Source organism: Leptinotarsa decemlineata, unplaced genomic scaffold (assembly GCF_025532065.1).
Source record: "Leptinotarsa decemlineata unplaced genomic scaffold, Ldec_3_MD MMD2_tig00026374_RagTag_RagTag, whole genome shotgun sequence".
Classification (NCBI taxonomy): Eukaryota; Metazoa; Arthropoda; class Insecta; order Coleoptera; family Chrysomelidae; genus Leptinotarsa; species Leptinotarsa decemlineata.
In genome coordinates this window covers 376,438-448,526 of record NW_027412710.1, presented here as the reverse complement: position 1 = coordinate 448,526, position 72,089 = coordinate 376,438, and the positions used below count along the sequence as shown (strand labels likewise).

At 36.5% G+C, this 72,089-nt stretch overlaps 2 protein-coding genes and 1 pseudogene across 2 annotated transcripts; all 3 read right to left on the bottom strand.

Annotated features, from left to right (window-relative positions):
- Positions 1 to 27,751: 27,751 nt before the first annotated feature.
- Positions 27,752 to 30,956, bottom strand: LOC111515001 (uncharacterized). Its single transcript, XM_023171235.2, has 2 exons — positions 30,045 to 30,956; positions 27,752 to 28,706 (listed from the first exon to the last, which is right to left on the bottom strand). Exons 1-2 carry the CDS (start codon positions 30,344 to 30,346, stop codon positions 27,809 to 27,811), a joined length of 1,200 nt encoding a protein of 399 aa, XP_023027003.2. The 5' UTR covers positions 30,347 to 30,956; the 3' UTR covers positions 27,752 to 27,808.
- A 178-nt stretch (positions 30,957 to 31,134) lies between these two features.
- LOC141486796 (uncharacterized) lies at positions 31,135 to 31,842 on the bottom strand (annotated as a pseudogene).
- A 4,020-nt stretch (positions 31,843 to 35,862) lies between these two features.
- LOC141486866 (uncharacterized) lies at positions 35,863 to 45,950 on the bottom strand. Its single transcript, XM_074185448.1, has 2 exons — positions 36,363 to 45,950; positions 35,863 to 36,303 (listed from the first exon to the last, which is right to left on the bottom strand). Exon 1 carries the CDS (start codon positions 44,058 to 44,060, stop codon positions 42,786 to 42,788), a length of 1,275 nt encoding a protein of 424 aa, XP_074041549.1. The 5' UTR covers positions 44,061 to 45,950; the 3' UTR covers positions 35,863 to 36,303; positions 36,363 to 42,785.
- Positions 45,951 to 72,089: the final 26,139 nt, after the last annotated feature.

The window sequence follows — 72,089 nt, the reverse complement described above, 5'->3', positions numbered from 1 at the left end:
CAAATAACCGATTGATGGGGGAACATGTAGAAATTCCTCTGAAATGTAGAGAAAGTAAAAACAGTAGTTTCAGTTTCTCAGTAGGTCCCAAAGAAAAAATTATAAAAAATTTACCGGTTAATATTTCAGAAGGAGATATTTTGATTGAAAGAAGTTATTTAGGAAAACTTGTTATACCTCGAACTCTTACTTCAGCAAAAAACGGACTAGCACCTATTGAAATTCAAAATCTTACAAATCAATCCATTACGATGACATCAAACAACAATATTGAAGCAATCCCTTTCGAATCGCAAAAATTCGAAACATATAAATTCGAAGCTTTCTCTATCCCGCCACAACAGACAGACACACACATACAAAAGAATGAAATACTGGATTTCATTCGTACCGATCACATGAACTCAGAAGAAAAATCCGCTATTACAAAGCTCTGTAAGGAATATGCTGACATATTTTTTAAACCGGGTGACAAACTGACATTTACCTCGAAAGTCAAACACATAATCAGAACAAACGACGAAATTCCCGTACATGCAAAGTCTTACAGATATCCGTATGTTCACCAAAATGAGGTACAACAACAGATAAAAGACATGCTTGACAAAAACCTCATAAGACCATCCTATAGCCCGTGGTCATCACCAATTTGGATAGTGCCAAAAAAGTTAGACGCATCGGGTAAAAAAAATGGCGTTTAGTCGTTGACTATCGAAAGGCCAACGAAAAAACTATTGACGACCGATATCCGATCCCGAATATCGCGGATATACTAGACAAACTTGGTAGGGCTCAATATTTTTCCACGCTGGAACTTGCTAGCGGGTTTCACCAAATTGAGATGAGTAAATGCTCTATCGAAAAGACAGCTTTCACCGTGGATAACGGGCATTTCGAGTACTTGAGGATGCCCTTTGGGTTGAAGAATGCGCCCGCTATCTTCCAAAGAGCCATGGCTGAAGTCCTGAAAGACCTACAACATAAAATTTGAATGGTCGATATGGACGACATCATAATTTTCAGTACCGGCCTTCAAGAACATATTCAAAATTTAAAATTGGTTCTCAAAAAATTAGGGGAAGCTTAATTAAAAATCCAACTAGATGAATGCGAATTTCTACGCAAAAAAGTATACTTTCTAGGCCATATAGTCACAAAAGATGGGATAAAACCGAATCCTATCAGAATTGAAAAGATAAAAAATTTCCCATTACCTAGAACCCAAAAAGAAATTAAATCATTTCTTGGCCTTCTTGGATATTGTCAAATATAGAAAATAATCATGAAATAATTCAGATTCATTTAAGTAAATACATGAATTGAAAGATATTCCAACCTCACTTCAATATTTTAACACAAGAACACTCAGTATTCAGAATTCTATCTTTTAATATTTCAAGTTCATAGACATCGAAATTGATCCGATCACAGGATATAGAATATAAAACAATCTGCAAATACGCAAACTTGGCACAGATTGCATGCTGTGCATTTTACCTCAGTACAGTGACCGGATCAAAGTCGCAATGTCAGCGTATAATTCTTTATAAATATTGAGGGAGGTCAAGATCATTAACAGTCAACAGACAGTAGACAGTATTCATTTGAGTATCGATTGATCATCAGCAATGCAGCACATCTCCTTCTCTTCGATCCTGCTGGGTGGCAGTATAATGTAAGTTTTTGATTGTTTTAATGTATTATTTTTATTAACATTTTTGAGTGTGAGTTTATTTTTTCCTGTTTCTTTTAAATAAATATTCAATTAAATTTTCAAATAATTTTTTCATTATTTGGATGGATGAATGAATGAGTGAAACAGCAAATAAAAATCCTCTCGTAAATAGCCAAGCGAGTACTGAGTTGCGACAATATTATCGAAAATTTATAAAATATTTCGCTGAAATTACCAAACCCATGACTTCATGTCTAAAAAAGGACAATAAAGTTGAACATACCAAGGAGTTCAAAGATTGTTTTGAAACTTGTAAAAATATTCTAATCTCAGAACCTCTGTTAGCTTACCCAGACTTCGAAAAAAGATTTCGAACTCTCTACCGATGCCTCTAAATATGCATTGGGTAGCATCTTGTCTCAAAATGGTCAACCCATTTGCTATGCATCTAGAACACTGAACTCTGCTGAAATAAATTACTCTACAATAGAAAGAGAACTGCTCGCAATACTTTGGAGCTGTGAATATTTTCAACCATACCTGTTTGGTAGGAAATTTGTGATTTATACAGATCACAAACCTCTGCAATGGCTTTTATCCTCAAAGGAGCCAAACTCAAGACTTGTGAGATGGCGCCTAAAATTGGAAGAGTTTGATTATGTCATTGAATACAAAAATGGTAAAAATAATCAAGCATCAGACGCCCTTTCTAGATACCCACCTAATTTTGAGATACATGCACTAGAAACAATGTCAACCGATGTTAATTTGGATGACATTGATGAAGTAACAGAAAAAGAACTAGAAAACTTGAACAATCTTCCAAATCTAGACAATGAGAATATCACTGATTTCTTAGAAAATCAGTCACTATTAGATACTCTGCCGTCAAATGCTGAAAACCCAAAAGTTAATATTATTTCTAATATATTGGTTAAAGCTGCAACCAAAATCAACCCCGAACCAGAGGTAGACTTGGAAACAGCACATACTTCTGCCGAAAACCCTATATTGACAATACCAATAGTAGACCGATCTTTAAATACATATAAAAATCAGCTAGTTATGACAGTTGGAGACATAGACAAAACCAAAGTTAGACGAAAAAAAAGTATTCGAAAATTTCCGACTATACGTCACTTTTCCAAAAGTCGAACTCGAAAATCAAATTAAAACTTTTGCAAGAGAATACTTGAACCCCAAACAGCATTATGCCCTGTACTTTAAAAACCCTCAACTTTCGGAAATATTTTCTGTAACTATCCAAAATACTTTTAAAAATTCCTCACTCAAATTATTGCACTGTACAAAATTTTCGACCGACGTAGAAACTTTGAAGGAACAAAAGCAAAAGCTAGAGTATTACCACATATACAAATCCGGTCATAGAGGAATGAACGAAGTGAAAATGTCATTAGGTTCTCGATATTATTGGCCGAATATCTGTCTGTTTAAAATCTGTTCTGAGAGAATATAGAGAATTATATCAACAATTGTGAAACATGTCTAAAAAACAAATATGACAGGGATCCCCCTACCATTAAGTTCAATTTGACCCCTACTGCATCCAAACCATTCGAACATATTCGCATCGACGTTTTTAGAATATCTAACCATATTTACTTGACTATTATTGATGCTTTCTCCCGATACGGCTAAGCATACCCTTTAAAGTCGGCAACAGGAATATCAATAGTTGAAGGTCTTTTGAATTTTGTAACTCATCATGGGTTACCTCTAAAAATCACAAGTGATTGCGGTACGGAGTTTAAAAATCAAGATTTAGAAAACTTCTGCTCTCTTCACCGTATTCAACTTCATTTCACCACAGCGAAGAATAGCAACTCAAATTCCCCAGTAGAACGTTTTCATTCTACCTTAATTGAACATTTTCGTTGTTTAAGAGAAGAAAATAAAAACCTCACCCCAGACCAATTGGTAAAATACGGTATATTGAGCTATAATAACTCTATACATAGCGTACCCAAATTCACTCCATTTGAAGTTATCAAAGGACATATTGACGATTCTAACTCTTTTGATATGAACGATAACGTTATTATATCAAACTATGTTCAAAATCACAAAGAAGTTAGGAAAAATATGTACGAAAATATACAAAGAGCCAATCAAACAACTAAAGAAAAAGTAATAACTAGAGCAAATGAAAAAAGGACAAACGCCCCACAATACACGGGTCGAAAAACAGTTTATATAAAAACTAAACCCCGAAACAAAAATTTACCAAAATTCAAAAAGGTTATTCTCGATCAGGAAACTGACGAAAAATTGATCACACAATCCGGAACATATCATAAAAGTTCTGCTAGAAAACCCAGAAATATTAAAGAACAAACATTGTTACAGGAAAATTAAGAAGATGAAGTTTCTTCTTCTTTGCCTGGAGCGCTATTCTTGAGATCCTTCGCAACTACGCTCGTTCGCAACACTGAGAAGGGTCTACTTGCGAAGACTCAATGAAAATGCTATTCTTGACCACCCTTCGCAAAGTGTAAGAAACATAATCATTCGCACGATAAATTATTCTTGGCAACAGCGCATTAATGTTGAATGTTATGTCAAATTAAATGTTCCCGGCGAGTTATAGTCTAGGATTTGTTACTCTGAGGTCTAGGATCTATGATTATAGGTTGATGAACATCTTATTATTTTTATAAAATATTAATTAGGTGTTCAAATATTCTATAGTATTCATGATGAACGTCAACCAAAAGCATAGGCAAAGTAATGCCTCCTCAGAACAAAAACAGCTGCTTTTGGAATTTAAAAAAAAAAAATCCGCGTCTCATAAGTGGAAAGTTTTCTAATGAGTTTACACAGAAAGATGCTCAAATTTTGTGGCAGGAGCTAGCAGTGCTCCTCAATAGCTGTGGGGGTGGCACAAATAAAGATTGGAAATCCTGGAGAAAGGTATGAAGTATATCATAGTTGGTCAGTAGATAGTTAACAATTTCAAATATGTTTCAGACATGGCATGATATAAGGTCAAGAACGAAAGTGAAACAGGGTCACTTCAACAGATACCAACGTGGAACTGGTGGTGGACCTGCTGTGCAGGATCCGAAAAATGAATTCGAGAGAGAGGTTCTTGAAACAATTAAACCTGTATCGATACAAGGTCATTTGAATGTTAAAGAATCATGCACAGACTTTACATTCGATACAATTGGGAAAGACGATCTCATTCCATTTGATTCAAGCAAAGGCAATCAAGAAAATCCAATTGATGATGTGAATATTGATGAGTTTAAACCTATTGAATTGGAGTGTGGACCTTCTACATCAAAGGAAACACCTAAAAGTTGTGATCAAAAAAAGTTTCCTCGTGCAACAAGGTTTCCCTTGACCGGAAAAATTGTATTAAAGAAAAATATTATGAACAAAAAATTATGATGATGAAAACGTTAGTTGCTGTAAAAGAAAAGTCTGTCACTGCCAAGGAAAGAATAGCAGCTGCCATGGAAGAAAGCGCTAACTATTTAAGAGATTTAGTTGAGGCTATATGTTGAATAAAAGTTGTTTGCAGATATATTTGTTTGTCTTTTCCTGTAAATTCTAATTTTGAAAAAAAATAAAATTTATGCCCAAACAAGATATTTTCTTGATGTAAATTATGCACTAGTAAAACCAATATTTTTATACAACAATATAATGGACATTCTGATAATGTACAAAAATAATCTAATAATTCTGAAAATAATTATCTATTAGACGCTGCCTGGCTCTCCTTCCTGCAGCTAGCTGGGGATTTATGCGCCTCACTGGATTGTGCCCATCATTATTTTCATGGTTTGCAGGATTTGCATTGAGAATAATTCCAAAGTCAATATTTTGTATATCTTCATTGTCATTCTCAGGCATTGGGTTGTTATACTCTATACACATATTGTGAAGTACAACGCACGAGTTTATTATCCTGCATGCCACGGCTGGTTTATAATGCAAAGCTCTATGCTTACATAAACATCTGAATCTCATTTTCAATACCCCATTACATCTTTCGATCACACTTCGGGTTTGTTTGTGGGCTTTATTATAATTATGCTCTGGTGTACCTTCAGGTGGTTCATTTTCAAAGGGTGTTAAGAGCCATGTCCTCAGTGGATAACCAGTATCGCCTTAAAAATATGTATTAATTCATTACTGATATATTTATAACTTATTTTTAACAAAAACTTTGGCCAAAATCTGTTAGGCGAATTATTATCACTATCTATTGAAAACAATCCTTGACATACCTACCTAACAAATAGTAGTTTGTACGACCTAAAGCATGAAGATTTGTAAACACCTCCAAGATATTGGAATTGGCCCAAATGAATGCATCATGTGTGCTACCTGGGTATCGTGCATTGACATTGATAATTTTCAGTTTACTGTTGCATATCTGAAAAACAAAATTATAGTTAAGAAAAGAGAATTGAAACTTTCTATGTTAAGTTTGAAAATGTCCCTAAAGGATGAAACTGCAGTAACGTTAGTTACGAATGAAAGTGGTAAAAAACATAGAAAGTTTCAATTCTCTTTTCTTCATTATGATTTCCTACCACGTAGTAATGGCTACATCCATCAATTTATTGAAAATTATAGTTGTCATTACTTTTTTGCTAAATTAATTTAAAAAAGGCATATCAGAATCTGCAATCACAAACGTAGAAGTAGACTTACCAGTTGAACATTATTGGAGTGGTAGCCTTTGCGGTTAACATAAATATGTTCTGGATGTTCAGCATCATCTACATTGGGTGGAAATATTGCTATGTGCGTGCAATCGATACAGCCAACAACCCCCGGAAAATTGAAATCTTCGAAAAATCTAGAAAGTAACATAAGTATTGAGTTTTCATTCAGATATGTGGAGGTTGAGTTGAAACTGAATATCTGTTTATATACCCAGTTTCTGGAAAGATATATACTTTTGTAGGTATTTACCGTAATCGTTCTCCATTTAGTTCTTCCATATTTCTTGGGAAAGTCACCCATCTGTCAAAAATTGGTGGCTCATTAAGTGCAACACTTACTTCCTCAATATATCGAGAGACAGAAGATTGTGAAACCGATACAAAAATTCCTCTCCCGATGTCCATTTGATAACTTCCTGTTGAGAAGAAGCGTAACGCGACCAATACCTGATGAATACATTCTTTAAAAACATTTTTCATTAAATTTATATCAATCTTACCCTGGTAGTAACGCTCATGTCAGTATGTCGTCATTGTGGTCGCATAAACGGAGATACCATATCAATTAAATACCTACATAGCTCCTTGGTCATTCTAAAGGTTTGCAAAAACTGATGCTCACTCAAAACATCAAAAGGATCAATACTATCAAACCGATTAGGTTGATGTATTGGTTCCTCTGCTATTTCCAGGTTCTCTAAATGTTCTATATACTGCAGTTCATCCATTTTATATAAATTTATCAACTAGGTACAACTCAACTAATACGACAAATTTCAACCACTAAATATAAACTTTCTGTACCACTATACCCAAGAATACCTGGTATCTGATATTATCGGACTATATCTAACCTCAGAATTCTGTGACCTAACCTCTCCAAATTCGTTCGTAAATCGTTTGCTAACTACAAAGTTCGCTCGCAGTAAATTGAGAGCGATTGCAGATTGTGCGAAGGGTCAAGAATACCATTACTCTAGGATCATTCGCAATATTCAAATTTGCGAAGGACCTTAAAAGTTGCGAACGGTCAAGAATAGCGCCCCTGGTCGTTCAACTAACATATTGTAAGGATGACATAGACGTTACCAACCTAGACAATCTTATCCTCCCGATACAACTAGGAAACGCTAGACTCATATACACTAAACATACCTTTCTACACTATTTGGACCTCAAAATCATTATCGATGATATATAAAATTTGAATAAAAATTTTGAATCAATCGAAAATAGTATTTCCAAAGTTAATGTAACTAACCCAATATCTTATCAGGGATTATCGGAGAATATGCTGATCAGAACTAAATATCTCATTAGCACTTTACAGAGAAAAATCGACAATCTATTACCTTCATTCCATACTCGCAATAAAAGAGGGCTAATCAATGTAGTTGGTAAACAAATGGCTTTTTGGCAACCTCGACTCTGATGACGAGGAACGTTATAATAACGCTATTAAAGTTTTGGAAAATAATCAGGAAAAAATTATTCACGAAACCAATCTCCAAATTTCTTTGTCTAAAACATCAATAAACCATTATAACAAAACCATTAGAATTTTCAACGCGAATCAAGAGAAGTTCGAGCGAGATTTGGAAAGATTTCAGGTAACGATTAGTGATACAATAAGAAATGTCGATAATTACTTTTGTTTTCAAGGAACATTATTACAATTGAACTGTCAGAATTTGATAAACTTTATAGATAATATCGAAAACGCTATTATGTTTTCAAAATTGAACACTTTGCATAATTCAATTGTATCTACTACTGAACTTCAGGAGATGGCGACATATTTAATGAAAATATACAGTGTGTCAATTTGAAAACTTCCCACCCTCAATATCTCCCTTCCAGTACATAATATGAAAAAATGGTCAGACAGGTCAACTTTATTTGCAAGGGGGACACTCTGAATGAATATTTTCAACCCTCGGGGTTCAACCCCCTAGGAGGGGTGGATGTTACCCTCAGAATTTCAAATGGAAAGGGGGGTCAAGTGACACATCATTTTGAAGGGCATTCAATTCGCTTGCCGACGGTGCCCTCATTTATTATTTTCCGATCAGCAGTATCCGAAAATGTAGTTCTAAACTAATAGAAGTAATTAGAATTGGCCTATACTAAAATGCCTGGTTATCAAGTTAGTATGCAAAGAAATACAATTTATTGACTCTCTTATAAGTAAAACTTGTGATGACGGGTCAGCTTTTCAACTTTCCATCAGGGGTAAAATTAGACAAGCCTCAAAAAATTTACATTAATTAGTTATCTGATTTCGGTGACTTTCATTTGGGTTTATTATCGGATTTAAAACTCTTATCCCTTTTTTGTTACTTCTGCTATAAAAAGTATCGTTTTTTGAGCAAAAAAGGTGTTCATCGCATTCAAACCATTTGGAAGTACTATCATTTCAGTTTCATTTGTTGAGCTGATCAGCGATACCTTAGAAAGTGTATAAATTGTAAGAATGGTTTACACTATCCAAGACCGAATTGAAATAATTTTTATTTATGGAGAGGTGGGCAAGTGCGCACGAAGGGCGGCATCTCTTTTTAATGAAAGAAATCCAAATCTTAATATAAGTCACCGGTATGTGCTTGATTTGGTGACAAAGTTTTCCGAAACTGGTTCGGTGAAGAAAAAAAAAAGGAATAACCCCAGAGTACTGAATGAGGATGCTCAAATTGAGGTGTTGGGAACATTTGCTGCAGAGCCGACTAGCTCCTTACGATCAGTAGCAGAACAGACGGGAATGTCACACGAGACTGTAAGGAAAGCACTGAAAATGCACAAATTTCATCCATATAAAATGCAGATTCTCCACGAGCTCCATGAGGATGATTATGACAGAAGAATAGAATTCTGTGAAATCATGACTCTTCGAATCAATGCTTTACCTAATCTTCTGTTCAATATCTGTTTCAGTGATGAATGTTCATTTTTCCTGAATGGCAATGTTAATAGGCAAAATTGTCGCTATTGGAGTGACGAAAACCCTCACAATTTTCGAGAAGGACATACACAACACCCACAAAAAGTTAATGTTTGGGCTGGTATTCTTGGAAATGCCATTATCGGACCTTTATTTTTTGAAGAAAACTTGAATGGTGATCTGTACCTAGATATGCTTCAAGCACCTATCGATCCACTTATAACTCACGAGCTCGAAACTCAAATTGATGCACACGGTAATTTACTGTTGCAGGAAGATTTGTTACATTTCCAACAGGACGGTGCGCCACCTCATTATTTTCGCCCCGTCCGACAATGGTTGAACGAGCGATTCCGGGAGAGATGGATTGGCAGAAGGGGATCAATTGAGTGGCCACCGAGATCACCGGATTTGACTCCATTAGATTTTTTTCTTTGGGGATATCTCAAATCTGTCGTTTATAAAACACAGCCCACTGATATGGATGACCTCAAAGGACGAATTACAGCAGCATGCCGGTCAATTAGTGGTGAAGTTTTCCAAAATGTTCGAGAGGAGTTCGAAAACAGACTGTATTACTGTTTAGAGCAGAATGGACAACATTTTGAACATATTTTCAGATAAAGCGTAACAAGATGGTTGAAATTTGTTTTTTGCAATTTAGTATTTTTTGTTTGCACTCGATGCGTATTTCGTTAACTAAGTAGTTCTACATTCCTCTCACATCCACGAATTCGAATATTACTCAAGGGTTGGAACGATGCTACCTAGTACGATGCTCACCTTTTCCAATAGTCCATTACAATCATTTGTTTTGAATACCAACCTGAATACCAAACATCTAGTGCGGGCGAGTTTTAATCATTTATTCTTATTCACTTCTAATCACCGTTCGTTTGGAACGTTATTGTTCAAAAACTGCTCATCAAAAACTAATGAAAAAGGTATCATTGGCAAGAGAATTGAATGCCCTTCAAAATGATGTGCCACTTGACCCCCCTTTCCATTTGAAATTCTGAGGGTAACATCCACCCCTCCTAGGGGGTTGAACCCCGAGGGTTGAAAATATTCATTCAGAGTGTCCCCCTTGCAAATAAAGTTGACCTGTCTGACCATTTTTTCATATTATGTACTGGAAGGGAGATATTGAGGGTGGGAAGTTTTCAAATTGACACACTGTATAACCAAAATCAAGTTCCAAATTTGAAGAATACACTCACGTATTACCAATTTTTGTGAACGCAAGTCAGTTTCGTCAATACCAAATTGATCTTTGCAATACACGTCCCTATTGTTAGGCCCAAATTCTTTGAATTCTATCATGTATATCCTTTATCCAAATGATGTCTTTCCCCAAATACCCATATTTGGCACGGAACCAGGACGATATCCAGTTCGAAAAAGAAGATTGCCCGTTCCTAGAAAACACATATTACTGCCCGGCGAACTTTGCGCCACCGGATAACTGCACACTCCACCTTTTTGAAGGAAAAGCCTCAGAGAAATGCCACCTTTTGGAAATCAACGTGCAAGATCCCATTGTAGAACAAGTAACACAAGATCGAGTATTGATAATCCCTTTCAAAGAAGAACGCCTATATTCCAAATGTAAAACAGATCAATACCTAGAAATCAATTCTCCAGTATTGATTAGAATCCCACAATCATGCGAAATCCAAATCCATGACACAAAATATGTAAATGACATTTATATCCAACAAGGAAAACCCATGATTTTACCCAAATTGGAAATGACGGACTTGAAAACTCCAAAAGCCTACGACACCCCGAATTTCACCAAAATCAACCTTGATGAACTGTACCAAATAGACAGAATAGCCAATCAACTGAAGCCTAATCAATCGCAACAAAACCAAGTTCCTACAACGCCTATTTTTGGGACTATAATATTTGTAATCATCGTCATCGTCATACTGCTCAGCCTGCCGAAGCAGTATTTCCAAAAAATATTCAAGAAGTACCAAAAAGCTCGTGAATCCGCAGAAACTACAACTTCAAAAAATAACTCCGTTATTTTTTCGGCCTGAGGAGGGACGAGTTACGTGGAAATAGATATCAAGAAACGTGCCTTATCTACAGGAGCCCGAGACTTTGCAAACTCATTATATTTCAAATCTTGTAATAATTGTCTTAATAAAGATTCATTCTTTGTACTGCTCTCGAAGAGAATAAACGCTTTTTTGAGTCTCGATTTTTTTTTTAAATACTAAGTTCTCTTTTTCCAATACATAATTACCTCCTAGTTGACTCATAACTTTAATAGCGCTCTCGTAAGCCAAAACATTATAAAATGTATTAAATCATTCAGGATGAATAACTTGAAGTCACTCGGTGATCTTGTACAGGAGGAAAATATTTGAAATAAAGTCTTATTTTTAAATGTTCACCACAAGAAGTACTTTACCTACTTTGAATGCTTTCTCATTCAAGATACCAGTTTAGTTCATAGAGAATTTCCGAAAAGAATAAGAACATTATCTGTTTTATCACCATTTCTTAAGTTTCCATTTTCATATAGGTTAGTTTGTTATTGTTTGGATAGAGGTCATCTAAAAGATCCAACTCTGCTAAATATTCAAAATTTGACAGAAAGGATGTCATTCATCTTCAGTATTCTCAACTTCGATGAAATGTCACTAATATTCCTAGTTTGACCTCCAGAATGTATCTGTTTCCTTTTCCTTTTTATTGTGGGCTTATCAAAGTGGAACATATGGTTCTGATTTTCTCAAGTTATAGAGGATTTTCTGAGTCTGAAAAATAAAAAGTAGTTGTAAAACCATCAAGAAAATTGTCATAGGATTGATATTTCAACCATCCAATGTGGATTTTGGTTTTCAACTAATCTTAAACGTTTCCTGACGAAACTCTCTCCGAGACCACCCTCCATCGAAGGTAGGTATTCTGCTGGGACACATTCTGGGGATTATTCTCTAATAAGTGCATTTCGTATGTATTAATGAATTCACAGGTTAGTAACTTTTGTCTTTTCAGGTCTCTTTTTGTTTAGTACCTAATTTTACGTTTTCTCTGTAGGAAGGATATTACCAGCTCCCATATCATTATGTCCTATAGCTATACACCTATTTACTAGCATGCATGTTTAGAACTTTGCTTTACACCTAACCGCTTGGAGACAGCTACATCCCTGCTTAGTAGATAGAGCTTGCTTGATTTCCTCTGCTAATTAAAGTATAGACTTCCTCCAATCCTGATAAACTGGACGAACCTTGTATAGAAAGCCATTGTTGGGAATTGCAAAAGAAAGGACAACCTCCAAAGGAATATACAAGTAGGATCTACTTCATTTATTAATTTTGCCTTGCACAACTTTTGCTTCTTTTTAACATCTAACTACTTACCAAGACGTCTGTGAACTAATAGTATATATTATACTAACGGGAAAAACATTCGTAAATAATATCATTGAATTTCACTAGTTCGGACTTCCATTGTCTATTATATAAAATAATTTTTTTTTTTTTTTAATTATTCTTTTTTACTTGTTTCAGGGATTTCAAATTATTTTATATAATAGACAATGGAAGTCCGAACTAGTGAAATTCATCACGAAACATTGTCAATCACCTTCAAACAAAATAATATCATTCTTGTATTATTTGAAACATCTATTTTTATATATATATATATATATATATATATATATATATATATATATATATATATATATATATATATACAGGGTGGTCCAACGAAAAGTATGCCCCATGCTTTTCTCCTTTTTTTGTAACTTAACGCAAAAATGCTCGGACAGGTAAATTTTGCTTTTGAGGGGGACACATTTTAGATGTATTTTTCTACCTGTGCTTTCAACCCCCTAGCGAGGGTGAGAAACAACCCTAAAATTTTAAATGGAAAGTGGGGTCGAGTGATATATCATTTGAAAGGGTAAAAAATTATCTTTCCAATGATACCTAATTTGTTGTATTTCACTCAAACATGTAGGTATTATGAAGAAAAACAACTACAACCCAGTACTTTGAAATGTGTAATTGACTTAGTAGAATCCTACTTCAGCAAGTGCTGAAAATGTGACCCATTTGCTTCCATACAATAATACAGATTTTGTTCAAATCTATTCCTAACATTCTGTAGCATATCAGGTGTTATACTTCTGCACTCTGCTGTAATTCGTTAGCGAAGATCTTCTATGGACTCGGGCTGCGTAGCAAAACATATATTTTTCAAGTGTCCCCCAAAGGAAAAAGTCTAAAAGCGATAAATCAGGTGACCTGGCAGGCCATTCGATGGGGCCTCTTCTTCCAATTCACCGTCCAGGAAACCGGTCATCTAAAAACTCTATTACATAGTGAGGAAGTGCTCCATCTTGCTGGAAATGAAGCCGATCATCATTATGATTTTGGTCATTTTCAATTATTTCTGTTATGATATGAGAGGATCAATTGTATCTTCAAGCATGTTCAGGTAGACCTCACCAGTTAAATTCCCAGGAATAAAAAGTGGCCCTACGATATGACTACCTAATATGCCACACCAGACATTGATTTTTTGAGGGTACTGGGTGTGGACCTCTCGGAATAAGTGTGGGTTACTGTCATCCCAGTAACGGCAATTATGCCTATTCACAGCTCCACAAAAAAAAGTACTCTCATCGGAAAAGCACGTGTTGAATGATAGGTGCGGATCATCAATTAGTAAGCTGGCTCAGTTGTTCACAAAATTGCAGCCTTCTATCAGGATCATCTTCATTGAGTTCCTGTACTAATTTAATTTTGTATGAATGAAATTTATAGGCTTTTAATATCCGTATTATGGACGAACGGGAGACACCTGAGGCCAGCAAGCTGACGGGTACTTTGAGTATGATCCAATTCAACATGTCCCAAAACAGCGACTTCCACTGCTTCATTTCTGATCGGTTTCCGTGGCTGTTGTTTCACATTACAGACAGATCCGGTATCGACAAACTTTTGGACTAACTTGGCAACGTTCGAATCATTCACATTTTTCCCGAGATGACTGTTATTAAAGAGGCGAGCAGTGAGTCTAGCACAACTATTATGTTGATAATAAAGTTTAACAATTTCAACTCGTTCAGGAATGGAATAAACCATTTTTACAGTGTAGTTGAGATAATTTCAAAAGCAACCGAACTGAATCAATGAACGTTTGCCTAAATTATTTTTGTACACTTATCTGTTGTTGTTATTCGAACCAAAAAACGCACGAGAGAATGTAGTAGTGATAAAAATGCCGTTTTTTCCGCATTTTCACCAACACCAAAAATATCGAGTAAATGTTCTTGCTTTTTTTATAACTATTCAAGTAAATACAACAAATTAGGTATCATTAGAAAGAGAAGTTTGTGCCCTTTCAAATGATATATCAGTCGACCCCACTTTCCATTTAAAATTTTAGGGTTGTTACTCACCCTCGCTAGGGGGTTGAAGGCACAGGTAGAAAAATACATCTTAAGTGTATATATATCCGTGTATATATATATATATATATATATATATATATATATATATATATATATATATATATATATATATATATATATTTGACAGTTTCAATTTGAGAATATAAAATCGATCAGCTGATCGACCATGGATTTATAGAGTTGAAGAATACGTTCCGATATACCGACGGCCCTAACTGTCGGAAATTCTAGACAGGGTTACATTGTTTCGTGAAAAGGGTACTTACCCAAAGGGGAAAGTTAATAAATATTGTTTTTTTGTTATCTTTAGTGTCAAATAATTTATTTTACCCACCAACACCTCTACCGGGTGACTAATTTTGATTTTAGAGTTTTGTTTTGAATTAGTTTTATTACGTCTCGATAATTTGATTTTCCATCTTATTATTGTGGGCGTAACAATATAAAAAGGGAGTGTGTACTTCCAAAATAAAGAAGGACCATTTGCCACTGTTTCTAGGCACTGAACCAAAATAAAAGGTGATGCTCGTCATCTCTCAAAAGATTGGTTTTATAAAATTATGCCTAATGGTGAAAAAATCCTACGGTCATGAATGGTTTCTTCCCTCACCTCTAATAACCTGTACTGTTTCTGCTATCGTTTATTCGCTATGGCCACTAATACTAATGCGGGAACATTTACGACTTGATATCAAAAGTGGTGGAAATTAAATTCGAAAATAGCTGACCATACAGAATGTATACATAAAAACTGAAGTGGAAGCATTTTTTGACTAGATTACTGGATATAACTTTATTTCTGGCTAAACAAAACTTGGCGTTTCGTGGACATGATGAAGGATAAGACTCTAAAAATAAAGGCAATTTTTTGAAATTAGTAATACTATTGTCAAAGTATGACGCAGTGTTGAAAGAACACATGATGAAATTGGAGAAAGATAAAACTTCAAAAGTATCATATTTGTCGCCAGATTACAGAATGAATTCATTAATGTTCTATGAAACCATGTGGAAACTAAGCTTGTCAACGAAATTAAATCAGCGAAATATTTTGTTATTATGTTTGATAGCACACCTGACATTTCACATATTGACCAAATGTCTGAAGTGATACGTTATGTGAAAATAGAAAAGTGGCAGTCAGAGAAGCATTCCTTGGATTTTTTCCTTTGCAAGGAAAGAAGCTGCTGATGTAAGCGATGGAATTCTTGACAAGCTTCAGACAGACGATTTAGATATTATGATGTGTCGTTCCCAAGGCTATGACAATGCTGTTGTTATGAGTGGTGGGCACGGAGGAGTACATTTCCATTATTAAAACAAAAAACAAAAAAGCAATTTTTATTGACTGTATTGATCACTTGATTAATTCGTATGGTCAACATTCATTTGTCCAAAATGTTTGGGCATTACATTGGGCGTTACATTTTTTGGAACGGTAGAGACGATTTTTTCCGCCTCCACTAGCCGTTGGGAAGTGCTTATGAAACAGCAAATTATCTGTTGAGAGACTCTCAACAACGCGTTGGAGTGCTCATTACCGTCAATAAAAGCACTAGCAGAGAATTTTAAAGGATTTGTAGACGCAATTGAGGAATTCTGTGATGGACGAGAAAATGTAGACACTAGAGGTGCTGCACAAAACCTCATGCCTGCTGTGTGCAATTACACTTTTTTATGTTATATTTTCTTCTGGTATGATGTTCTTCGGGAAATACATTCTGCACAGATTGCATTGCAAAGTGAAGGCTTGACTGTTGACGAAACTGCTACAAAAATAGAGGCACTTCGTTTTTATATCGAAGAAAAACGGGATCACATTGTGGAAGAGGCAATAGACATTGCAACGAAACGGATAGTTGTTTCGTTTCGGATGTTTCCAGAGAAATATTGTCAACAATTGTTACGTTTCAATTTAGCACCAGATCAAACTGCTCTTATGTGACCTTTCAAAAACACTACCTTACCTTTTAAGATCTTTATTCAGAGGATATTAACAATGTAATTCAGTTACAAGTTCATTTTATTCATTTAACATCATAGTAATGGGAATCTTCCGTTCCATAGAAAACCATACCTGAAATGTACAAGAATAAATGTATGCTCCCTGACTAACTGCTTTGACCAGTACTTACGCATTCTCCTTTTGCCAATCGACGTTGGAGATCCGAAATTCCTCGCTAGGTTGAAATAGTTGTTATTGTTTGTTTCTCAGTTTTCTTCACCTATCATTTTTTTCAGCCGTTGTCTGCCTTATTCCCTATACCTTTCCGAGAATATTTCTTGCATAGATTGTTATTCATCACTTCCAGAAGGTTTACTGACATATTAGAGCCATATCGCCTGAAAAACAATATTAGTTACCTCTGGGTTTCTGAATACTGTTTGATATTTTCGGTAAATAATCTGAATAATACGAATGCTCTAATATTTGTACTGAAAGGGAAGGATGTGGCGACTTACCTTGTATGTTTCTATTCCATCGCATGAATAAGGATTGGTAAATAGTTGAAAATAGGTTGGAACAATATATTTTGTAAATATTCGTAAACAAGGTTAAGAGACAGCTGTTGGTTGACATCTGCCGAACTTTCGTAGTATCGTTCCGTCGACTTACACCGAACTAGTTCTACAGTTGTTCACGGGTGGAGGATTGATCGGTTACTCAAGTTGTCAAGGGTTGTTTAAGGGTTGCATTGCTTTGAGAAGGAGTTTTGATGGGTCATGGACTTGTTGATGATGTATCAAGTGGCTGTGGAGGAATTGTTAGATTTATGATGTTGTGCACAGCGCCCCCTTGGTGCTTGTAGTGTAGATTGGATGCACTGTGGCAACAACTGGTTAGCTGTCAGATGTGGCAGTCGATTGGTATTTGGAAGTTAACCTTCGGTGAGCTTGGTTCGGAGTTCAAAGGGTACCATCAGACTGATTGTAGGATATATTTGGTTGTATTTGTGCCATCCTTCACGGGGATTATTTCTACAAGTCAGGATTGTATAGTGGAAGACTGATTGGTCATTTTGGTGTGGATATTTGCAGTCTGAAACTTAAGCTCTTTTGAGGATTTGTGGTGGTTACCGAACTCGTGCCAGGTGGAAGGATTTCCGAAATTAGGTATGTCTGAATCACTGTCGCATCTCTCATGTGATCTTAGCTATGATATCACTTCTTCAATTCTACAACCTTCGTTTCTCGTCTCTAGATTCATAAGAAACAGAAGGCCCTCAGTCACTCATCAAGTCCCAGCAGGACTTCCGTGCAGAACACCGCACACGAAGAATCGTATAGATAACCCCTTGGCCAGGGGTTTTTCTTCCTGTTTTTTCTTCCTGTTTTTCTTCCTGCTTTTTTTTGTCTTCGTTAAGGGTTCCTGTTTTCCTTTTTTTTCCTTTATTTTCTTCCTGGATCTTATTTGGTGATCCATTACTGGTCCAGCTTGTCGTGCCCTACAGGGTGATCTATCTTGGTGGTGCTACAGGGTGATCCATCTCCGCCGTACTACAGGGTGATCCATCTCAGCAGTACTACAGGGTGATCCACTTCCGTCGAACCACGGGGTAGCCTAACAACATATACCGGGTGGCCCAAAAGGAGCACGCAAGTTATAATTGATTTAATTGAATATTTGTGATATACTGAGATATTTGAATAATTGTTGCCCTTATGTTTATTGATACCTGTTGATATAGTGTTTGTTTATCGTTTATTGATTAAGAGTTTGTTATTGATACCTGATTGACATAGATATTTGTGAAACGGAAATTGAGGTATATTCTTCCTTTCACGATTGCTGATTGACACCGATGCGCCTACGCCTGAGCTCACGCGACGCAAACGAGTTTGTCTTACCATCCGATACTAGTATTTACGATTTCACCTACTCAATTTTCGTGGTAGTTTTACTCGACGTATTGTAGTTTTTTTTGAGCGTCGTTACTATCGTAATTTATGGCTGATTGAATTCGTGGTATATACACCGCACTCTTGTATTGACATTTGAACATCGCGTAGTAGTGTGAATATTGCATTGTTGTCTTAGAAGCGTTGTTGGTTAATCCATGTAAGTTAGGATTACTGAATAAATCATATTGGGGATCTTTATCTTTCATTTCCAATATTAATTGGTAAGTTATTGATATTGTGAGTTACTTAGGGTATCTGGAGGATTAAATTTACCTGGCGCCCATTAAGATCTATTTGAAATTTGCTAAGTTGTTTAACCCACTCCCGTCTCCACTGTTTAGCTTAGCCGCGGATACCCATCTGTCTTATTTGTTACCGACAGATGATTTAGTCTCCTCTTGTGGTTTGTGAGGTGACACAATCATTGAGTTATGATTGATATATGAACACGGGCATTTTTTCTCAGGATTCGAGGTTTTTGTTACAAAATTATTCATATTTTCAGAATTCATTATAATGTATTCAGTTCATGAGCAAGATATTTGAATTTGTATTTTTTTAAATAAAATTTGATTCCCAATGATGTTTGTTTCAATCAGAATTAACTCAATGAGTGTAGTTTGATAGAAAACATTTTTTCACACACATAAAAAAATATGACTCTCAGACCGACGTCATCACTCATGTTTCTTGAAACCACGTCACCACTGGAAGGTTAAATAGGGAAAAGGTCGATTTTATGGAAAATGGCTTTTTCAGTTATCTAGATAGGGAAATCGTGCTTTCTTCAATGAAGTAACGACAGAGATTCTTAGTAGCTTTTGTTTGACACCTCAATCACGTTTCCAGTGCTCGTGGTTCAATTTTTATTAGCATTTGAGTTTTGAAAAATATATTTTTCTAACGCATTTTTCAGCCAGAAGGACTGGGAATATCGAGAGGCGGCATAAGACTTTTTTTCTCAGGGGGTCGAGTTCTATATGAAAATCTAGAATTTTCGCGATTTTCCAAAGATTTCCGAGCATGGCCGAAGACTGTTTGATTTCATTTATCGAAGAACGCAAATTGAGGAAGCGAAACGATACATGTAAAAATGAGATAGGAACAGCGGCATATAGACGTCAATGGAAAGTAGCAGAGCGGTATTTCTACTTCAAAGACCAGCGCCTGCATGAAAACAGGTCGTAAACGCTGGCAAATACATACGAAATGAGTTTTTTACGTTGTGTAAACATTCGAATCTAGGTCAGGTAAATCATACTATTTTTGCGATTGCCGATTGGTTGAAAGTGGAGCGGAAGATAGTTCGTTAATCTGTATACATATAGGAATTTCCGAGCAAAGTTAGTTAGTTAGTTGAGTCCACACATTCGATTGCTGATCACTGAAGTGTACAGACGTGTCTCAGCGATATAGTGTGTTTTTTGCTAATTTCTCAGTGAATGATCAGCCGTGCTGTAGTGTTTCTGGCTCGGTGTAGTTCGTGCGTTGTATTGTTTTGTGCAGGCGAAAACGTTTCTGGTGAGTACGTTTGAATATCTCATTTCCGTTACTTTCCTGGTGCTCAAAGCTTCTGGTAGTTTCAATACTTCGATCAAAGTCACAGCAGTATGGAGGAACTGCTCGACAGCCTGATGGCCAGGGACAGGGGTGAAGTAATTACCCTTATGGGATTATTACTTGACCGCCTGGGCCTGAGTCCATCAGAGCTGTTAAGGGGCAGCCCTGGGGCGGTAGTTCGGACGCCCTCTGCCCCCCCACCAGGGGTCAGAGAGCTTCTCGAGCGCCCGTCACAGAATACTTCCCCTGAAAGTGCTTCTGTGAACACCACCTCCTCTACACAACCAGACAAAGTAGACAAGATCAAGCCGCAAGAGCCGGCTAACAAAAAACGCCGTCTACCAGAGGAGTTTCCTCCTCTTCCTTCTAAGCCAGCTATTCCGACTGTTGCTGAAAGCACCGGAGCAAAGCCGAAAAGAACAGTGAAGAAAACCAAGCTTCGAAAAGAAGCCAGACATAGTGCTTCGGAGTCGGAGATATCGATCACTGAATACCCCGTAGATGGAGAACTCGAAATGTCAGTCGACGATTTCGACAACAAATCAGAGAATTCGTTCACCACTATACAGGGTGGCCCAAGAAGACACGTTCCTCAACAGGTTGAAAATCCCAACGATTTGGGAAACACCTCCCATCCCCCCCGCGTTCTGAAGCGCCCCAAAGCGCCAAGAGAACACGCGTTCACCCGATTGTCGTTCGCCAGAAGGACAAGTGGGTTCAATTTACTAAACTAGCCACCTTCCACAAGGTAAACTACTCAAAAGCGGTGAACCTGGCCGACGGCATCAAGGTTCAACCTTCGACGATCGAGGACTATAGAAATATGTCCAAACTCCTGGTGAGGAAAAAAATCCCTCATCATACGTACACCCTACCTGAAGACAGGCAACTTAGAGCCGTCTTCAGAGGAGTCCCAGAACACCTGGAGACCGCGGACATCGAGAACGCCTTGGTGGAGAAGGGCTTCCAACCTACATCAGTTTCGAGAGTGATGCGTGGAAACCGCCCGCTTCCTCTGGTTTTGGTTCAAGTGAGCCAAAATCAGAATATCTACGACGAACGGGAGCTACTCAGTGTTAAAATTAAGGTTGAGCCCCAACACCAGAGGACACTGGTCGGACAGTGTCATGGATGTCAGCGGTTTAGACATAGCCAGAGGAACTGCTTGGCCATCCCCATCTGTGTCAAGTGCGCCGGCAGACACCTTTCAGGTGAATGCAAAAAGCCTAGGGCAGAACCTCCTAAGTGCAATTACTGCAAGGGGGTGCATACCGCGAACTACCGAGGTTGTCCTGAGTTCCCCAAGGTTCGCAGGAGGACCAAGGTGGCAGCAAATGCCCCCCAAAAGGCATCCACACCTGGGAGGCGTCCTGCCGGAGCATCTGGCACGCGCCCGGGGATGAGTTATGCAGGAGCGGCTAAGAGCGGCAACACCTCCGCTAAGCCGACCACAGCATCAAATGGTCCTATTCCGTCGAAGGTTAATGACATCTGCTCCGCTCTGGACCAGATGAAGGAACTTTTCATCCAGTTCCCCGTACTCGAGAAAATGTTTACGGTGAACACCAGCGTGATAACTGAAACCTCTTAATGACTAGACAACCAACATTGCCTAGCTCTCTTAAGGTTGTATTTTGGAATGCCAATAACATCTCAACTAAAAAACTCGATTTTGTAAACTTCCTAACAGAGCAGAACATCGATGTCGCACTTGTGCAGGAAACCCATCTGCACAATGAGCCTTTTGGTATCCCAAACTACCGTTTCTATCATAGAGAACGAGTTGGACGTGCTGGAGGAGGAGTTGGCATTTTTGTCAAACGTAATCTTCCTCACGTACAATTCGGCATTGACTCGGATCGGTTACACGGCACGGAAGCCGTGGGCGTTGAACTCCAACTGAGAAGAGGTCGTCATAGACTAATCTCAGTTTACAACCCTCCGCGGAATACGGCTCTCCTCGCTTCTTCCATGGGACGGGGGTTGGCGGTCGTCTACATGCAACGCGCATTGGACGACCTCGAACGCTGGTACCTACAGTGGAAGATTCGGGTGAACCCAGAAAAAACCCAGGCGATAGATTTGGGGAGGCGCAACGTTTCTCCAGACACAAGAGTCACGATCTCAGGCAGGAAGATCGAATGGCAAACGCGAGTCAAATACCTAGGTCTTTGGGTAGACCGCCGACTGACCTGGGTAAATCACGTTGAGTACATCAAGGACAGAATACAAATGAGGATAGCCAAACTCTATCCTCTGATAAATCGAAAGTCTAAACTCAATCTCAAGAACAAGATTTTAATATACAACACGATGTTCAAGCCTGTCATTATGTATGCTTCAGGCGCTTGGGGACAAACCGCTGGTGAATGCTCCATGGTTCATGCGGAATGAAGCCATCCGCAGAGATTTGAAGCTGTCCATTTAGTTGAGGAATCAGAGAGTTTTCGAGTCAGCGGAAACTCATGATAACCCATTAGTTAGGGAAGCTGTAGATTACACTATAGACGACCCCACTCGATTCAGATCGCCCCGTCGCTCGGTTGAGTGAAGGCCCCACGACGTCTGTTAAAATGAACAGTTTGTTCATCAATACCCCAGTCAGGAAGGGGTACACAAGGCCAGAGCGGCATAGATGTCATTGACCTTTATGCAGTTACCAAACAACACTCTAAGTTATGAACCACTCGTCCTCCTGGCGAGAGACAGTCGAAAGGGTACGGGAAGAGATTTTCAACCTGAACAAAATCAAGATGGATTTCGTCGTCGTAGTTAGTTAGTTGACTTTTGAACACTGAAACAGTAATAGTCGTCTTGAAAATCCGAAGATTTCTCGAAAGTTTGAAGCTGCGGTTGGGATTTATTAAATGAATTCGAGTCTCTAGTTCATTTTAGAACTCAATAGACAAATTATAGTGCAGGAGTCTTCAGGGATCTGCGATTACTACTAATCATTGGAATTGGAGGAACTTTTATTGGAATAAGGAATCTCTATTAAATCGAAGCAGACCAGTGGCTGGATATTATTGGAAGAATTCGTATTGGATTGAGGAATCTCTAGGACTCAATAGAGATTAAATCGGAGTGGATTCTTGGTTGGATAACTCATTGCTTAATCATACCGTAAGTTTATCCAGGTTCCTTTTGGCACTTCGCCAGAGGAAAGCAGCCCGAATCCTGCAAAGGAAGAGCAGGTCCCTACTAAAGTGGCTCAGGTACCCTGTGGATACCTAACGGTGCAAACTAAGCAGCGGTATATCGAGCCTAAATTTGAGAGGGTCAAGACATCATTAGTTACGTCCTTCGGGCGAACAACCCAACCTAACCGTTGGGATCTTCCAGGATTACGATACCTTTCTACCTTATCCTGCGAGCGACCCTAATCCTAGGGTCGCTGTTCAACCGTTAGGCTCCTTGTTCCTAAATCACTAGCTCAGTTCACTCTGTAGGCCTTGGATAGGAAAGTAGTTTCGTGATCCAAGGGTGAACTTAAAAGTATTAAATTTCCGTGAATCCTTTCCTCTGACTATTTCCTCGTCAGAGTCATTTTAGGGGCACTTTGAAATCGAAAAGCAGACTAGGGCAAGACAAGTGCGTGCGTAGCTTGCAGAAAATACACCAGTGCCACATCGCGAGACTACAAGTTTCGATCAAGTTCCTCGTCAGACACGCTTAGCCGCCTGAGTGCGACTTCTACGAGTACACGAGGAACCCCTCAGGAATCTGTTTTCAGAGGAAACAGTATTCCAAGAACTCCGGTGATATCAGCCAGTCTGAGGCTAGATTCTACTCAACGTAGACATTTTCCGCACGAGGGCACCAGTACCTCTCCCGTGGTCACAGAGCGACAAAACCCGAGCAGAAATCGAAGATTTCTGGATGGAGTTTTCCTTATGTGGTAACCCCAGAGAGTTCCGAGAGACATAACGCCGGACAAGACTTTCAAAACAGGGGAAGTTTCGAAAGACACGGCAACGGACAGGAGTTTCGAAACAGGGAGAGTTTCGAAAGAAATACCAACGGACGGAACTTTCAAAACAGGAAAAGTTTCGAGAGACGCGGCGGAGGAGAGAATTTTCGAAACAAAGAAGGTTTCGGAAATTCTGGCGAACGGGACGCCAGGCGTTGCGATGCCCCCAGGGGGGAATACTTGTGATTCCTGGGAGAAGGGGACGTCGCTCACAGGAGCGTCTCGTACCCGGTTCCAGCCGGATACTGACGACCTAGCGGAAGTGCTAGGGGATGGTGGAATGCCAAGGGGTCACCCCGAAGCCAAGAGAGGCTTGAGGGTGGCTTCATGGCGGGGTCTGTACCTCTACAACTCCCAATTTCCGGAACAAAGGTTAGCCGAGAAGAAGAATCCTAACGCTGTACCCAGGCTGGGAATGGGCTTTGAAATCCCTGAGGCCCAGGTCTGGGAGGCCAGGAGGCCGCTACGGCGAATGGCGTGGGAAAATGATGAGGACGATGCGCAGCGGCACGCCCCCCTCCAAACCCATAGTCCTTTAGAACAAAACCTGTACACTTTTCAGAAATTATTGGAAAATTAAAAGCACTATCCAGGTAAACTTGAATGGAAATGGATAAAATAATGAAGATATCTTTATTATATTATTTCAATATAAAAAAATTATTGTGTGATGTTCATGTTGAAACTCAATGTGAATGTTCCATAACAACAATTAAAAATATATGTTTTTGTTGAATGAATGCTTGTAAAATTTAATCAAAAAAAATTATTACTTATGCATGTTGAAACTTAAGAATTCATATTTTAGTTGAACAAACGCTTTAAAAATCTGATTATGATCATCAATGTTATATTAGAATTATTTAGAACGATGCGAATACAAACAGAGAGCATTGAAATTGAAACAGTGGCAATAATTTTTCAGTTTGGAGAAGTCGAAGCCATTGCAACGAAATCTCTGTTATTACTCATATATTCCACTATTTTTCTACTCTTACTTATTATATAGTTGATACCTTTATTCCGTTATTATTACTGTTTTGAACAATGCGACCTGGAGCTAAGAAATCTATTGTTTGGGAACATTTCGACAAAATAGAAAATGGTCAAGTTCAGTGTCGCACTTGCAAGAGAGTTCTCAAGTTTTATGGCAACACTACCAACTTGAACCAACATATAAATCGTCTTCGTCCAATCGTTTCTTACTCAACTTCTGAACCTGAAGGCACTACTAGCACTAGTAATAATCATATTGGTGTGAGAAATAATGTCAATAATATGCAAGACAGCGATCCACATGATATTGCAGGATCGTCTTCCGCCGTTTCTGACAGTTCCAAGTTTTCAACCAAGTGATGGAAAGTGAGACAGATGAAACTTTTTGGTGCGCCGGTTGACCAGTTGAAAGAGAGTGAGATTCATAAAATAGACAATGTTCTGGTTAAGATGATAACGAAGGATTATCAACCCCTGTCCATTGTGGAAGATGAAGGATTTGTTGAATTCGCCAAACTTTTACGGCACCACAATATAAACTTCCTAGCAGAAAAAAGCTCTCCTATAATATTCTTCCAGACCTTTATTCACAAGAAGTTGCTAAATTGAAATTCATTCTTGATCATATACCATATGTATCTGTAACCACCGACAAATGGACATCTGCAGGACAGAAGTTACATAACAGTTACTTGTCATTTTATCCATGACCATGAGTTCCATTCACATACTCTTTCAACAGAGGAGATACCTGGAAGTCCCACTGGAGAACATATCTCTACAATTTTCGAAAAAATTTGTAGCATGTGGAATATCCTTAAGAAGATTACAACTATTGTTTCCGACAATGGTTCCAATATAAAATGTGCAATAACAGAATTTAAAAAAAACGCCACCATCCTTGCGCCGCGTCGCACATACCTTTAGCCTGAGTGTGAATGATGCGATTACTAATAATCATGAATTTCAGTGCATTTTGAAGAAATGCAAAACAATCGTGGCTCATTTCAACCATGGTGCCCTATCCTGCAGTAAGCTCAAGGCTGTGCAGGAACAGATGGGTTTTCCAGTCTTGAAAGTAAAACAGGACGTTGCCACAAGAGGGAGGAATTCTTCTCTGATAATGTTGGAAAGATTGTTGAAACTGAAAGATGCTCTTTCTATAACAATGACAAAAATTGAAAGAGCTCCTGAGTTTCTGGATGCTGGTGAATGGGCGATAGCGGAAAAGGCTATTTCAGTTCTCAAAATGCTGGAGGTGATGACCACCGCCTTATCGGCTGATAAGTACGCGACTTTGTCAACAGTTATTTCTCTAGTGATGGGTCTTCAATTTTCGTTGAATAATTTAAAAACCAAATCTCAAATTTGTTTTGCATTGCGTAACAGTTTGGTTGAAACTGTGAACCGTCGATTAGGAATGTTAGACAGTAACAAAATTGTGGCCGAAGCTGCATTTTTAGACCCTTGTTTCAAGAAACTGGCATTTAGGAATAAATCCAACGCTGATTCAGTACAAAACCTTCTAACTGAAGAGCTGAGTTCAATTATCAGTGACAAAAATCGAGTAATTGTGCAGGAAAATTTGTCCAATGGGCACATTTCGATAGAAAAGTAGCAAAGGCAAAATCTTTGTATATAGACTAACCTAGTAGGATAATTTGACAGAAAAGAAGACTATCACTAGATGGCGTTACTGAAAAAGGAGACTTGCGTTTGAATTTCACCTCTCCGCCACCAATAGAGTCGAAAATTGCTTGCCATGAAGATTTTTACCTATAGAAACGTAGACAGATCCCCATTAGGGTCATTGTTTATGAGTTTACCATATTTATGGTTTTGTTTCATTGTTTTTATTTCTCTTGTGTATCAGCATTGTTAAAAGATGGGATCAGGTAGATTACTGGGATGTACCAGATGTACTGGATTAAAACTACATAATGTCCTTTGTGTTGAATAATAATTAGACAGGTTCGGACCTGCACGACAAAGAGATTACATTGTCTGTGTCAGTCTATACAAAACTAGCTTATAGTAGAAGTAAAATTCAATATAAATTCGATAAAACATACTTACTGTTGACATAGTGTGTAGTGCATCAGTGTATGTATTAAAAACACGTAAGTTTAACTTTTGAACATCTACCGCAAGTCGAAAAATTCCTGTTTACATCGCCTAAAGGCTGATTCTCACTACACGTGCCAGGCACGATCCAGTCACGGTCAAGTCAAAACCGTTGGAATCACATTCAATGTAAAACAATGCTTTAATTCACATTGGACGGGACGGTCAAGACAAGCCGCGGTCTAGTATCGTGACGATCATTTCTGGGGCGATCAAAGACCGTCGCGCACGTGGCGGACTTGACCATGCCTGTTCAGTGTGAATGACGAAACGGCGATCGCCGGTCAAGTCGCATGCAAAATGGACGAGCAAATGATTGAATTGGTTCGAGAACATGAGGAATTATACGATATGTCCCACAGAAAATATATGGATACACCCCACAAAAACAAATTGTGGGATAAAATAGGGCAAACATTAAAAACAGTTAAGCATATAAACAAATTTTTGAATTTATTATTAAATAGCTACGTACAATATTACACATTATATGTTATATTTTATCATTTTGCCATGACACCGAACCCACTTCAGAGTTGAAGAAGGCAGTAAATTTTTCTCTGTCATGAAATGCCTCTAGTCGGGCATTGTTACCAATACCAGGCAATGCCATAAAAATAGGTTGATTCTGTTCACTTGAAGAAGAGCTTTCTGACAAAACTGAAGTACCGTTGCGCAAAAAATTATGCAAAATACATGTGGTTAGGATAATATTTTCTATATAATTGGGTTTCGAGTTAATTTTTCTAAAATACAGTCTAAATCTTTGTGCTAAAATACCAAAGGCATTTTCTACAACACGCCTAGCACGACAAAGACGGTAATTGAAAATTCGTTTTTCCATATCTCCTTGAACTTGTAACTCTGGATACGGTCTCAATAAATTTGCTTTTAAGGGAAATGCTGAATCGCCTACAATAACGTACGGTGCTTCAATATTCGTTCCAGGTAAGTTTTTACAGTCCGGAATGTCCAAAGTGCCATTATTCAATGATTTCCCCAATCTCGATGTAGAAAAAATACCACCATCACTGTTTTTCCCATAAGAGCCAATATCTACCGCTATGAATTTATAATCGGCATCGACCAATGCTAGTAGTACTACCGAAAATGTTTTCTTATAATTGAAATAGTTCGATCCGCTGTTAGAAGGAGCTGTTATTTCTATATGTTTGCCATCCAGTGCCCCAAGACAATTGGGGAAATTCCATGTAGTCCAAAACTGTTCAGCAATCTTCTCCCAGTCTTTTCTACGCGGTGTTGGTATGCATACAGCCAATAATTTACGGATTACTGCATTGCACACTTCTTGTACAATTGCATGAACAGTGGAATGACCAAGGCGGTAACTAAATGAGATGGTCTGGAATGAATCACCGGTTGCAAGAAATCTAAAACAAATATAATTTTACCATATATCAATAATGAATCAGTACAAACACTTATGTTTAAGTCAAAAAAAAAGAGAAAAGAGTGAATAGAACAACCTGACATATACTATTAAAAGTTGCAATCGAATAGTAGCTGAACAATAAAAATTTTGTACTACTCATTACTATTTCTCCATATTTAGGTTATTATTGTACGATTTTGCATTTGCTATTATCTCATAGGTACGACATGCATAAGATTTGTCTCAACAATGTACATTTTTTTTAGATCCCCGAAAATGCAAACAAAGATGGGAATCGCTTCGTGCGCAATTTCGAAAACACATCAGAGGTCAAAAAACAAAGACCGGACAGGCCGCCTCTTTCCAAACGAAGTGGAAATACGAAGATCATATGGAGTTTCTCAGAGCTTACATGAAAGACAAAGTGAGAATAACCTCAGTAACGGGCGAAAATGAAGATCCTTCATTTATTGCGGATGAAGATGAGAATGATACGCTTAGACAAATCTCCGAGCCACCTACACCACCTACGCCACAAATACCAAAAGCATCCAGTTCGGTGTTACGAAAAAGGAAAATCCCTGTTGCTGCTACAGAAACTGCTTCCAGTACTCTAATGAAGCACATCCTAGAGGAGGAGAAGAAATTGAAAAAGGAAGAACCCAAATCTGAAATGGACGTGTTTTTTGATTCCATCAGAATGACTGTGAATAAATTCAATCCCTATGATTAATTTTTGGCCAAACAAAAAATTTTCCAAAGTATCACGGAAATTGAAGCCAAATACATGGATCAATATTGGAATCAACCTACAAACTACCAGATCACTCCACAACAACAATTTACAGATGGTATTTCCCACAGTACAACCCGACCATCTTCTGTGGTGTCATCAGTACCTAACTACAATCAGCTCACTCAACAACAATTCACACATAGTATTGCAATTCCACCTACTACATCCATTCAACACCAATCATATTTTGCAACATCCCCCAGTATTTCAACCCGACCATCTTCTACTGCATCATCAGTACAAGAAACGCCACCAGATAGTGTTGCTTCGTCTGCCGCCTCATTATTGGAAACTTTTTCCCCTTAATATTATATTTCATATTTCCATGTATTAGGTATTACTTTTAAGTTAAGATGAGTGTTGAGTTTGACAAACACATGTTTTCTGGTGTTAAACATTAATATACCAAAATAAATTTATTTTCAATTACACAACCACTTTTAAAACTTCATTATTCAATTGACACAACCCCGAATTTATTTAATTTAAAAATACTCCGGTAATGAAGTGAACGAAAATTTTCTTAATGTAGTTACTCACCTTAGACAAACAGCAAGTTTCTCCAAAGAGGAAATAGACTCCCGAAACGTGGTGTTCTGCTTGGTCAAATCACTTTTTAAAATTTCATGTAATTGGTGAAATTCGTTAGGGGACATCCTAAAATATCTGTGGAATTTTGTTTCATCATCAATCAACTCTTTATATAGAGTAGAAAACTCTCCTTTTCTCTTGCGCTGCCTTAGGATAGGATGCACCCAATATCGTCGAGCTTTGGGAAGTGAGATTTGTTCTTCCTCATCCAAAACAATGGCTATTTTCATTAATGTATTTCGCGAAAACATGACTGTCTGGAGATTTCGACCGTACTATTGACCGGACAGTGTGAATGCATTATAAAAATTGCGATCGTGACTTGACCGTGACTGGATCGTGCCTGGCACGTGCAGTGAGAATCAGCCTTAACAGTATCATTTCGCTGGTACACACGTCCTGTGCCAGGAAGTTCAAATACACATTTCAACTCATGTTCATCGGTAATTTCTGACTACAGGAATCACCAATCTACAAAAACGTGTGCTACTCTTCAGCTCTCAGCCAGCAACAATCAATGAAATTTCCAGAGAGAAACCAAGCTATAATTTTTCCTACGACTGAAGGAATCACAATTCAAGAATATCTTCTAGCCTTGAGCATTCTTATTAACCCTAAACACATACTGTTTGCTTCGAAAATCTCCAATAATAGAAAATGCATATATCTCTCCAGTTCAGAGTTTTTTTTAAATTCACTATGAATATATTACAATAACAAATAAAATAGTAGGTTGGGCCCTTTCAAATTGTGAGATCTAAAATCTTCACAAATCAGTTATAACGGTGACATTTGCCATATACCTGATACAAAAATAATTGTTCATATGCGCAAAATAAAACTATTACTTTGTGGTTTCAATTATCCCTACGAGCTTTCTTCTTACTTGTTTTCTTTGTTGTCCTAGTTTTTGTACAGACATCCCCGAGCTCGTCAAAAACAGCAGCTGCTTCATTAGATATAAATCTTGTGTACAAGTAAGTATCAGCAGAGGTTTTAAGTGAAAGTGGTTCTGGACAATTGACCATTTTTACTTCGGGTTGGTCTGATTGGTTATAGAATTCGTTTCTGATTTCTTTTCCCTTCTTTTCAATTTCTCCCTCCAATTTCTCAACAATACTAATTTCAACACCAATTACTTTTGGTTTGGTAGAATTCTGATCAACGCTTATGTCACTCTCTTTTGATTCATCATTTTATAACAATTTCAACTTTTTTTCTGTTTTCACTTTCTCAGTTTTCTTTACTTTTTTCTCATTTTTTTTAGACGATTGGTCTCCCTTCCTTTTCTTGTCGGATTTTGTAAGAACTGTTTCCCAGTTACCCCCATCAAAATCAACAGGTTTTTCTAAAACTTTCTTTACGTTCTTCTTGTTTCTTATATCCTAATTATTTTTCACTTTATTGGGTTCTTTTTTTTCAGTTGTTTGTTATCTATTTTTCTTTCTTTCTGTTCCAGTTTAACATCCGATAGCTCCTTACCTGGTGATTTTTTGGATTATTTTTCATTTTTTATCTTCCCACTGGTGACAAACCCACTAGATATCGTTTTCTTTTCTTTGGGTTTTCGTTTCTTTCCGATCAACTTTCTATCCTCATTAGTAAGTTTGTCAAAAGGTGGTTGCTCAGCAGACTTGAACCCAAAAGTAAATACTAAAATTGCCCCAACTATTATTAAAACTATATATGCTATTGGAATACTCAATACATATTGGTTAGAATTTTCCTGAACTATTTCAATCCTATTATTTTATGTTCTAAACAATCACAGCTGCCACGAAGTCTTGGTGAATACTTTTATGAATGACCATGGTGCGATTGACTATTTTGCTAATGGTATTCAATTTGAAAAAAAAAATCAAAAAGTTATCATTAGAGAAAAACAAGAATTGGCTAAAAAGCTGATGCCCTACTTCTAATTATCAATGGAAAGAATATTGAAACGATGAGTTCAATACTCCAGCATCACCTACAACAGCTAGAACTCTGGTCTAAATCAACAGGACTAACTTTCTCTTCAGAAAAAACAAAATTAATACTCTTTTTGAAAACACACATCAGAGACCGACCAACACTGCAACTCTATGGCAAAAAATTTCTTCGATCAAAAATTAAACTAGAAATCACACATACACCATCTCAGAAAGTGCCAAGGAGGTTTGAATTTACTGAGGATGCTATCCACCCCATGTTGTTGTGTCGGCACCCGACACTACAAGCATTATTATTTCTGAAAAATCATCCTGCTGATAGATTTCTAATTGTAACAGACTCAGTTATATACAGACAATCCCATAATATTACAAATAAAAAATGAACTATATAGAATCGAAGAGTTAGGGAAAAAAGTAATATTATTATGGGTCCCATCGCATATTGGAATCGCTGGTAATGAAAAGGCAGATATTGCAGTAAAAGAAGCGATAGATCAAGGATAATCACCAAAATAACTCCGTCTGATATGAAAAGAGACATCAAGAATATGATAATAAACGAGTGGCAGAGGGAATGGCTCCAGACGAATTCGAAACTAAACGAAATAAAGCCATCCGTTAAATCTGGACACACCTACCAAAAACCAGAAAACACCAGGTAATCCTCTGTCGACTTCGTATTGGACATACCAAATTTTCGCACGATTTTCTTTCATCACGCGAGGAACAAACTATCTGTGATATATGTGATACAGCAGTAACTGTGAAACACGTTCTTCAAATTTGTCCCAAGTATCAGGAAGCAAGAATAGAATTCGGAATACCGAAAGAACAACGAGAAACTCTTAGTGACACTTGCAGTATTGAAAATATCATGTCATTCTTGAAAACTATCAATATGTATCATTTAATTTGAACACAATAGTCATGTAATGTGAAATGTAACGTAGCGCTAATAACCCTAGTGGTTGATGCGCTTATCTTGAAATAAAAAATAAAGAATTGGCTAATTGTTTCAATTCATTTTTTGTAAATAGTGTTACAGACATTATTTCTGATATTGAAGATATTGGATTCACCTGTCACATCGACTACGTTGATAAGGAGGGTTTCAGTGATTTTAAAATACTAAGTGCCGGTTTATCAATCGCCAGCTAACCTCATTTGACTAACAGTTTTGTCTTAGCTCCCAGTCAAACTGTTTTTCGTTATCATGTTACCATCAACTGATAGCTGAAGTCTGAGTGACCGTAACAGTCGCTAGAAAGTGATAGTTTTTTATTTAAGCTGACAGTTATGTCACAGAATATCACTTCCGATGGTTATGAGGTTGCGCATGCGAAATTAGGTTATTTATGTTTTTTGTGATACAAATGTTATTTGAAAAATACTTTTTGCAAGTAAAAAGTTAATTACTATAATTGTTAAATTATGGAAGTTTTTTATTTGTTAAATGACGAAGGTGAGGATATAGTGGAGTTCATTGAAGCATAAAGAAGACCTTACATTGTTAATGAACGTAATGATGCTTTTAATGAATTAGATGAGGTGGAGTTTGTGAAAAGATTCAGATTGGAGAAAGAAACAGTATTATTCATATTAGAACAAATAGAGCAAGCACTTGAAACACCAACAGATAGTAAGAGTGATTGGATCTTTGTCATGGCAGATTCAAATTTTATGTTCATTTCAGGAATTGTTTCCATCAGTCCAATTAACCAATTGTTACTGACATTGAGGTTCTATGCAACAGAAAGTTTTTCAATAACTATTGGTGATTACATGCATGTTAGTAAAAGTCCAGCTAGTAATATAATAAAAAAGGTTTCGTTAGCCATGGCATCGCTTGCCCCAAGGTACATAATGATGCCAAGAAATGAAAATGAAGTGTCACTTAAGCGTATGCAGTTTTATAATAAAGCAAGCCTTCCTAGAGTTATTGGCTCACTAGATTGCACACATATAAAAATTCAGTCTCCTGGTAATATCTTATCAAAATGAAGGGATAAATGAATCATTTATTGTTTTAGGTAAGGATAATGCTGAACTCTTCAGACACCGAAAATGATATTTTTCAATAAATGTTCAAACTGTTAGTTCAACAGATTTGAAGATCATCTAGTTGCCCGTTGGCCAGGTTCTACACATGACCAAACCATCTTTGATAATTCCAATTTGAAACGTAGACTGGAAAATGGAGAATTTGCTAAAAGCTTATTGGTGGCAGATAGTGGCTATTCCAATACTCAACACATTATCACAACCTTGCTAACACCGAGTAATGAAGTAGAGCAGTTGTATAATGAATCAGGTGATTGTTTATTTCATAATATTAAGTAATGTAAGAAAAAAAAATTGTATTTAAATTTTATACTTAATTTCAAAAAGTAATTTTTATAGTAAAGTTTTTTACTGAAATGATATTTCAAGTTAATGAGTTCAATAATATATTTTCAAAGTCTCTCTGCAGTTTATATTTCATGTTTCTTGGAATGGAACAGGTTTCCTGTTTTAGCATTAGGGCTTCGACTCAAATTAGAAACTGCACAAACAGTCATTGTTGCTGTAGGAGTGTTACATAATATTGCCATAGATAAAAGAGAACAAGAACCACCCCTGGATCAAGAAGTCAATTTAGCTAATATAAATTATGTTGAAGACATTGAAGCTGATCCTCCAGACCATAATATTAACAATGCTAGAGAAATTTTATTAAATGAATATTTTCCAGCTTTAGTTCGAGAAAGAAGAGAAATATAATGATATTATATTCTAATTTATATTACAAACAGTAAATCCAATTTCAGACATTGAAGCTGATCCTCCAGACCATAATATTAACAATGCTAGAGAAATTTTATTAAATGAATATTTTCCAGCTTTAGATCGAGAAAGAAGAGAAATATAATGATATTATATTCTGATTTATATTACAAACAGTAAATCCAATTTCAAAAATAATGTATTTCATTTATATTCATCTGATGAGAAAAAATTCAGGTTGAAAATAATAAAAATAAAGTAAATAAACTCCAAATGTCTATCAATAATCAACAAAACATAAGAAAATGAAATAAACAACAATTCTGACAAACGAAAAATAAACAAGGAGAAATTTATAGATATCACAAGTTCACTCTGGAATTATAGCTACAAACTAAATATTTGATTCTGTCTTTTCAAACTCATATTTCAGCAGACTTATTTTCAATTCTTGCTCTTTGGTTTTCAATTCCAGAATCTTCAATTTTTCGTTGTGTTCTTTTCTATTTTGCTCCAGCATTTCTTCTGCGACTTTTTTTTCAAGTGCCACTACCTCAATTTTTTTTTTCAGCTAGCAATTCAAATTTGGCTCCAGCCGAGGACATACATTTTTTTTTTCGGCTGTACCAACTTCCTAAAATATCTGAATTAAATATACAATTTTTCAGTAAGACATGCCCCCTCTATGTTTTTCAGGTACTTGAAACATTTTGGCATGTACTTCAGGAATATTGGATACAACAAGAATATAATCAGCTCAAAAAACATTACTTGATCATAAAAATTATAATTAAATCATGAAAAGTAAACTACTAACTTTTTGAAGATACCTGACAATTTAAAAGCGGCTAATTTTATTGTACTATTTAAAAAAAAATACATATTTCAAGTCAATCTGAAAAAACTCACTTTTGGCCGATTCTGCATGCTTATGAATCTCTTCTTGATTATTGTTTGGAGTTTTACCATAAGAATGGTCAGAGACGTAGTTAAAATCTACATTTTCTTTGTCTGCCATTGTTGTAGTACTTAAATCACATTCAGTTCCTATAACATTTTCTTCTTCATTAACGGAGTTTTCATGCGGTTTCAATATAGGATTGATATGTGTTTTCAACATTTTATTATTTGGTGGAGTCCAATCATCAAGTACACCTTCAGTTTGACTTTCCTCAACTTGGGTATCTTCATAAGAGAGTCCTGATATACCTGGGAGACATCAATAGAGAAAAATGAATATGTGTATTACTTGATACAATAATCCCAAGTATTTTCAAATAACACTTGTACCTACCAGCCACACCATCTGAATCAAAAGTATTTTGAAGGCCTTGAATACTGAAACTGATTGCTTCTGCCAATATTTTCTCTTCCTCCGTTTTTGGAGTTGGCGGACAAATGTATGTTCCTCCTCCTGTGTCTGTCACATATTTGTGATGTTGGTGAAATCTTTTCTTCAACTCTTTCTTTATGGCCTCATATTTTGTTTTCAATTGCTTGGCAGTTCTGGGCTACAACATAGTAATTAAAAACTGTTTCGACTTCATTAGGAAGTTTTATTGCCCCTTACAGGTCCTGATGTAGAGGAATTAAAATCAATTTCAACTCTTTTCCAGGCCTCTTCTTTCTCCTTCCATGTGATGTATCAGTTTTTTTGCACTCAATGATAAGTTTATAGGAATTGGCAATTTTTATTAGAAGTGATCTGTCTGTTTCGGTAAAATTGGATGTTCTTTATTGCTCATTTTCGTTTTTCATATGCCCTCGGAAGTCATATAGGCTATAATGTATAACTCATGAAGTTTTTGTTAGCAGTTGTCATTTTTGAAAATCAATCCTCCAATAGAAACCAGGCCCTGAAATTGTCACTCATGCCAACCTTAGTTAACTAACAGTTATTAAACATTAGCATCAGTCAGGGTATGATAAACGATTTGAGTAGTAACTGCAACATTGACTATCAATTAAGCTTAGCTTCGAGGTAACTAACAAGAGCATTTAACTACGTATTGATAAACCGGCCCTAACTCTTCAAGATTTGAAAGTAATTGTATCCAATTTAGCAAACAAAGGATCACAAGTAGATGCATTATTGAGCAAAATTATAAAGAGTAGTTTTGAAGTAATTGGACGTGTGTGGTGTCATTTTGTCAACACCTCGTTACAAAATGGTAGTTTTCCAGATGATCTAAAAACAAGTACAGTTACGCATATCGAAAAAGTTCCAAACACAAAAAAATGTGATGAATATCGGCCAATTAACACTTTACCTTGCTCTGAAAAACTGTTAGAATCAGTAGTATATCAACAACTGTTGGAATATTTCAATAAAAAAAAACGGCTAATCGTGAAATATTAATTAAAAAATTAAATAAATATGGCATTAAAGGAAAAGTACTTGATTGGATCAGTGATTACCTCACAGGAACGAAGCAGGTAACCAAAATCAATGAATTTGTATCAACAGCAATAAGCATAGACCACGGGGTTCCGCAGGAAAGTATTTTGGGGCCATTACTATTCTTAATTTACATTAATGATATCAGCAAATGTAATGAATGTGAATATGAACATTATTTCGCTGATGATGCCCTAGTATCGGTTATTGATAAAGATATAGATAAAGCTATTAAAAAAATGAATGAAGCATTGCATAATATTGCTATATATTCAAAAACTAATAAATTGAAGCTAAATGTATACAAACAAAGGCTATGATACTTACTACACCGTTTAACCATTTACTGCATTTCGATGCATATTTGCAACATCAAATAAATATCACATTTAAAACTCCATTGAGGGTTTAAAATAACGATAGACGATTTGGTGCATACTTGCAACATATCGTATACATTATGCCAAGCGGTGTCAGCAATGCAAATTATTTTTAGCCGCCCTTTCTCTCTCAGTCGCCAGTAAGAGCGGTTGTGCTCTCAAACATGAAAGACTCATAGTTTGAATTGTAGTAAAATCATTGAAATTTATAGTATTTTTTGTGGAAAAATTCATTATCAGGTAAGGAATATATTTATTTATTTCATTTGCAATTAACTTTTAATTATCGAATTGTAGTAAATCTGTAAAACTGTTTTTTATTTATGGTGCATATATGCACCATTTTGCCGATTGACTATATATACAAATTAACATTACAAACAGAATGATAGGACGAAACTGCAGTAACGTTGGTTGCAAATAAAAGTGGTAAAAACATACAAAATTTCCTTTTTCAATTTTATCAGGTACAATGTCTTCTTGGAAAAAGTCGGGGAAACACAGGCCACTGACTCAGCAGGAATTAGAGGATACAATTGCCAATTTATCGGAAAGTGAGGACGACTTTCAGCTAGGCTCAGATGAAGAAGATGCCCTTTCAGAAGGTAACAATGTTCCTCTCGACATGTCTGATAATGAACTGCTCGATGACTCTAACGAATTGTTTGATATTGACAGTATTCCAGTATACTTCGCCGATGAAGTCGAAATCGTTACACCAAAAGATGGATATGATTTACCATCTACATCAGGTATTGACTCCCATCATCGATCACCTGAAGATCAACGTTACCCTAAAGAAGATTCGGTCAACTGCTGTCCATCTTCTATTGGAGCCCGAGAATTCAAGAAAGCCTTCGCTTGAGAATACTTCATCAAACTACCAGAGACGAGTTACGCCTAGGATCCAGATGAAACTACTGATTTTCTTGTAAGTCCTCTCCTTCCATTTCCAAGTGAAAAAAAAATTGTATCAAACTCTATGAGTAGAAGTAGATCAAGATCACCAATAATTCTCGAGAATCCAAGATATTTCGATAATATAATGGCTGTCCCTACTCAAGTAGAAATCAATATGGCAAGAGACATGTTGCCAGAATACTCAGGGGACTCACAAAACCTCGCTTATTTTATAAAACAAGTAGAAACTTATATTATTCTGTGATTGAAAAAAAACATAAAAAAGCGCTGAGAGGAAGGCCTATCTATTTGTCTACTCGCTACGCTACGTTAATTAGAACTGCACGAAACCGACAGCCATTCCTTGTATACGAATTATCTAACGATGATTTCTTTGACCTCAAAACACTTACAACTAACACAGCTTCGGTTTTCAGTGAAGAAGGAAACAGCGCCAAATTCAATTTCAACGATATATGCGTAATTCGTGTAGAGAAGGGCAATTCGACTAAGTTTTTGTTCGAAACTTCATTTACGAAACAAGATTGCCGAACAGTTGACACCACAAAAACTCGAAAGCGTTTACAGAATATAGAGAATGTAATGACGAAAGCTTACGAGGAGAGTCTACATATTACTGGAAAAAAGATGAAATATCTCATCAGCTTGGTTGTGCCAGTATTATCTTTTCAACATTCATTTTATAAAAGAGCGTATGTTGATGTGCTCAACTGGCACAATTCAAATTAAGGGTTGAATTTTGGGATGTGATTGTTGCCAAAACTACACCACAATCCATCAAATACACCAAATATTACATTTCAATAATGAACACAGACTTTGTCATTTAAAAAAAAGATGATAACCAACATCACCAAAACTTCTCACAGCATTTTCTCAAAAGTGACACTTTTCCAGTTCTGCCACTATAGCATACAGCCGAAGATATCACTCCGATGCACGACGGTGGCTATAAGTTTCGACAAAATACAATAAGTCTTGGTATGTTTGAAATAAATTTTATCTAGATCTGCCATCTTATGTACCTGTAAAGTAATTGAAAAGATACAATTTATATTTCATTTTACCGTATCTTTTTTTGGATGTTTGGATTTCATACCTCAGTCCCAATAGACCACCGTCAACCGCATATGTAATTTCATTTGAATGATGTCATCTAGTGACAAACGGAAAAAGTTTGCAGGGTTGTTATTTCATGAGAATTATTGTTAGTAGATGACAGTGCAATCTTGGTAGATACCCCGTTTGGTGTTCACACTCTCTTATTGACGATGCCTGACAGTCTCATCTTCCTGTTCACTCATCCTGCATAGAGGTGTGTCCGCCAGCCCCATATTATAGAGGTGTTTCCTTAGTTAACAGTGACCAGTCAGAAATTCTACTGTTAGGCGTAGATTTTTCCTGGTCATTGCCAAATATTTCTTCCGCGCCAGCTTCCCAGGGTCACCCAAGGTGATCCTGGCAAGATTACATCCTTTGGTTTCGTCCCATCTCTTTAAGGATTGAGCATGGGTGTAACACTTGATTAGTTCCGCAATTGTCGAAGTCATCAGGCCGTAGGTGCCACTGGGTCCTAAAATTCTTATCCAGCCGCTTCCTTGGCTAAAAAGTCGGCAATGCGATTACCTTTACTCCTGTCGTGCCCTTTAACCCACCTCAGGATAATGTTATTATCTACCGAGGCTTTGGCTGCTAAATCTTGGTGAGACTCTAGTACTAGCCTTGAGGTTATACGTTGTCTGTTCAAGGCTAATAGGGCTTGTCTGCTGTCAGTGCAGATTGTTATGTTTTTGCCAGAAATTCCTTTCTTGGTTAATTCTTTTTTTAGTTCTGTTTGGACCACGCTGGTATTTCTTCCCATTCCCCACTTAATTCTTAGGCTTAGTGATCTGGAGTACACTCCACACCCTGAGCTTTCTTTAGTTTTTGAGCCGTTTGTGTAAATCCGCATTGAATTTGTATCATCCGACTCTATATTCTGGTTTATTAAACACAAACCTGGGTTCAATTGCATCGCTTGTTGCCTGCAGCAAAGGTTGCGCAGTAAGCGCTTCCCGCCACAGGCCAAGCCTCAATTGACCCATTTCTACTTCAAGGTTTACACCAGCCGTGCGCAATCGTACCATGGCCATCAACGCAACCTCCTTAACATACAGATCAAGAAGGGCCAGACCCGTGATTAATTCCATTGCCACGGTTGGTGTTGTTCTCATGGTTTCTGTGATGTTTAAACAAGCCATTCGCTGTATTTAGTATAATTTTTGGATGGCCGTTGCTTGTAGAACTTTCGGTCCCCATGCAATGCTGCTCTGCTAAGCAAAAGTGCCGTATGTACAAAAATGGTCATTTTGAAATTTTCGGATGGTTGTAGAATATGAACATTTTGTGTCCTCCTTACCAAGCAAACTATTCTCAAATAATAAAACGTAACTGAGAAATTCAACAATAATCGAGGAATATTTTAATTATTTTCAATTTTTGAACGTCATTACCAAGTTTCAAAACCAATATCACATCAAATTACATTTTTCAGATGATATCATGCAGTGGTTGGAATCATTACCAGTTGTACTTGCCAAGGGAAATCATCCTGAAATCTCACAGATGGACAATGCTGTTGTAGACAATGACTTTCTGCAGAGCGACACTACCAACAATAATTATATAATTTTGCAAAGTACTTCCCAAGAAATTTTAAAAGACCAGAATGAAAAAACTGAACTCAACTCTGAGAATCTATTCTGCTGAGAATCAGCATTGAATTCACGCTGATTCGGAGAATCAGCGTGAATTCAATGCTGATCCACCTGATGTCATAGAAACATCACAAAACATCATAGATAATGCACCTGAAACCACAGATTTATTCACAAAAGAAGGTAATCTCAGAAAACGAAAAAAATACAATGTAAATAAGGAAACACGAAAACGTATGAAACTGAACAAATTAAAAAGAAATCACAAAGCAGTTTTGGAATTTGTCTTGGTTAGAGAGACGAACATTCATATTCAATACTTGCAAGCGTTCTGCAGTGAAACGACGTCCGAAATCTGCGGAAACTGAGAAAAAACAAAATACATTTAAATTTTTTTTCTGCCGAAAGTCAGAAAGTCAGCTGACGCAGTAACTTATCAAGTCTGTAAGGTGTTTTTTTTTGACCACACTAGGTTATAAGAAAAAAAATGATCAGGTGATAACAGAAGTGTTGTCAAAAACTGAAAAGGGAAGCCTTCAGCCAAATCGAGATAAACGCATGAAAAACGCAATAAATTCCAACACGATGATTTACTTACACAGCATATAGAATCTTTTAATCCCACAATATCTCATTATCGTCGTGAGTATGCACCGCAGACTAGATATCTACCCAGTGATGTGAATATTTCTATAATGTTCAAAGATTTTGGAGAAAAGTATCCAGATTTAAAATTATCCTATGAAGTGTACCGACAGAAAGTTAAGAGCTTGCGTATATCGTTTGCATTATTAGGCCATGAAGAATGCGAAGATTGTGAGAGTTTCAAATTACATGGACATTCAGAAAAAAATCTACAACTCCATTGTGATCAATGTCAAAACTGGAAAATTCACATAGATAAGGCCACATAGATATCGCGAACATGTTCAACAACAGTCATTTGCAGATGGCACACTTTGTTTTTCAGCAGATTTACAAAAAGTAATTATGTTGCCACGTGTCGACTGTTTCAAAAAAGTTATCTTCACAAAAAGGATCATTGTATATAACGAAAGCTTCGTTCCAGTAGGGAAAAAATCAGATCAAAAGCCACTTGCGTGTTTATGGCATGAGGGTATCACTGGTCGAAACAAGGAGGACATTATTAGTACCTTCTACGCACGTATTGTTCTGTGGTTGGACAACTGCTCCAGCCAAAATAAAAATTGGTGTTTTCTAAGTTTTCTGGTATACATCGTAAATTCAGATGAAGTAGCCATTGACGAAATTGATATACAGTACTTTGTGCCCGGTCACAACGCCATATATTTGCCTTTTCCATCTGGACATTCAACTTTAACCGCAGTGAGGTCTGAGGTGCTGAATTGTGCCATCGGAAAGGCTCTGTATTTCCTAGGAACGTAGACAGCCGCCCTAGGTTGCTGATTGCTTGGTAAGCTGAAAATTTGACCAGTTAGGCTACTGAAAACCAGTAATTTTGGTCTTTATTATCTACGGCTCCTGGATCAAAGCTATTGCCTCCTCCAATACATCAAGGTGGCGACATAGTGTTGCTGTTGCCGCCTTTTTGTGTTGGAGGTTGCATTGTATGATTTTTATCTTTTTTTCAACGTCCTTGCCCATGAGACAGTTGTTGGATTCAAATTACCTTTAGAGGTTATCTGCTCCCCCACTAGGGGAAAGGTGGCCTCGCTGTTTTTGGGTGCCTCCTCAGTCAGGTCATCGACTGTCATCTGTTCAGATGCTTCGACTTCCTTTTCGGGACCCATGGTGGCCTTGGGGTCAATATCCACTTTAGGTGCCTCGACTTCCAAAGACCTAGAGTCTCCAGAGGTGCCCTCTGCTTCTTTTTTTGTTACCCTAATAGTCAGTGAGGTAAACGCGTATCTTATCCTCATCGAATTCTTCTTTAGGACAGCCATATCATCGTCTCCGATCCCGAAGACGAAGAGGTGCCCTTGTGGGTTCATCTTAGCCTCATGATGGAAAGTGCACCATCTTGCTACCGTCAGGTCAGGGTTCTGCGCCTTCAGCCGACCCAGCACCCTCTCCTTTTCACCGGATGTCGTCTTGTGGACGTCCTCCGGGATCCAGAGTGAGGCTTTGGTAAACTTTGAGAGCTTATCCACACTGACGACCGCAAGTGATGCCTCTTCCCACGGCTTAATATTCATTGTGGCTTTCTTCAGCCACTCTAGCGTCATGTCGTCATCGCAGACCACTCTGATGATTTCACCAGAGTATGTCCACGACTTGAACGTGGGCGGTTTACTGTTGTTGCCGGAGGCGGAGAAGATGATCTTGTCCAGCTCCTCCAACAGTTGCTTTTTGATGAGACTCTCTCGTTCTGCGCTAACCTTACCGTACGGGTTTGTCACATCTATGATGGCTACCTTGAGGTGTCTCAAAGCGGCCTCCACGAAGGTTTTGGAAGGTGCAGCGGCATTACTGTCGCTGCGCAGCTTCTTCAACCTTCTTGGCGTTCTTTCCGTGGAGGTACTCGCGTGAAGACGCTTTCCTGCAGTGGCAGCCGGTTCCTTGCCTTTTTTCAAGGCGGAGTTCCTGGCGCCCGCCGCAAGAGGTGCCCTTGTTGTAGGAGATGGAGTGGAAGAGGGGAAGGGTGCACTCATAGTTGCTGCCACTCCTGCCTCTTTCGCTCTTTTTCTCCTCTTGGCCTCAGCGCCGCTAATACGCTTGCGCCTTGGCCTTTGTGTTAATTCACGAGGTGATCTGCTATGTCCCGCCTCATTCTGAGCAGTAACTTGGGGTGAACATTTCTGTTCATTCCCAGCCCCCGCCCCAAATTGAGGTGAGCATTGCTGTCCAGCCTCGGGATTGGTTGTTTTTTTGTCTTTTTTGTCAGTGTTCATGTATGTTCCCACGAGTAGCAAGGGAAAGGTTGGTCACCTCTGGCAGAGCCCCGCATTACCAGAGGAAGGCTAGTTATAATGAGGTTTCGCCCGGTTCCTCAAGGGGCTCGTTCGTAACCGCATATCACCCTGCGGCCATTCAGCTGTCGGCACGATTCCTTACACCTTAGCTTGGGTAGGCTGGTCCGCGGTGGCATGTTTTGCAGGGCTTTTGGGGGTTTTAGTTCCCCTCACCCTACTTATTTCTGCCACTGACCAGGAGTCCGGCGACCCCGTCTGTAAGGTCTTACAGACGGGCCTCCAGTCCCCTGGCCGTTCCCCTATCCGCCACCTGGGGACGCGCCCGATAGGTAGCCCAACCCACGGGGCAGACGATGGAAAAGATGGAACGAAATGGAAAATATTTGCATCCCCTATAAATGTCTGGGCTAGGAATGAAAATATTGTTTTACATTTACCAGGTACCATATGTGAGGCCAAAACTCCCATTGCTGCTTGGAACTGTTAATTTACTAATATGATTAAACTTATACATTATACAATTATACATCATGTATTTCGCCTAATTATAAAGATCCAAATAATGCAAAGCCAATATCTGTAGCAGAACTCAGAGCATTTATTGGTTTACTCTACTTGGCTGGGTTAAATCATGCGTCCAAAAAAAAATAGAAGAATTTTGCAGCAAGACGGTATGGGATCTGAAATATTTGTTGCAACTATGTCTGAGACGATTTAGATTTTTGCTCAGTTATTCGTTTCGACTATAAAGATACAAAAATTGTAACATCTGAATTTAAGAAGTTAGCTCCGATGTTTGAAGTGTCCGTAAATAATTGTGAAAGCTGTTATAGTCTTGGAGAATATGTGACATTCAATGAAATGCTTTTTGCCTTCCGCGGTAGGTGCATTGATGCCAGAACATTTTATACACATAATTTAGAAATATATGCTGGTGTGCAGCCTGCTGGGATATATCATGTAGATAACAGTACCTCAGCAGTCACGCTACGAATGTGCCAAAATTTATTTGGATCTGGGAGAAATATTATTATGGATCGCTGGTTTGTCAGTTGCGAGCTCGTCCAAAAATTGAAGACTGAATAGACACACCATCGTTGGTACAATAAAAAGCAATAAAAAGGAACTGCCGCAAATTTTAACACATACTAAAGATCGTCCTGTACGCTCCTCTATTTTTGGGTTTGGTGTTCATATGATGGCATCTTCTCATGTGCCCAGAAAGAGGAAGAATATGCTGATTATATCATCTCTCCACAACAATGATACAGTCTAAGTTGACTCCATTTATTGCACAGCCGAAGGCTCTGCCCTAAGGTTCACTAAATAATTGCAAAATAAAGTTTTTAAAAAGTCTTTCCTTTGTTTAGAAAACATAATTGGCGCAGTCGGAGTAGGATTGGAGAAGACAGAACTGAAGCAGAATCGCTGTTCCTGACCGTTGGCTTAAACCATTCGTCTCCTATCAATAATACTACAAATCCCAGGACAAAGAAGGTTCTCTGGGTAAGTGCTGAGTTTCCTTTACTTTCCAGTATTTATCTTATATATAAATTGAATTCTAAAATGTTGAAGCAAGTATTTGAAACAGCTGGTCATGCAATCCTCAATTTAATCAATACATCGCCCCAGAATGGTCAATTGCCCGAACTATTAAAAATAAGTACCATTATACCCATACCTAAAGTTACAAACACTATAAAAGCAATTGAATTTAGACCTATTAATACCTTACCGCCAATAGAGAAAGTTTTAGAAATAGCAGTATATAATTAATTATTAGAGTTTATTGACAAAAATCAAATCACGTTTAGCAATCAATCTGGTTTTCGAAAAAAACATTTTTGCGAAACAACACTACAGTTATCATTAACTAAATTTGCTAATGAAACAGATAAAGGTAAATATGTTGTAGCTGTCTTTTTAGATTTCAAAAGCGCTTTTGTAACGACTGATAGAAGTATTTTGCTTCAGAAGCTGAGAAGATATGGAATTGAGGGGATGGTTTATGAATGGATAAGTAATTATTCATCAAATAGGAAACAGAGAGTACGTGTGAACGATTATTTCTCATCATATATAACAAATCACACAGGAGTGCCACAAGGTAGTGTGCTTGGTCCCCTATTATTCATTCTGTATCTGAATGATATTCAATTATTTACAGACTATGAGTTCATCAACTTATTTGCAGATAATACCTTATTGGTATGTACTGGAGTAAATTTAGAAGAGACTGTTGGCAGAATGAATAAAGTTCTAGAGAAAGTAGAAAAATATCTGAAAACCAATAAAATGAAACTTAACGTTAAAAAAACAAAAGCAATGATAATTACTACTAAATTCAAATATAATCAAATAAATACAAACAACATAAATATAAAAATTGAAGATGAACGTATAGAAATAGTAACATCAGTGAAGTATTTGGGATTTCAACTTGATAATTGCTTATCATTCGACGACCACTTCAAATGTATTAAAAAAAAGATTGCAAAACAATTATATTTTTTCTCAAGAATCGCCAATAACTTATCAACAGATACAAAAATTATAGTATATAAATCAATATACCGCCCCATTTTGACTACGGTGCATCTATTTTATTCTCTTTCAATTTGAACAAAGTGCAACAAATACAAAAACTACAAAATCGAGGAATGAGAATAATTTTAAAATGTAATAGGTATACACCAATTTCTACCATGCTATCTGCTCTAAAATGGCTCTCAGTATCCAAAAGATTATTCTATTGTTCCATGGTTTTCATTTATAAAATATTGAACAAAATGACCACACCATACTTGCTATCACTAATAACTTTCAATAAAGACATTCATCACCATTCTACTAGGCACAACAGTCACATTCATATAAATAGAACAAATACAAGAAAAAGGATGAGCAGTTTATTTTTTAAAGGTTATGTCCAATTCAATGATTTACCTGATTGAATTAAATCTACTCTATCATTAAAGATTTTCAAGAGCGAACTGTTAAAAAATATTAATGATGTAAATTGAAAAATTCCATTTTGTTCAGTTAAAATTATGTACGTATATAAAATTGTATTATTTATGTTGTATTGTCCAATCCTGCATATTATATATTTGTTAAATCACAGATGTGATGGTGTATCTGTGGACTCACCTTTAGTTCAAGTGGATGTCAGTTGTCATATATATTCGGAAGACGTAAGTGAGTTGTAAGCCAATGTTATGTTGAAATAATTATAAAAATAAAAAGATAGAAAAGTAAAGCCGAACTGATTTTTATAACAAGAAAAAGCTAGCATCTTTAAAATACAACAGGTTATGGGCCCAGAAACGGAAAGTTAATGGAATAAACAGAAAAATAATTCGAGCAAGTTTTGAGGTTAATTTTTTCTGGGAAGAAAAATTGGGGCAAGTTGTTCGATACCAGTCATAACGATACAGCCTACAGTCATGGAAAAGAATAGTTTATACTATGTGAAACCTTTTGATGGAGACAATTATGGAAACTGGAAATTTCGAATTAAAATGCTACTCGAGCAACAGAAAGTCCTGGAAGTAATAACAGAGGAAGAACCTGCATCTGGAGATGCTAGACAACCTGCATGGAGGAAAAAGGAAATAAAAGCTCGCACCATAATAATCCAGAGTATATCAGATAACATCTTGGAAAGTATAAAAGATAAAATGTGTGCAAGAGAAATAATGGAAAGTTTGAATAAATCATACTCAAAGAAAGGAATTTCTACTCAAGTATCTCTACAAAAGAAGTTGAGAAATCTTAGGTACACAGGCGACAATACCATGAATAATTTCTTCACTGAGTTTGAACAAACGGTGAGTGAATTGAGAGCAGCTGGAGAAAAAATAGAGCAGAATGAATTAATTTTACAAGTTTTATCAGAAATGCCTGAGAGTTTTCATTCTGTAACAACAGCCATTGATATTATATTCTGTCAAGATGAAAAGAGTGTTACATTTGATTTTATCAAAAGCAGATTACTAATGGAGGAGACCAGACAAAATAGAAATAAACTGGATATGAATTCACCAGATGTAGCATTCAATACTTCAAGATACATAGGAAAGAGAAGGGGAAATTCCAGAGGAATAAGAGGAAGAGGAAGTGATGGATACAATTCAAACCAGAATGCACCAGGACCCAGTTCAAACAATAGTTATACCACAAATTTTCCATTTAAATGCTATCTCTGTAATCGGGTTGGGCATAAGAGATCAGAATGTCCGAGGAACAATAACAGAGGTGGTTTTCGTGGTGGAAATTATTCTCATAGCAATTTTCAAGGAATAGAAAATAGGAATAGAAATGAAGCACATATGAGTGGGAATGCAGGAAGTAACACGGAAGAATCAATTTCATTTCTAACATCAGAGGAGATACAAGAAAATTTTGCTCTTGTTTCAGAAAACAAAACAAGTGTCAAATTCGTTGTCGACAGTGGAGCAACGAATCACTTGGTTTGTAAAAATCTGGAAAAATATTTGACAAATGGAAAAGACATAAATAGACAAATAAACATTGCCAAACAAGGACAATCATTAACTTGCAAAAAGGAAGGTGATATTGAACTGAAAAGTAAACATGGAAAACTAGTAAAACTGAAAAATGTTTGGATTTGTGAAAATCTATTTTGAAATCTATTATCAGTAAGTTAACTCGAGGAGAATGGTTATCAGATCATATTTAAAGAAAGAAAAGTCTTCATTACAAGAGAAGGAAATCCCGTTCTGGATGGTGAATTGAATGGAAACCTGTATTTCATCAATTTTGAACTGTTTGATGACAGTTATATGGCTAGTCTGTCTATGGAAGATCAAGTTTTGTTACACCGGAAGATGGGTCATTCATCCAGATATCCAGTCAATGGAATATGTGAGGTTTGCCTAAAGGGGAAACAAACCAGATTACCATTCCCAGAGCTGGAAGAAGGGAGAAAAGCAACAAGAATTCTGGAAACTGTATCAACAGATGTGTGTGGTCCAATTAATCCCTCAACTTATGATGGTAAGGTATATTTTATAACCTTCATTGACCATTTTTCTCATTTTGGGGTTTGCTATTTGATGGAAAAACGTACAGAAGTTTGTGAACATTTTAGAAACTATGTTGAAATGGTTGAAGCTAAATTTGGAACTAGAATAGAAAAGGTCAGATGTGATAATGCTCTAGATTATTCATTAAAAGAATTCAAAAATTTTTGCTTGAAGAAGGGGATCAAAATTCAGTATACTGTGGGATATAACCCAGAACAAAATGGGGTGGCTGAGCGGTACAATAGATCAATCATGAAGAAATCTCGTTGTTTGATTTTTGATTCCAATTTAAGTAAAACATTCTGGGGAGAAGCTGTGAGAAATGCCGTATACCTATTGAATAGATTGGAAACAAGAACATTGAAAGATAAAAAATTGCCTGCAGAAATTTGAAATAACGAGAAACCTAATCTGGATAAAGTTAAACTTTTTGGTTGTCCTGCATTTAATTTAATACCAAAAGAAAAGCGAACTAAATTGGATTCACACTGTAAAAAGATGATAATGATAGGATATGCGGAAAACGGATACAGGCTATGGGATGATCAAGAAAAAAATATAATATTTGAGGAAAGAAAGGAAGAGTCAGGTATTTGTATAGAAAATGAACCAGGAGAACAAGGAAAAGAACTGGAACAGGAAAATAAGGAAAAACAAATAAAAGAGGATGAACAAAAAGAGGAAGATGAGCAAATACAACCAGAAACAAGTGGGAGGAAGAAAAGTATAAGAAATACCAGATTACCTGGATATCTCAAGGATTATGTAATGAATCCAGATTCGGAGGATGATTGTATGTATGCAGCTTTGTCAGTGGGTCATCTCTTATCAGATGTGCCAAAAAGCTATTCGGAAGCCATATGTTCAGACGAAAAATGGAGAGATGCAGTTAAAGAAGAACTAAGCAGTCTTGAAAAATGTCAAACATGGGAACTAGTTGGGAAACCCAAGGATGTAGAAATAATAGACTCAAAGTGGGTGTTCAGTGAGAAAATTGTGGGTGATAAAGTTAAAAAGAAAGCAAGGCTAGTGGCTCGGGGTTTTAAACAAAGTATTCCAGATGAAAATGTTTATGCGCCTGTTGCAAAAATGTCCAGTATTCGAATATTATTGTCTATGTATGTAGAATATGATTTGTATGTAAGCCAGTTTGATGTAAAATCTGCATTTTTAAATGGAATCTTAAAAGATCCTGTATATATGCAGATACCAGAAGGCCTGAATGTTGACAAAAATTCAAATTTAGTGTGCAAACTGTATAAGTCTTTGTATGGTCTGCGTCAATCCCCTAAGTGTTGGAATTCTTTATTTAATGATGTCTTATTGAAACTGGGATTGCAACGTTCTAAGAAAGATCCCTGTTTGTATTTTACTGATAAGACATATTTACTGATACATGTTGATGATGTTATCTTTTTCTCTAATTCTAGGAAATACCTTGATTTTGTGAAAATGAGTTTGCTCACACAATTTGATATGAAAGATTTTAAGAATGAAAATATGAATTTTTCTGGGATTAGAGATAATGAAGGTAAAAGATGTTGTGTATTTAAAATAAACAAATTTGATCAGAAAGGTGTTGGAAAAATTTTGTATGTACGAGTGTAAACCACAAGCAGTGCCAATGCAAATGAAACTTAAATTAAGTAATATTGGTAATGTTTGTGATGATTCAATTCTATATAAAGAGCTCATTGGTTCACTCATGTATATTATGCTCGGTACAAGACCAGATTTAAGTTACGCAATCACTTATTTTTCACAATTTGAAAATTGTTACACGGTTGAACACTGGAATAATTTGAAATGTGTATTGAGATATTTGAAGCAAACAGAGTTTTATGGTGTAATGTATACAAAACGTAATCAATCCAAGGTTCAACTGTCAGCTTTCGTTGATTCAGATTATGCAAATAGTATAATAGATAGGAAGAGCATTTCTGGATATGTTATTAAAATGAATGAGAATGTCATTGAGTGGAAGACAAGAAAACCGAGTGTTGTAGCATTATCAAGTGCGGAGTCAGAGTATATTGCCCTATCATCGTGCATAAGTGATTGTTTATTTTTTGGTCAGATATGTAGTGAGATTCTGTGTGAGAATGTCTTTCCTATTGTGGTATATGAGGACAATCAATCGTGTATCAAAATGGCGTCAACTTTGGAAAGTAAACGAACAAAGCATATTGACATAAGACACCATTTTGTGCGTGATTGTATTGAACAAGAAAAGATAATTTTGCATTATGTTCCTACAGAAAATCAGCAAGCAGATCTTCTAACTAAAGCTTTACCTGCTTCAAAATTGAAATATTTTCGAGATTGTTTAAATGTAGTGAAAATTGAAAAATAACTTGCTGATGTTCTGTTAATGATTTATGTTTGAAATGAAACTAATTTTACTTCTAGAAAATGTTTATTTTGTATTTTTGAATTATTCACATAGTGAAATATAATGTGGAATTGCAGCATTGGAGGGGAGTGTTGTATTGTCCAATCCTGCATATTATATATTTGTTAAATCACAGATGTGATGGTGTATCTGTGGACTCACCTTTAGTTCAAGTGGATGTCAGTTGTCATATATATTCGGAAGACGTAAGTGAGTTGTAAGCCAATGTTATGTTGAAATAATTATAAAAAAAAAATAGAAAAGTAAAGCCGAACTGATTTTTATAACAAGAAAAAGCTCGCATCTTTAAAATACAACAATTTATATAAATTTTGTTGATTATATTATATTTTAAGTTAGCTAACCTGTATATTAGGGTATCCTAATTCAATAAATAAATTCAAATATTTGCAAAAGTACTGAACTTTGATTATTTTTAGAAAACTTTTCGTATAAAATCGTATTTTCTCTAAATTATACTGAATCATTTGATAGCGTTCTATTCACATAATACCGAAGTTTGAAATTACTTTAATATTTTAAAAACGGAAGAATTGTTCAATCTCTTGAAAAACATGTCCATTACTCCAGGACAAGTAAATATTCAAACACCCCCCATTCAAGCGGCAAAAGCTATCGCAGATTTTCTACCTATATTTTTAGGAGATACTTGTCAATTAGATGTGATAACTTTTTCCAACAACTACGTTCATACAAATGACAATAATTTAAATGATTTTACATTTAATGCAATTTGCTCAAAATCCAGAGATGACGTTTTTAATTTTCTAATGTGTAGACCTGACCTGACCACCTGGCCTTTAGTTCGTGCAGCTCTAAGCGAACATTACAGAGATAGAATTGACAGACAGACATTATCTCGTGATTTTCTCTATCTAACGAGTAACATAAATGAAGATATATTAGACTTCCTTGAAAAAATAGAACAAATGAAAACGCGACTTGAAACTAAAATTACTTCAGATGTATCAGTTCCCAAACCTTTGTTGATGGAACAAGCAGAAGGGAATGCTCTTGATGTCTTAATGGCGATTTCAGACGACAAACAGACTTTACTCGATATTAGAAATCCTCAAAACTTAGCACAAGCTAGTGAAGTTGTTTATAGGTACATTAGAACCCCGTTTATCCAAGTCGCGTTCAACCGAGCCTCGGATTAACCGATCTTGTAGGGTATTTCAATTAAAAATCGAAGAGGAATCCCCGAATAGTGTTAGGAAACCCCTAAAACTGCCGTTTAGGTTTCTAGAGTTAGTTAACATGTGAATGTGTGTGGTGTACTTACAGTTCGTTTTTGTGTTCATATATGATCAAGACACTAAGGCAACTCATTCACAAATTTTACTCCCTGAGAGATATCCTAACCCGTAAGAACATGCTTACCTTATATTATGCACTGGCAGAGTCTGTTCTTAAGTATTGCATTACAGCATGGGGAGGAACTTTTGAAAAAAATTTAGGAGGTTTACAAATAATGCAAAACACATTACTGAAAATTATTTGTAAGAAGGACCGTTTATTTTCCACAAAAAAGCTGTATGAAGAAATCAACTTACGCAACATCAGAAGTCTCTACTCTTACTCTTGTTTAATATGGATATTTCATAACAAAGTAAATTACCAAAGTTCAACTATTGAAAAAGAGACCAGATCTGTTATAAAAAGGTCTATCCATCTACCTTTATTCAAAAAAAGTCATTCACAGAAATCTGTATATTACTTTGGCCCAAAACTTTTCAATTTACTACCACCCGAGTCCAGGAATATTATAGACATAAAGAAATACGAAATTGCTATAAAATCATTTCTACGCTACAATCAACTTATTATTGAAAAATTATATTGAACACATATACTTGAAAGCTCCATTCTCCAGAAAAATCAAATGTATATAAAATGTCTGACAGAATAAAAATCTCCTTTAAAAAAAAAGGGATATCTATCACAACACAAGCGCATTTGCGCTTAGGTGAAAGGTCCCAATATATGAAAGGGGATAAAAAATATTTATATATTATTATTAATTTGTAATTATTATTTGTAATTATTATTTGTAAATTATTATTATTTGTAATTTTCAATAATTTTCAATAAATTCCAAATTCCAAATACGAAGTTTCTTAAGCAGAAATATACTAAATAACTTTATGTATTTAGTTGGAGCGTCACTATAATCTGGTAGATGATGATCCACCCTGTTAGCACACCCCTCTTATTGGTCTGTCACGAAATTTCATGGGGGTACTCGTCGTAGATTGGAAAATACGAATTTTTTATTTTTCGAACAAAAAAAATTCGTATCGCAGTCCGTACGGCATGTCACGCTGATTTGATGAGTCACCCTGTTAGCACACCCCTCTTATTGGTTTGTCACGAAATTTCATGGGGGTACTCGTCGTAGATTGGAAAATACGAATTTTTTATTTTTCGAACAATAAAAATTCGTATCGCAGGCCGTACGGCATGTCACGCTGATTTGATGATTCACCCTGTTAGCACACCCCTCTATATGGTATGTCACAAAATTTTATGAGGGTACTCATCGTACATTGGAAAATACGAATTTTTTATTTTTCAAACAATAAAAATGCGCAGAGTCACCAGATCGATTCGAGAAATCAATCAAATTGAACAAAATTTTTAATTTTACATCGGCAAGTAAGAAACAAATTGTCAAGGTGAATGATAAAGAAAAGTCTATCAAAATGCAGAGGGATTTGTTTGGTAGGATATTGGTAATTTCATTGAAGAAGATGCCAGACGTTCCCAAAATTTTATCATTTCCATTGACTCCTCTGCCTAATAATTTTTGTCACCTAGATGGAACAATTTACTCGACACAAAAAAGCAAGCTTTTACATCGAATCGTTGGACCAGAAGATGCGAGTACTGTTACACATTTACAATGTAATGTCATGATAGTTGATGGATTTTTCTACCTTCATACTTTACGAGAAACTGAAATGACTTATTCTAAGATTTCTACAACTCTTTTGAAAAGGATCGTTGGTTTCAAAGCTCCTATAATTCATCTTATATTCGATCAGTATTTTTCTCCTTCAATTAAGGAATACGAACGAAACCTAAGAGGTGCCCCATCAGACCGTCAATATATCATTATAGGAGATATGAGATTGACATCTCCTTTATTGACTGAATTGCGTAACACGAATTTTAAGATAGCATTTATAAAATTTCTAATTGAACATTGGCAACGGCCTGAAATGGCAGTCTTTTTTGAAAATAAAACAGTCTTTCTGAATTACGATGAATGTCACGAGTACAAGAAAAAAATTGGGAAAAATGGTGAAATTCAAGTTGATCATTCTATTAATGCGACGTTTACGGCACCTAGACATGAAGAAGCTGACACTAAAATAGTTTACACGGTATGCAATCTTGAACTTCCTGTCGATGAATCCGATGCATCAAATAAAAATAAGGCTATAATCAAATGTGACGATACTGATATATTTATTATATTACTGGGAAATCTACATAAATTAAAACAAGAAATCAAAATTTCTTTATTATTTGGTGTTTCCGACAATATGAGACTCATTGACGTGACTAGCGTACATGATGAATTAGGAATTCAATTATGCAAGGCACTTCCGGCTTTTCACGCTTTTACGGGGTGCGATTATAACCCGTCTTTCTTTAGGAAGGCCAAGAAAAGACCGTATAATCTATTGTGTAAATCGAGCGCATTTCAAGTCGCATTTGCTAATATGACTGACAAGAATATGGATATTGATAGTGTTTTTTCTGTAATCGAAAATTTTGTATGTCGCATGTACTCCCAAGCTAAAAGCATAGTTACAGTTAATGCAGCTCGAAATGCATTATTTATGGCCAAATTTGATTTTAAAAATACCGACGAATGTTTTGAAAAATTAAGTTCCAAAAGCATTGATTCCACAATGATGCCACCTTGCCAAAGAGAACTGTATCAACATTTCTTGCGAACTCATTATATAGCTTCGGTATGGGGAAACGCGGAACAGGAAATTCCGACAGAAGTGACACCTCAAGAATGTGGCTGGAAAAAGGAGAATTCTACCTACGAGTTCCATTGGTTTGATGGTGACCAGTGGCCAGCGACTATTAAGGATGTTATCCTAAAGCCGCGGTCAGACTATGCTGTTTAGCAGCCGCTACTAACCAGCCGCTGGTAATATTGCCAGCAAGCAGCCTAGTCTGACCCAGAACCAGCGGCTGGTGAATGCCAGCGGACTAGCCACAATCGGAAGTTGAACATGTTTAACTTTTTAGCGCTGCCTACCATCCGCAGGCAGTCACGTGATCTCCTCGCTGGCGCCAGCCAGCCAATGTGAACCCCTAGTAGCTCACAAGCGGCTGGTGAATTAACACGTGTCTAGTTAAAAGAAGTGTTGGTTTTCTATATTTTTCTATTCTACTGTATTTTCTATTCATTTTTTCCAGTGAATATGGTCGACAGTAACAAGTGGTCGGGTAAAGATATAATTACTTTCCTAGATATATTCCAAAATTATCCTTGTCTGTGGGACGCTTCGTGTGCAGACTATATCAACAGTTGATATAGTCTTATCAACAGAAATGCCAAAGACTCAGCATATAAGGAGTTATTGCAGAAACTTGAAGAACGAGGACTGAAAGTAGATTTGGCCCCACTGAAGAAAAAAATAAAAAGTTTGAGAGATACTTATCGAAATGAAGTGTACAAAATAAAAAAGTCAAAGAAGAGTGGTGCGGGAGCAGATGACGTTTACAAACCTAGACTGGTGTGGTTCTCGGCAGCCCAAATGTTCTGGAGCAGTAGTATTGTTGGTCGTGACTCATCATCGAATCTGGTAAGTTTAAAATTATAGCAACATACCTTAGATTTGTGTTAAAAATATAAAACTTAAAGATTATTCTTCAAAACTAATTTTTTATTACTTGTATAAATTTGTTAACTATTACTAAAGGTTTGTTTAATATTTGACGAAATGTACACAAAACATGTCAAGTATAAGCCTATACAGGAGCAAAATAGTAGGGTTTTGAAAATTCATTTGAAAATGTTAAAAGTTGCCCCTCATTTTGGCTAAAACCAATAAAAACCATTGTATGCGTCAAAGTGCCAGTTAACTGGTTAAAGTTTATTTTAGTACAAATTTAATCTTTTTAAAGTAGTCTAAAAACTAATCTAGTACGGTAATCGTGGAATTTTTAAGGTAGAGACAATTACTTTTGGAAAACATTGTTTTTCTGCAAATTAAAGTTTATTTGGGAAAATGATGTACATACAAATACTGTCAATTTTCCTAAGAAACAAAAGTAGATGAACAACGTATGTTCTGGCTCACCGGGAGTGGGGGTAACCTATCAGCGTCATCGAAATCGACGCAGGATGGAACGAGTATAGTAGCGATTTTAGCGTGGAACTCCGCCCCTCGGCCCCCTTGGTACTCCACCTAACCTATCAGCTCCCTCGGCCCCTTCAGTCACGTGATTTTAAATAAAAAAAGTTTATAGTTATGAGATTCGAACCTGGGTCGTCCGCGCCGTAGACATTGTCCTTAGCCTCTACACCATCGTAAGATATTGAAGTTAACTGCGAATGTTGGGTATTTATAGCGTTAGTTTTGTCAGGACCGAAATTGACTCATTCATTATACTTGACAGCATTTTTATTTTTGATTTCCGTAGAATGTAATCGTCATTATCATATTGAAGATAGGAAAATATACTTAGATTTGGTAAATAATTAATATTTCATGTAAAGATGTATATGTGAGTGTGTAAGAGCGAGAGGCGCGTGTGACGTAATCGATGCAAAGAGAGATGGAGATTGAGGTTTTACCGGTTCCTAGTGCAAGCAGGTGTTGCCAGTTGTACAATAAATCAATGTTTATGGAGTAATGTAGCGTTGCCGGTTTGAAAATTAAGTTATAGAACACACAGAGTCATCTATGAGTCACTAGCTGAACTATCTATTGGTTGAAGAAGGACACTGTAAACACTAGACTCATAAGACTGCATCTGTCAAATGTTAATACATGCCAGCATGTCAGGTTCGGCGTTGCCAGTTGTACAATAAATCATTGTTTATGGGGCAATGTAGCGTTGCCGGTTTTGGAATTAATCGTGAACTACTCGACGAAAATTGGAAGCGCGAAAGTGATATATTAATAATAATGAATCAGATTTAAGAAAAAACATTACAGATTAATGAGGCTGTATCGTTTCAAAGTGTGATCCCTCAATGTTACAAGGTATTTCAAAATACACCATTGAAAACAAACATGGCGTTGAAGTGTACAGGGCGCGTCAAAATATATTTAAGAAAAAACATGTCAGTTCAACAGAAGTCTAGCATTCCAACATGCCAAAAGGGCACTACGTCTCGTATCTTTGTTAACCAAGTTAGCATCATCAGGAGAAAGAGGAGATCCAAAAGTGTCGAATACTTCGCTCTCCCATTGCCCTCACGTTGTGGACTCAACGTGAGGCCATTGGTGGAAAGAGGTATTCGACAATGACATTTCAAAATACGTTATTTTGCATAAGTTTCGAAGAAAAACGATCTTCCGTACGTCATTGGTAAACAACAATTAGTAATAAAATGGCATTCAGAGAATACAGACGTAAAGTAGAGGAATTTGAGAGACGTGTCCAACAAATAAGTAAAGATATTCAATTATATGAGGAAAAGAAAATGGTTCTCAAGCAGTTGAATAATTTATACATTCAAGACAAAGTGTTCCAGCCTCAGAGTGTAGAATATGTCGTCAACGATGCTGAAAAACAAATTTTGTACTTCCGACTACAATAATTTCTGTTCAATATGTAAACGAATGTGGGTGAAATTCCAAGGAAATATGCGTGAAGGCTAGTGTAAAAAATGGAAATCGAATCGTTCGATTCGTTCGATCAGTCAATGAGGATATTTGCGCAGGCGCAATTCCAAAGAATACACCATTCAAATGTGAATTGAAAAATATATTTCAAGATCTTCGTCATTAAAAAAAACTGTTGAATTTGTTGCAGAACACACAACGAGGCAAGAGGAAAAGAAGTCACAAATGTAATTTGACGTTTATAGAGATATCATAGAATCTACGATGTCAGTATGTATTCTAATTAGACTTGTACAACAACTATGAATTTTAATAAAAAAATGAATATTTTGATTGAAACAGTAAATTTTTTGTTTTATTTCAAGTTGGTAAAAATATATAATATAGGTATGCAGCATTATCGCTATCACTTATCGATAAAGCCAGACACGTGGCTCAAAGTGACGAAACAAAGGCTCTTTGTTTGATTGCACAATATGTCATCACCTATTTTCCTATTCTTAGCCAAGGTGACATTGATCACTGTCAATGCCGAATCAGCACCCAGAGATATGCAGTTCTCAAAGCGACGGAACAAAGGCTCTTTGTTTGGTTTTGAAATATGTCATCACTTATTTTCCTATAAATACCTCCTGCGAGGCAAAATGATGAGTTAGTTGTATCAGTGATACTAGTGACAAGTGCAACGATTTTATCTGAACGTAAGTGTTTTTCATGTTCACTTTATGAATTTTTATTGCAAGATTTTTTATACGTTTTTGACTTTTTCACAAAAGAATTTATTCAAATTTAATTTAATTCAAAGGTCGTGAGAGTTGTTGTTGAATTATCATTAATTTTCCAAAATATACTTGAGTGTTTTTCTATATATAGTTTTTGAGGATTAACGTTTTTTCCAATTATTTTGTAATACAAAACGGTTCAGAGGTATTTACGTATTCCTCAAGCCAACCCTGGGCAACTATTCTTATCCTACATACATCAGAAGATAAGAAATAACAATTACTGATATTTCTCAATCTTTAATAATGAATAAAAGATAAGAACCGGTAATTGCTGACATTCATTTTTCTCGAATACTATCTCTTACAGTAATTATTGTACCGCACAATTTGTTTTGATGTTAGATGGCAGCCTCATAACCGGGAAACGTGATTATGAATTTTACTCGAGAATCCTCCAAGCTGAATAAGTTTTTCTCGTATTTTATCTAGTTGCCTTTGACAATGCCATATCTTGTCTATATACACATTTATAATGTAGTAAACAGAAGCTCATTTTGTGAGCAGCTTTCTAGTTGAATAAAACGCATAGTAAGTTACGAATAACTTTCATTCATGTTGTCGTTTATTGAGAGAGTGTTCGTTTAATTTGAAACATTGTTTTTTTATTTTTGGTTTCTCGCAGGTGGATTTCCTGAAATTCAGTTTCAGTCGTGGAGAGGAAACCAAATAACAAAATAGCAGATTCACCTGTAGTGACGCCGCAGAAGAAATTGACAGACAACATCGTGAGAAGCATTTAGAAAATACGCTGTCGTGTTGTTTCATTTGAAATTGTACGAAATTAAGGTAAGTACTGTTTTTTTTTCTCTGTTCAATATATGTATAGAGTTCGTGGTTGTATACTATATTTTTTATTCGACTCAAATTTTTTTTCATTCATAGATATGATCGGCATTAAGAAGTGTTTTCAATATTTTTCATGTGTTTAGTACTTGCAGAATATGTGTTTTAAATTCGTTGTTTTGAATGACAGTTGATTTTTCCAATTATAACTGTAGCTCGCTCATTTTTTACAATCACTCCATGAAAAACATTACCCCCACTCTTGAATTTAATTTTTCTTTGGTGTATGTTTATATTGAAGATTGCATTTATTTCAGAACACTGCATCAAAGTGTGCAGTATAACTTCAGAGTCATCTCAACAACCACATCCAAAATCATCTTAGCAACCTTTTCCACATCGAGTTTCAAATCACAGCAGCTTCCAGAACCATCTCAACAGTGTCCACAGAACGAAATTCAATTCTCTGCAGCTTCCAAAACCGACTCATAACACCTAGAATTTCATTTGTGAACAAAATATCGGTGAGTCATGTCAATAAATAGAATCCAAATGATTGATTTTCCAAAAACTAAGTCGGTAATTGATAATTACCTTTCAGTTATTAGAGATAATTATTCAGAGTATATTGCCAAACAAGCTATACAATTTATTAATAAACATATAAGGAAATGCATTTTAGCTATGAAAAAAATTAAATTTTCGGTTGGGGAAAAAAAGAAAATAATTACAAAAATTGGGGAATTGAAACGCTTCAAAGTGATTGTCAAAATGATGAATAATAAACATACAGGCTCGGGTTTGAAGCGACGAAGCTCCAGGGTAAAGTGGCAAACTGTTAACAATGTTTTCAATCGTAGAGTAACAACGGGGGTAATCATCAATTTAACTCATAAAGATCCTAAAAAGTTTCTAGGCGATGCTTTTTCATTATTCAAACGTGAGATTTCCAAAATTTTGAAACAAATGTCATGTCTCAAAGTTAATTTTACATTTTCAGGGGATTTTATTAAAAAGTCGAATGATGGGGAAATTGTTGATCGTAAATATTTCAGTACACCAAATAAAGTTATCGATTCAGGTACGGACTTGGCTGCTTGGTACAATGAAAACGCTGTGGATGTTATATTGAATAAATTAGGCGAATTTGAAGAACAATTGTCGGGGTGGGCTTTGAGTAAAATTCTTTTGTTGGAAGTAGCAATTAATAAATATGTGATTGGTAACGGTTCTTCTTTCATTCCATTGCCACAAGAAATCGCAAGGAAGAAGGCATGCATTAATGTACAAAACGATGACGAAATGTGCTTCTTCTGGAGTATTATTAGCGCCTTGTATCCTGTAGCAAAAAATTCTAATAGAGTGTCAAAATATCCACACTATTCTTCAGTTTTGAATACTACAGGGCTAAATACTCCAATGGATTTACATCAAATTTCCAAATTTGAAAAACTCAATAATATTTCTGTAAACGTTTACTCTTTGGAATTGAATCAAGCAAAGGAAAAATCATTCTTTGTAGTAGTACCTGCCAGACTCACGACAACAAAACGAGACAGACATGTTAATTTGTTATTGATTCAAGACAAATATTTTCCAAAATTGAACGATTATGAGGCTCCACCCATTAATGACGATGACGAGACTGAAATTAAATTCCATTATTGTTGGATCAAAGACATGTCTCGATTATTAAGTAGACAACTAAACAAAAATTGCAAGAAAAAAATCTTTTGTGATAGATGCCTGAATTATTTTTCAAGTCAGCAAAAATTAAATGATCATACTATTTTGTGCGAAAAAGTGAATGATTGTAAAATTTCCTTTCCTACATACGATTATGTGGAATTTCGAAATTATGTTTATAAACAAAAATGCCCATTTATAATTTTTGCTGATTTCGAGTCACTGTTGGAAAAATGTAACGAAAGCATATCTAACAAAACTACAAAATACCAAAAACATATACCTTTCAGTGCAGGCTACTACTTCAAGTGTTCCTATGACGACAGTCTCTCTCATTTCAAAAGCTATCGAGGTGAAGACTGTATGAAATGGTTTGCCGATGAGTTGTCTGATATTGCAAAATTTGTTGAATCTAAAATTAAGAATATTGAGCCGATGACAGTGCCTTTAAATGATATCGGTGCTGCAACGACTTGTCATATTTGCGAAAAAACCGTTCGCCCCCAAAGATGTTATTGTGTACGATCACAATCATTATACGGGGGCGTTCCGCGGTTTTGCCCACCAAGCCCCCTGTAATGTCAACTTTCGAAAATTATTCGTGGTACCCATTACTTTTCATAATCTTTCAGGATACGACAGTCACTTCATTATCAGAGATATCGCAAAAAAAGGCTGTGTGAGCATACTTCCCTCAAATAAAGAAAAATACATTTCCTTTACACAGAAGGATGCTGAAACTGAAATTAAATTTCGATTTATAGATTCTTTTCGATTCATGGGAACATCGTTGGATGAATTAGTATCCACATTGGATCAAAATGATTTGGAAATTTTAAAGAAAGAATTTAGTCATTTAGATGAGGAGAAATTCGCTCTTCTCACAAGGAAGGGAGTATTTCCGTATGATTATATAGATAGCATGGAAAAATTGAACATCACCGAGTTACCATCACGAGAAGAATTCTATAATAAATTAAATGATGAACACATAACAGAAGAGAAATATGTTCACGCACAAAATGTTTGGGAATCATTCGAAATTACAAATTTGGGATCGTATGCGGACCTATATTTGAAAACAGATATTTTATTACTGGCAGACGTTTTTGAAAATTTTCGTCAAAAAAGCATGGCAACTTATGGGTTGGACCCCGCATGGTATTATACTATGCCTGGGTACACGTGGGATGCCATGTTGAAGTATACGAAGTGTAAATTACAAATTTTAAAAGACATTGACATGATTATGTTTGTAGAAAAGGGGATAAGGGGCGGAATATCGGTTTGTTCAAATAGATATTCTGAAGCAAATAATAAATATATGGAAGCATACAATCCCGAAAAACCTTCAAAATATCTTTTATATTTAGACGTCAATAATTTATATGGGTGGGCAATGTCAGAATTTTTACCTTACGACGGTTTTCAGTGGGTGGAAAATTTTGACAAAGATATAACTGAAATTCCTGACAATGCTTCAGAAGGCTACATATTGGAAGTTGATTTGGAATACCCTGAGAGATTACATGATTCACATAAAGATTTTCCGTTTTGTCCAGAGCATCAAGCACCACCAAATTCCAAACAAAAAAAATTAATGGGTAACCTGTATCATAAAGACAAATATATTTTGCATTATCGCAACTTGAAACAAGCATTGAAAAACGGTTTGATTCTAACCAAAATTCATCGGGTTTTGAAATTCAAACAATCTGCATGGCTGCGTCCCTACATCGAGTTGAATACTCGTCTAAGGGCTGCAGCCACCAGTTCTTTTGGCAAAAATCTATATAAACTAATGGTAAATGCTATTTTTGGGAAAACGATGGAAAACATTCGATTACACAGGGTGGTCAAACTTGTGAATTCCTGGAACGGTCGTTATGGCGCCAAAAATTTAATTGCGAGCCCTCGATTTCAGAGTCGAACCGTTTTCGATACAGACTTGGTGGCTATTGAATTGAAAAAGACTGAACTTGTTTTCAATAAACCTCTGTACATCGGAATGGCAATTTTAGATATTTCAAAAACATGCATGTTTGATTTCCATTACGATTTCATGGTGCCCACTCTAGGTATAGAAAATTGCAAGTTAATGTATACAGATACAGATAGCTTCATCTACGAAATAACGTGTGAAGATGTCTATTCAGAACTCATCAAAAATAACCTATCAAAATTTGATACTTCCGATTATTCGCCCGATAATAAATTTCAAATTCCACTTGTGAATAAAAAAATTCCTGGGTTAATGAAAGATGAAGCAAATGGTAAAATCATTACGCACTTTGCAGGGTTACGTTCCAAAATGTACACCTACAAAGTGCAGGGTGGAAAAGTTATCAAAAAATCAAAGGGAATTCGATATAATGTAGTCAGAAATAAAATTGATTTCAAAGATTATATGGATTGTCTCAGAAATTTTAAAGAAAAAATATGTGAGCAGTTCACTATTCGATCATACGCTCACAACGTTTTCAGTATCAAGCAGGTGAAAATAGGCTTGAGTCCACACGACGATAAACGAAAATTAATCCCCAAATCATCCGACACTTTACCTTGGGGGCACTATAGCTTGAAATGAGGTATCATTTGGATTTTATTTCTATTGATGTGATTGATTGATATATTTTGTCCTTGTTTGAGTATGACGAATAGGTGTGTGTTACTCTGAGAATTTTCAACAGCGGTAGGAGACCACCAACTTTTCAAGAATTGACTGCAAACAGAAATATGTTTGAGTATTTCAGTTTTTGCATACTATTTATTATTGTACATGTACACGTTGATATAATTTGAATGAAATATATTGAAATTTTGCATACTATTTATTATTGTACATGTACACGTTGATATAATTTGAATGAAATATATTGAAATTTTGTATACTTATTTATTGTTGTACACACACGTTGATAAAATTTGAATAAAATATATATTGAAATTTTGGTGTTTTATTCCATAAAATAACTTTTTAAAGCTGTTGTTTTCACCTTATACATTAAATGAAACAAATGTTACAACGTTTTCTCATTTATTACATAAATCATACACTATTTTTTGTTTATAATAAAATAAATATTCACGTAAAGCATTAGCATACAGACTATCTAGAGCTGAGGCTTGACAAAAACCTTCTATGATTTCTTCCAAAGTTAAATTAGTTTTATTCTCACGTAACCATGATTTTATTATATTGAAAACACCTCGATAATAATCACAAAAGTTCAAAGCATCCAGCATAGCGATACGGTCAGAGAGCACACCAAGGTGAGTATTCAGGATATCGTTTACATCTCGTTGAAACAGCTCCATGTTCGTGGTGTCCTTGGAAATGGAAACTTGTTTGGTATTACTTTCGATGTACTGTGTGACGTAAATGTAATCCCCGCAACGTGTTGTAATTGGATCATATTCGTCTAGATATCCATCGATTTGTGATTCGAAGAAATTTTCCGTTATTTGTTGCAGGATGTCAATGAGGGTCGCCCATTCATAACTTGTTAAATTGATGGAACGAATGGAGAACTGCTGCTTCAAAATTATGCATGGGCTGAAGTCTCTGCATGGACTTAGGCCACATCGAATTTCATAAGATGACATGGGGAATGCCATCAACAGCAATTGATGTTCGTTTCGAGCAGCCATTTCGTATTGCTCCAACGCTCTGTCTATTGCATTTAGAGTTCCATTATAATCTTCACCATCACTGTCGAACATTACTTCAACTTCACTACCGTAACCACTATCGAGAGACATTTTCAAACTGAATGTCCATCTGTGTTTGCATGCGTTCTTATAGCTTCAGATCACGTGGTCCGTTTCAGATATTGTGCGTTTGTTATACACACAAATATTTCTTCACAAAAGGCCCTCCCAATACATTGTCAGTGTGCTTGTTTTCCATAAGATTCTATACAAAATCGACATTTTCGATCCAACTGTTGTGTTTGTTATCCAAACCCAGCCATTTTACGTACATTTTTTTATCTTTCTTCCTCAAAACTTTTTCAACGAGATATATATCAGGATTTGCAGTTTTTTGTAATTCTTCTCCATAAAAAGCACCCCTAATAGGTGCACCCTGCATATCTTCTAGCATGAAGGTGGCGGGGTTGGTAATATTGACTTTGACAATTTTGAATAATTCCGTAGTCCAATTGGGCGTATAGCCTTTTTCAAAAACGTGTTTCGCCTTACTGATTCGTACAACATCACCGACTTTGAATTTTCTCGGTCCAGCTATTTTCACATGGGTGTATGTTGATTTGAGAATTTGTTTTTCGTTACTTTTGGTAATTTTCGAAGGTTGTATGCCCGTCTTCGAGTGTCGCGTATCATTGTAGGATTTTGTGAATTCAGGCAAGACATTCAACCATTTGTAGGTGCCATTCAGACTAAAATATTTGAAAAGTCTTTCTTTTAACGTTCTAATGATACGTTCAGCCATAGAAGCCTTCGTGATACTGTACGTATTGTAGTGATTTATTCCATGTTTTTTCATCAAAGTTTGAAACTTATTGTTGTAAAATTCTTTACCTTGATCGGTTTGTAAATTTTTTGGACAACGTTTTGTATGTGTCAAGATATCTGCAAACGTTTTCGTAATTTCCTCTCCCGTTTTTGATTTCAGTGGTCGAGTCCACACAAATTTCGAAAAACAATCTATAACGACTAGAATCAGTTTGAAATTTCGATTTTGGTGAGCGAACGATCTCATCTCAGCCAAGTCCATCTGCCATAAGTCATCTATTCCTTTGATAACTGTACGGCGTCGAGGATAATTTTTTCTAATTGGTTTATGTAGTTCGTTGACAAGTTGAATCTTGTCTTTGGAAGTCATGACGACTGATGGGGAAGATGTGTGAACCCCGCTCTTTTATTATGGTTTTGTTTGAACTTTATTTTGTATCTTTTTGATTTCCTTGATAGTAGAATTTATTTCGGTAATTTGTTTGGAGATGTCACCTTGAAATTTGGTTAGTTTTTCATTTACTTGGATCATTTGTTTTTCGTGTTTCTTAGCTAGTTGATATATAAATGAAGCAAGTTCATTATCGGTTCCATCCACATACTTTTTATTAGCAACATCGTAATCAGTGGTGGGGCTCTTCACATGACACAATTTCACATCACCACAATGAATATTACCATCTGAGGTATAATGCAACAAACATCCTCCAGAGGGCGTTGGCAATTTTCGCTTTCTGTTGCTGTCGCTACGTCCAAACTTATCGATAACCATTTTGAAAATGATAATGTATTGGGGAACGTAGTGTATCTTATAGAATTATTTTTGCCTCTTTGAGTTCATTCAAAATGGCAATGATTTCATTGTTGTGCGAAGTATTTCCTGCATCTCGAGAGGCTAGCAATAATTTGAGACGTTCGCATAGCTCGTTGGGATCGTCCCAATAAATGTATTCAATGGGTTTCGTATTGAATGTCATTGCAAGAGGTGACGTTTTGGGTAGACATGATGTCATCGCAGTAGTAGTAGTAAGAGGTGTTTTAGGTTGAAAAAACCCAGTACCAGTTTTACGACGATTTCCTGCTGTAGGAAACAACGGTTTGATTATGTTGGTGTACTTGTATCTCTGTGTGCCTTTTAGATGCCCAGCCGAATTCTTGTGAGCGCTCGATAAATTCAAAATCTTTTTGTATACATTCAAATCCTCAGTGTTATAATTTTCAGGCATGTCGAGAAATAACAGTTCATATATACCGGGTGTTCCTTTCGTGTGATACCCAGCCAATTTTATGTATCCGCTACGCTTGTCAAAATCGATTTCCTTTTGGCCTAGGAACCATTTTGAAGATACCCCATCATATATGGGACCGTATACTTTGTCGATTTCCTTGTCATTTCCCCAATGTTTTTTAATGTACGGTTGAGACATTATCGGATATTGATCGATATATTCTTCTAAAACTTGTTCATTTATGCCTGACGCAACGTTGTCGTCTTGTTCGTCTTCTGCATACCCACTAAAGACGTTTTCATCATCATCGTCATCCTCATCTGTACCTGCAACATGTACGAGGGATTGGAATGGAGTCGTTTCAGGCTCTTCCACTGTCTCTTGTTTGACTTCGGTTTTTGCCTCAGTTTTCAATGGGGTACTAGCTGACTGTGTTGCTGTTTTATTAGCTATTTTCCTCAATGGAATAGACAGAGGTTTGAAAAATCTTTGCAATGACTCATCTTCTTCGGATTTGCCCAATTTCAGAGCCAAATATTTTTTTCGAATGATGCGTGCAATTTCGTTGATTTTATTCTTTCGAATAACATCAACTTCTTTGCTCAACGGTTTCATGATGGTGAATGATACTACATCACGCACTGTGTATACTTATATATTTGTCGAATCCTTGACGATAACGTCCACCATTCTTATCGAAATCTTTCATTATTACAACGGTTCCATATCGATGTTGCCAACATTCAGCACACATTCTCTTGAATTCATCGAAAGACATGTCGGGAGAGACGTGTTCATCGAATACATGTTTCAAATTCATTTCATCCTGTTTGAAAAGTACAATCATATTGCTATTGTCTCGTATCAATTGTTTGGGGATTTTTGAATATGTCTGACAAAGATAGGCGGCGTCAATGTTCTTATGCCTGCATACAGAATAATATTCGCGAATTTTCTGTTGGCCATCACATGCGACATCATCGAAAATGAATATGGAATTTGATTTGGCTTCGTGAGGGCTTATGATATCCTCATTTTCCCTGAACGGATAATATCCCAACCCCTTGACTTTACTGAAAATTTCTTGAACCACTTGATATTTAGGTTGATACAATGATTTTGAATATACGTAGATATTTTCAAATTTGGCGCCATTCGGGTGGAATAGCAATGTTAAGATAGCGTTTGTCTTTCCACAACCACTCGGCCCACAAATTATTGCACGAAACGAATTGGGTAATAATATACCATGCTTCCCAACTACACTACTATTGTTGGCTTCATTCAAAAAGTCTAAATTTTCAATAGGTAATGTCTTGTCTTGTTGAACGACTTTCATGATGTGATGCTGGATAATGAGTGCGCTACGCTTATAAATAAAAACATCACAGTCATCACCCAATCATTCTCAATGTTGACTTACTCCGGTGCAGGTGTCGTCAATTCGATTATCAATAAGCTCCCGTTCGAATTACATCTACCTGGTTATCAGTTTTGCGGACCAGGCACCAAATTGAAAAAGAGATTGGAACGCGGTGACACCGGTGTAAATCCTTTGGACGAATATTGTAAAGATCACGATATCGCGTACTCTCAAAGCGACTCATTAGAAGACCGTCATAAAGCAGATCAAGTGTTGGAAAATAGAGCTTGGGAACGCGTTAAATCGAAAGACGCTAGATTTGGTGAAAAAGCTGCAGCTTGGCTCGTTACTACAACAATGAAAGCGAAACGTAAGTTCGGCATGGGGTTGTCCTTTCGACGTAATATGCTTCAAAAAATTACTAAAAATTGGAAGCCACATCCTACCAATATTAAGAAATCTAGTGCTTCGGCTTTGCGAGCTGCTAAAATGGCATTGAGTCAAGCTGGAGGACGTAAAAACATACGGATACCTAGGATAATACCATTTGAAGCAAAATCTGGAGGAATTCTTCCCCTCATCCCTATATTCGCTGCCCTTTCAGCTTTGGGTTCGTTGGCAGGTGGAGCAGGCGCTATCGCAAAAACCGTAATAGATGCTAAAAATGCCAAAAAGAAACTTGAAGAAGATCAACGCCACAATAAAGCTATGGAACATTTAGGTTCCGGTTTGTACCTACGCAAAACACCTCGAGGATTTGGTCTGTTCCTAAAGAAACAACAGCAACGCAAAGGGCGAGGTCTTTACTTGAAAAAGCAAAAAAACTCCTACTGAAGCTACCCCATAGAGCATTATACGATTCGGAAATTCAAAAATGTGCCCGTCAAATGAGAATTCCACATTTTCGTGGAGTCTTTATGCGCGACACGTTGCCAACTCGTGGTCCTCGACTGCGAGAATGTGCTGTATTGAACTTGGATTCTCGATTGAATAAAGGCACTCATTGGGTAGCTTACATTAAAAACGGCAATGCTGTACAATACTTTGATAGTTTCGGTAATCTCAAACCTCCAATGGAATTGGTCAGATATTTTGGAGGGGGTATAACGATTACATATAACAATGATCAGTATCAAAATTTTGACCAGAGTAATTGCGGACATCTGTGCCTACAGTTTCTGCTCCATAATGTCTGCAAAAATGGTTGGAGATAAATCTTTGCGAGATTTAACCGATGCTGAATTGAAAACTTTATCGATCGACTATTTGATTGAGAATGCTAAACCTTGGGAATTATTGGATGTTTGGCATAGATTACCAAAGGACTACCAACATCGATTCGCTTTGCAGATTCGTTTACCATGTTTCATCCATTACCGACATGAGGTACCACCACCTACATCAGCTGCGTCATCGCTACAAAAAGCAATGTATTATAGTCCTGTGAGTTCGCAAATAGAATGTTATTATTGTAGAAATAAATGATTTTTATGCAAAATGTTGTTGTTATTGTTTCAATCATTATTTAAGGAGATGTCATACTGACATTATATCAGTCATGTCTATGATATTAACGCTAACGAGTCGTTCTTCGACGCTCTCCATCGATTTCAATCCACCCATTCGATTAGATTCTGATTCTGAATATACTTTGGCTTTGCTCAGTTTCCATTCGTACAACAGTATACCCAACATTGAAGAAGGTACGAAATTCTACTACTATGAAAACGCTGACAAAACTAAACAGAAAAGCATCGATATACCTGTTGGATCTTACGAAATTGGTGACATTGAAGAATTAATAAACAAATACATCACGCCTAAAACGTTCAAGGAAAATCCTGAGGATTTTTTCTATCTGAAACCGAATAATAATACGCTGAAAAGTGAAATATTCTGTCTGAAGCACTCGATTGATTTCCGACCTGCAAATAGCTTGGCTCACATACTGGGGTTTTCATCTACTGTTCTCAAACCAAACTTACATCACGAATCCGATCTACCTGTGGATATCATTAAAGTACGCACCATACACATAGATAGCAACATTACGTTTGGAGCCTTCTACAACGACACACCGACTCATACGATATACGAATTTGCTGTTGGTGTTGATCCGGGGTATGCAATTGACGAAATACCTAATCACCCCATTTACCTACCTATTGCACATAGAGACGAAATAAACAATATCACGCTGCGAGTGCTCGACCAACATTCTAGGCTCATTGATTTCCGAAACGAAGAAATAATAATTCGTTTGGAATTGAAGCGGAAGTATGGTGCTGACTATCTATAAAAATAATACACCTCCATACCCCAAGTCAGTCTTCACCAAGACCTTCACTAGTCGACAACTATTGACAACGGAAAATAAATTGTTTCTGGAATCTCTTGGTTATCATGTTGTCCAATCAAGTGTTCAACATTTTCCGAAAACCGCAAATCGATGAGTCCATACAAAAGATAGAATGGCGGACCTACTATCCATATGTCAAATCTTTTCGCAACAACGATGTTATTGAAATTAACATCAATCAATCTGATGCCTACGATGCTTTGTACGATAGTCTGCTGTTCATTAGTGGAAAAGTTGAGAAGACTAAAGGGGACGGTAAGGTGTCATTCGTAAACAATGCTGGTGCTTTCATGTTTCAATCTGCTAGTTATGAGCAGAGTGGTAAGGAATTGGAAGCAGTTCGTGAACTTGGAATTGTTAGTACTGTTAGAGGCTTTCTCATCTACACCGACGAAGATATCAAACACGTGGCCACCTCCGGTTGGACTTTTCCCAACAATACAGGCGTCATCAACACAACTCATCTAACATTCAACATGCTCATACCCATCAAGCATTTTTTGAATATCTTCAACGATTATCAGTGTGTTTCCTACGGTAAACATACCATTCGATTAGTACGAGCTGGAGATGATAGCAACTGTTTCAAAATAGAAGAGACTCCTGCTGCACTAACACCGAAAACGGAAGTTAAATTGGAAATTGAAAATATCGAACTGAAAGTTAAACGACTCTTTCCGCATGATCAAATTAAATTGCAACTTTTGAAAGCTATCCAAGCAGACACTCCTATTCTCATACCGTTCAGAAAATGGGAACTTCATATGCTGCCAGCTCTCACACAAGGTGCAAAAAATGAAATATGGGCCGTCAAGACTTCTTCGTTCCTCGAAAGCCCTCGCTATGTAATTGTATGTTTCCAAAAAAATCGTGACTACACTAAAGTCAACAATGATCCAACAATATTCAATCATTTGAATATTACCAATATAACGCTCACTCTTAACGGTGAGAATTACCCCAAGGAAAATATGCATTTGAATTTTGCAAATGGGAATTTTTCGCAAGCTTATTTCAACTACTCACAATTTGGTCTCAG

Excerpts from the sequence above, each read along its gene's own strand:
- LOC111515001 (XM_023171235.2), bottom strand. The coding sequence starts at position 30,346 with ATGTTTTCGCGAAATACATTAATGAAAATAGCCATTGTTTTGGATGAG. Across the intron at positions 28,707-30,044 it reads AAACTTGCTGTTTGTCTAAG|ATTTCTTGCAACCGGTGATT; the intron begins GTGAGTAACTAC and ends TATTTGTTTTAG.
- LOC141486866 (XM_074185448.1), bottom strand. The coding sequence starts at position 44,060 with ATGAACACTGACAAAAAAGACAAAAAAACAACCAATCCCGAGGCTGGA.